This window comes from Dermacentor albipictus, chromosome 4, assembly GCF_038994185.2.
Source record: "Dermacentor albipictus isolate Rhodes 1998 colony chromosome 4, USDA_Dalb.pri_finalv2, whole genome shotgun sequence".
Lineage (NCBI taxonomy): Eukaryota > Metazoa > Arthropoda > Arachnida > Ixodida > Ixodidae > Dermacentor > Dermacentor albipictus.
The window spans coordinates 173,230,687-173,291,634 of record NC_091824.1 but is presented as its reverse complement, the minus strand read 5'-3'; the positions used below and the strand labels follow the sequence as shown (position 1 = coordinate 173,291,634).

At 47.6% G+C, this 60,948-nt stretch overlaps 2 protein-coding genes across 6 annotated transcripts in view; one reads left to right on the top strand and one right to left on the bottom strand.

Moving 5' to 3' along the window:
• Window positions 1–442: 442 nt before the first annotated feature.
• Window positions 443–28,280, bottom strand: LOC135913584 (trans-1,2-dihydrobenzene-1,2-diol dehydrogenase-like). Its single transcript, XM_065446095.2, has 7 exons — window positions 28,099–28,280; window positions 26,077–26,188; window positions 18,103–18,266; window positions 17,462–17,714; window positions 15,366–15,490; window positions 6,657–6,807; window positions 443–630 (listed from the first exon to the last, which is right to left on the bottom strand). Exons 1-7 carry the CDS (start codon window positions 28,192–28,194, stop codon window positions 536–538), a joined length of 996 nt encoding a protein of 331 aa, XP_065302167.2. The 5' UTR covers window positions 28,195–28,280; the 3' UTR covers window positions 443–535.
• An 11,339-nt stretch (window positions 28,281–39,619) lies between these two features.
• Window positions 39,620–60,948, top strand: part of LOC135913585 (uncharacterized) — a 38,265-nt gene continuing 16,936 nt past the window's right edge. Inside the window, exons 1-5 of one of the 5 annotated variants that reach the window (XM_070538181.1) lie at window positions 39,620–39,654; window positions 49,690–49,890; window positions 50,780–50,952; window positions 54,579–54,758; window positions 57,464–57,577. In XM_070538181.1, coding sequence (XP_070394282.1) covers window positions 39,624–39,654; window positions 49,690–49,890; window positions 50,780–50,952; window positions 54,579–54,758; window positions 57,464–57,577 — 699 coding nt within the window. In that variant the 5' untranslated portion in view covers window positions 39,620–39,623. Of the gene's footprint in view, window positions 39,655–49,550; window positions 49,891–50,779; window positions 50,953–54,578; window positions 54,759–57,463; window positions 57,578–60,948 lie in introns of those variants that run through there. The other 4 variants (XM_065446096.2, XM_070538182.1, XM_065446097.2 and 1 more) reach the window with 4 other exon arrangements.

Genomic DNA, 60,948 nt, shown 5'->3' with positions numbered 1-60,948 from the left:
GATCTAATGAATACATTGTTGCGCCAAAAAAGAAGGAAAAAAAAAGACTTGGGAAGAAAGAGTGCGAAACGACAGATTGAGCGCTTAATCTGTCGACATTGAGACATTGAGACAAAAACATTGAGCGCTGAACAACGTTCAGCGCTCAATCTGCCGTTTCGTACTCTTCCTTCCCAAGTCTTTTTTTTTCCTTTTTATGGCGCAACAATGTATTCATTACATCCCACCCCCGTTTGGGTTGTCATTCTTTAAGGGAGTAACTCGCACATTCTTCTCCGATGACCTTCCCGAAAGTACTTTCTGGGCAATCCTGTGGTAGGGTCAGGGCGATTAGGACGTCGTGCGGGAATCTCAGAGTGTCACGGACCCTCGACGTACGGATCTCACCTCAGTCTGGGCAACAAGAAATATCTAGACAAACGGAGCGATTGAAGATCGGGAGTCCTTTTCCAATGAAATTTATTATTTTGTTTGACTCTTTCCTCTACAGCGATCCATTTATGACTTGCAGAGGTTTATGCGGTAGTCCGCGAAGTTAGTACTTCACACCAATCTGTTTAAGAATTTCATCCAAAACGGACGCAATAAGGATCGAGTCTTTGTGTGTCATTAGCGGGCTCTCCTTGGCACCTGCGGGAAAAGTAAAAAAAAATGGTTTAATTACCAGCTTTACAGTGAGAGTTTTGTCCAAGTACCTTTAGTGATTTCTGTACGAGTTCAGAAAAGTATCTGTTTGCAAGAACAAACAGCTCAGCTTCATTCGCCTGGAAAGATATTGGCTGTATCTAAACTAATTTATCAACGAAAGAACGCTTTCATAGCGGTGCTAAGTGTAAGCAGACAAAAGCGATTAACTTCAATCTTTACTTAACCTCTTATTGCCTTATATAGGAAAATACATTTTACCTATATTAATTTTTTTTGTGTGTATGGGATTGCTGCATTTACATTTGCTTTACATTTGCTACCCTATAGATGAAGGTCGCGGAATTCCTGCGAAAAAGTGTGAAATGATATTATATTACAGTATAATGTTCTTCTAATCTCATGGTTTCATGTCCTTGAAAAATAAAGTCTAACTGTCGCTCGTCGTAAGGCAGTATGTAAAATAGTTTGTATCGTAGAAACTACGACTCCAGTTTGAGCAGCTGAAATGCTGCTGACACGCATGTTTCTTGAAGTGTCCAGGTTAGTTGAAAACTTCGTGTGCGGATCGTTGTTTCCCAAGTAAGAGATGGTGACTCGCTCACATCTTTCAGCAGGACAACTATACATGATGCCAGGCACGGATTTTGTTTAGGCGTACTTTTTTTTATTTAGGTGCTCGTAATCTGTATGTCGTGAGATTGTGATACCCGGTTACAGGAAAGTGTTTTACCCTAGACAACCTGATAAGTGCACAAATGAAGACCATGGACGCAAAGAAGGACTGTAATTTGACATGAGTATCACTCATTCATTGTAAAGGAGTGCAAACAGACGGACTCAGTGTTAACACCCGGACACCACAAGCACTGCTGATACCGGTTTATTCGAACGATCATCATATACGTATATACAGGAAAAGAGCGAAGGTGCAAGAGAGTAAGTGAAAAAGAAAATGGTAAAATTAACATATGTCACGTGCCATTAAGGAGCGATGTTTCGCATTCTCAAAGCGATATGGATGGGCAACTCACCCATGCGTCGCAGTTCGCGCTAATAATAATAATAATAAAAAAAACCTCAGCGCCCTTCCACTCAGCGAAGAAGCAGGACAAGCGAAGCTGTGCATCATCATCATCATCATCATCATCATCATCATCAGCCTGGTTGCGCCCACTGCAGGGCAAAGGCCTCTCCCATGCTTCTCCAACAACCCCGGTCATGTACTAATTGTGGCCATGCCGTGCCTGCAAACTTCTTAATCTCATCCGCCCACCTAACTTTCTGCCGCCCCCTGCTACGCGTCCCTTCCCATGGGATCCAGTCCGTAACCCTGCTGTGTATGTGTATGTGTATGTGTATGTGTATGTGTATGTATGTGTGTAAGCTGTGTATATGGGCCCCTTAATGGCGAACTGCACTTCCGCCGCGGGTCAGCCCGGCATTGTACTATATTCGGGATCGGCCCGCGTATGGGGAGTGCTATACGGCTGCTTGCCCCCCCGCCGCGGGTAGGCCCGGTATTTCACCATCTTCGGTATGGGCCCACGTACGGCGAGTGCTTAACACCTGCAAAAGAGTACGCATTTGGGCTGGTTGGTTCATGATTACGAGCAATAAAAACAGCGCTAAACGACGGGACGAGTGAAGGGACACAGACAACTGCGCTGACTAACAACCAAAGTGTGTTTATTCCGTCAGTCAGCATATATATGCTCCGCCGCTATCTGAAACTACAGAATCTACAGGATAGGGCATGCGCACGGGGGAATGCAATTAATGTGATAAGAAGGCAATCTCCTTTGGGAGGAGAGAAATGGACGGGAGGCTTACACATGCATCACCACTAACGTGAATGTGGAAGGCTTCAGATATAAGGCGTGCGCGGTCATCACGATATTTTGACAGATAGGTTACACTTTCGAAGGATGGCTTGCAGCCGCATTCGAACGATGGCTCGCAGCCGGATTGCAATGCGGCTGCAAGCCATCCTTCGAAAGTGTAACCTATCTGTCAAAATATCGTGATGACCGCCCACGCCTTATATCCGAAGCCTTCCACATTCACGTTAGTGGTGATGCATGTGTAAGCCTCCCGTCCATTTCTCTCCTCCCAAAGGAGATTGCCTTCTTATCACATTAATTGCATTCCCCCGTGCGCATGCCCTATCCTGTAGATTCTGTAGTTTCAGATAGCGGCGGAGCATATCTATGCTGACTGACGGAATAAACACACTTTGGTTGTTAGTCAGCGCAGTTGTCTGTGTCCCTTCACTCGTCCCGTCGTTTAGCGCTGTTTTTATTGCGCTTAACACCTGCTTCACCGCCGCGGGTCGGCCCGGCATTGCACTATCGGGGTCGGCCCACGTATGGGGAGTGCTTACGCCTGCTTCACCCCGCCGCGGGTAGGCCCGGTATTTCACCATCTTCGGGATGGGCCCACGTACGGGGAGTGCTTAACAGCTGCTTCACCTCCACCGCGGGTCGGCCCGGCATAGCACCACCTTCGGTGTGGGCACGCGTATGGGGAGTGCTTAACACCTGCTTCACCTACGCCGCGGGTCGGCCCGGCATAGCACCACCTTCGGTGTGGGCACACGTATGTCGAGTGCTTAACGCCTGCTCCACCCCCACCGCGGGCCAGCCCGGGATTGCACTATCTTCGGGATAGGCCCACGTATGGGGAGTGCTTACGGCTGCTTCACCCCCGCCGTGGGTCGGCCCGGTATTTCACCTTCTTCGGGATGCGCCCACGTATGGGTAGTGCTTAAACGTCCGACGCGGGTCGGCCCGGCATAGCACCACCTTCGGGATCGCCCTACGTATGGCGATTGCTTAACACCTGCTTCCCCTCCGCCGTGGGTTGGACCGGCATTGCACCACCTTCGGGATTGGCACACGTATGGGGAGTGCTTAACGCGTGCTTCACCTTCGCCGGGGGTCGGCCCGGCATTGCAGCACCTTCGGGATTGGCACACGTATGGGCCGTGCTTAACGCCTGCTTCACTTCCGCCGCGAGTCGGCCCGGCATTGCACCACCTTCGGGATTGGCACACGTATGGGGAGTGCTTAACGCGTGCTTCACCTTCGCCGGGGGTCGGCCCGGCATTGCAGCACCTTCGGGATTGGCACACGTATGGGCCGTGCTTAACGCCTGCTTCACTTCCGCCGCGAGTCGGCCCGGCATTGCACCACCTTCGGGATTGGCACACGTATGGGGAGTGCTTAACGCGTGCTTCACCTTCGCCGGGGGTCGGCCCGGCATTGCAGCACCTTCGGTATCGGTACACGTATGGGCCGTGCTTAACGCCTGCTTCACTTCCGCCGCGGGTCGGCCCAGCATTGCAGCACCTTCGGGATTGGCATACGTATGGGCAGTGCTTAACGCGTGCTTCACCTCCGCCGTGGGTTGGCTCGGCATTGCTGAACCTTCGGGATTGGCACACGTATGGGCAGTGCTTAACACCTGCTTCACCTCCGCCGCGGGTCGGCCCGGCATTGCACCACCTTCGGTATCGGCACACGTATGGGGAGTGCTTAACGCCTGCTTCACCTCCGCCGCGGGTCGGCCCGGTATTGCAGCACCCTCGGGATAGGCGCACGTATGGGGAGCTTGCTTACTATGCCCTTTCTCCCTTGTCTCCCTTTCTTTCTATCTCCCCCTTCTACTCTGTTTCTATTTTATCCCTCTTAACCCTTCCCCCTGCGCAGGGTAGCCAACCGGAACTACCTCTGGTTAACCTCCCTGCCTTTCTCTACATTATTTTCTCTCTCTCTCTCTTACCACGCCAACGACAAGAAAAATTTCCTTGGGTGGTAGAGGTATACAGCTTCGCTGTAAAAACGGTTCAGAAACCTCCCTGGCTCTCTTGTGATTGTTAGCATACAGAACTGATGTGCCCTCAAATGACGGAACACATCCACATTTTGCGCAATGTGCTTACATATGTAATCCCATTGCAGTGCTCGCGCAGGCGTACTATCGGCGTCAAATGAAACGCGAAATGTGGAGTGCGTGGCTGAAGCATAACTGGGGAAGGTATATAGTCATCACCATTGACAGGTGCGCACATTCGTTTTGACAGCACTGCGCGATGATGCTGGCCCTATACTGCGATATTTTCGTTTCTTTTCCGGTTCTGTTCTATTTAAATGCTAGAAAATATAAAAAAGTTCGGTAGTTGTTACACTCTTGTAACACAGGAAGGTGAAAGCCTGCTGCACATTTGGTAACATATGAAGGTAATCGTCTTCCGCTGAACGTGGCATACACGAACAATTATCTGTACCGCACAGGACTTACCACTAACCCATACTGTGATAACTGTCGCAACTTAGAGACAATTGAGCACATAAAACTAGAATGGCCCGCGTACCGCGACGAGAGACAATTTTTTGAGCACCAAATGGATATGATTTGCCACGAACCGTTAACGTTACTGAGCATCTTAGGTCCAATGCCCGGCCCTTCAAAACAGCGACAGGTTTTGGATTTGTTGTTCAAATACCGGACAGAAATTGGTCTAATAGGAAAGCTTTAAAAATTGCACACTTCCTATACAAAAGCCTAAATTTGCCCGCCATGTCACCTGTACGTATTAGTATCAGGTACACTCGGACATTTCATATTTATTTTATCCGCTTTTTCTCCTATTCTCTTCTGGAATCTTTTAATCCCATTCCCCATCCCTATACAGAGTAGAATGCCAGCGGTTATATACGCGCCGGCAAAATTCTCTGTTTTTCTAATAAAGAGCCCTCTCTCGCTCTCTCTCTATACAATCGGGATTAGACTTCTTTGTAAGAAACATTCGTAATGCATTAAGGTATACTATCGGGGTTAGGCTCCTTGCAAAGCATAACGAGCCGCATCGGGAAGCACACGTGCGGCACAAGCGCGACCTCCTCACGGCACGCGCTTCTTCCGCAGTGGCGTACTACTAAGTGCGGCGAAAACCATATGTGCTATCGGCGTCAAATGAAACGCGAACAGCGGTGCGCCTGCTACAATTTGCACCGTCGTCTTTTCTCGCTTTCAAATACGGGAGCACCACAATAGAAACGAAAATATCGCAGTTTAAGGGGAGCATCATCGTGCAGTGCGGTCAAATCAGGAGTGCGCGCGTCTCTATGGTGGCGCCTTCAGTTGCGCTTCGGCCATGCTGTTCGCGTCTCGTTTGATACCGACAGTGAACCCAAGCAGTGCCAAGTCTGCCCGATGTATACCTTATTAGAGGACAGAAGATTGCAATAAATCACTCTGCATCAGGAGTTTGTCGGCTTATGGAGTTGTCAGTCCATATCGCTTTTAGAATGCGAAATCTCGCTTCCTAAAGGCACGGGAGATATGCAAATTTTTCCCCACTTGTTTTTTGTTCTCCTCCTCTCTTTCAGCTTTGCACTTTTACTGTATAGTTATTCCTCGTTCAAATAAACCAGTTTCAGTAGAGCTAGCGGTGTCTAGGTGTTATGTGTCCGTTTGTTTGTGCTGTTTTACAATGAATATGTACCAAATAGCCCAGCTTTCTACTGTTTTGCAGTGGGGATCACTGTTGTGGGCAACAAGTAGTGAGAAACGCGCAAGGAATTTCGGAGGCAATTTACGTCAAGTGCCACCATTATCCGTTTTCAATGAAAGCGTCAAGCACTCGTATACACGTGTTCGGCGAATAGCAATAAGCGAGTCCACCTGATCTCACCACGTGCAAAAGTTCAAAAAAGAATATCTTATATTATATGCAAGAATTCTAGTGAACCGCGATTTAACTAAACGCAGATCAAGCCCTGCGAGCAGGCACGAACTGACACACGGATGCACAACCCACGTGCGTTACATATAAGCCGTAAGTTTACTTTATGTCTTAAAGGCTTTGGGCATAAACGCCAACTTATTCAATCACTAAAAGAAAGAGAGCATTGGTGCGGGTTTAATTAATGCGTTGTTTAGACTTCTGTAAAAACTGTCTGTGCGCGCTGAGTAGACCACGAAAGCTATATAAACTGCGATTTCACCTCGAAGCAAGCAGCTTCTGACTTCTTCAGCCTCATAGCGAAGTCCCGCGCTGAATTCGTAAATTAGTGGCATGCTGACAGGCGGGAAGGGAAAGTCCATCCGTCCAGCCGGCGTCTGCATTCCTCTCGGAGACGGGCTCGGCGGATCCAACTTGAGGGCGACAAAGAGAACGACACAAGATATTCAGCACGAGAGCTCAATGCGACGCTTGCAAGATCAGCGGCATTACTATAGGCTCCACGAAGCTCCTCTAGAAGCGGCGACTGGAATAGCCGCCATATGTGTTCTCTGGCTGAAAGCAACCTGAATGAGCTAAGTGGCGTGTCTGCTTAAAAGTGATCTATCTTAGAAGGAGGAGGGTAAGGAAGGAAGGAAAGATAGGGAGGTCAACCAGACACACGTATGGTTTTCTACCCCGCACGGAGGAAGAGGTTTAAGAGAAGAAAAGAAAAAAAGGAGAGGGAAGGAAGAAGGCACTCTCAGTGTGAACACGAGCTGTTGTCCATCACTTCACGCCTGCAATTGCATGGTCACTGAGGCCAGTTGATTTCATGAATTGTAGCAGCGCCTGCGTCGCTTTGTAAGCCTGCGACGCGTGCGGCCATGGTCCGATAATCTTAGTCTGAGCATGGTCTGTTCTCTAATCGGTTTAACACCCTCCGAAGAACGTTGTGTTCGACTTCATAGAGGTTACAAAAACACAGCGTGGGCTCGATCGTCTCTTCACAGTTGCATGAGTCACAGATATGTGTGTCCGACATTCCAAGAAGGAATGAGTAGGTTTTCTTAAAAGCCACCTCTAACAAGAGGCGGCACAGTAAAGTTGCATCACGGCGGGAGAAGGTCGATGGAATCTCCATCTTCAATGTAAGACCCAGCCGGTGAAGACGGCAGTTGGAGAAAATCTGGGTGTTCCACAAAGTTTCAGTGTTGTTTTGAGCTAGTTAACGAAGACCCATCGCAGCGTCTGTCCTTAATAAGAGTATAGGAACTGTCAGGGTTTCCTTATCGGCGGACCGGGCAGCCTCATCAGCAAGGTCATTTCCGATGATGCCACAGTCCCCGGAAGCCATTGGAAGATGATGTCATGCCCCTTTATGAGGGCTTGGTCGAATGTCGAACACATGTCGGACACAATTGGACACATGTCGAATGTGTGCTCTAAGGTTGTCAATCGTTAAAACCAAGTAGACTCTAGCAATTATGATAGTCACATGAGTGGAGGCGCATTTTTGTATTCCAAGACATGTCCGTAGAGCCTGGCCTTGCAGGCTTTACGGTGTACGAATATTGGTTTTACACGTGTTCGCCGAAACCGGCAAGCTGTACCTTAAAAAACCCAGAAACAGTGCTCTGTACAGCTGCAGCATGGATCGTACCGACGTGCCCCCGATTTTCTGCACAGGAACTTCATATGTACAATCGAAATTAGTCTCGCCTTCAGGTAGATGCAGTGGTGGCTCCATAAAAGGTCCCTGTCAATAATCACATCTAAGAAGTGGTGAGACTTCTGGTATGTGATAGCCTGGCCATTGAGAGAAACAGGGTACAGTGCCATGGGTTTGCACAAAAACATGATTAACGCGCATTTTTCGATGGACACACTAAGGACTTGCTTGCGGAGATACGAACAAGTTAGGGTGGCTGCCCGCTGAATTCTTGCGCGCTCTTGAAGACGAGTCACCGCTGAAGATCCAAGACAAATGTCATCAGCGTAGATTGATGGGTGAACTGTCTTGGGAAATATTTCAGCAAAGCCAGCCATAGTTAGGTTCAAGAGAATATGGCACAATACCCCGCCCCGTGGGACCCTTCCGCACGTATAATAGTTGGCAGGCGGGCCATCTTCGGTCTGCACAAAAAGGATCTACTGAAACATTCCGCCACCGATTCCATCAGCCTCCAATGACTCGAGGATCGCTTCATGCGTGACATTATCGTACGCCCCTTTCATATAAAGAAAGAGCGCCACTAATATGAACTTGAGGCATTTTTGTTGCTGTATGAACGCTGCGAGGTCAATAGCATTGTCTATTGATGACCTGCCTCGCCGAAAGCCTGCCATGGAGTCAGGATACACATTGTGGCGCTCAAGATGCTACTCTAATTGTGTAAGGATCATATTTTCCATTACTTTCCCTATGCAGCTTGCCAAGGCAGTAAGGTAGTCGAAAGGCGGCTTTCCTAGTTCGAGTAGTGATACGAGCCTATCAATCTTCCATTGCTGAGGAAAGATGCCGTCATGCCATGAGCGGTTGTAGTAATTCAGCTGTTCTTGCCTGGCCTCTTGTCCAAGATCGGCAAAAACTGCATAGGTGAGGCCATCGGGCCCTGATGAAGATGAAAGTTGAGAAGCAGCCAAAGAGGCGTCCAGTTGTTCCATAGTAAATGGAATTTTGATTTCTGTGACGCGAGACACAGGGACGACACTCCCGGCTTCGGCGTTGGCGGTGATACACACGCCAGCAATCTGCGAACAAAAATCATTCGCCACCTCGAATGGCATCTGACAGTGATGTAGGGCTAAGGCCATGAAAGGATGTCCCTGTTGCAGAGACGAGCGCAGTCCACGAACAGTCTTCCAGATGTATGAAAGTGGTTTATGAGGGTCCAGTGATTAGCAAAAGGACTCCGAACGTTGTTCCTGCGATTGGTTCAACTGGCGCTGGATTTTATTCTGTGTTGCCCGTGCCATTCTCAGGTCACAAATTGCCTTCGTGCGTCTGTATCTCTTTAGCTAGTCGTCGAAGAGCATTTGGCCTTTCCAGTTCTGAGTAGAATTGGGAACGGTTCGCTGTCAACGTTAGGCGGCATGAAGCTTCTTTCATTGTCTCTGTGATTGTATCCTCCAGACTACGGCAATTGTCTTTTCTGCTTGCATTTTCTATGTGCAGCTTTAATTTAGTCTAGTTGATTCTTCGTACTTCATTCGACGAAAAGGAATTGTTTAGCCCACTGATCTGCAAGTATATAGGCATATGGTCACTTCCATGTCTTTCTATGTTCTAAAACCACTCAACTTGCGAACTGAAGCATCGTGACACCAAAGTGAAACCCAGGCAACTGCTGTACTTAAGGCCTCGTAGGTGTGTAGGACTGCCATCATTCATGACACAAAGTTCGTGATCAGAGGCGAACGACACCAAATTCCTGCCTCTGGAATTGATTGCCGAGATACCCCACAGTAAGTGATGCGCGTTGAAATCTCCAGTTATAGTCCAAGGATCACTGGTCAGTAGCAATACGCCTTGAAGTCTATCGCGTTCAAATCTTCCTCACGGGGATAGGTAGACACCAGTGAGGGTGAATGACGCTTGCTTCTTTCTTACACGTAGGCAGACATTGATTGTTATCATGTGGTTGTACTGCATGGTGGGTATACGTAAAATACGTTCGCATGTACACCCAACCCCGTAACTCGCTGCGAGCCCGTAAAAATGTTCTCCGGCAGGACACACGCGCTCTTATCCCACCGTGTGTCTGCTCCCTCCCCCTTCACCTTACTAGGGCGGAGGAAGTTGTGCTTAGGAGGCTTCGGGCCGGGGTGGCCCTTACACCGGCTGTTGTATCAAGGTGGAACTGGCCGCATTTACCACTGGGTGCTACGTGTCCATACTGCTCCGTTCCTGTGGTGGAATCAGATGCATACCACCTAATATGGACATGTACGGGTTTACAATCGGAACGCTCGCGTCTCCTACTGCAAGCCGGCCTCCGCTACAGTGTGACAACCAGCTATGACCGCTGGATACATGACAACAGATTTCACAAAACACTGCTTCAATTCATACACAACACAGGCCTCACAGCACACATATAATACACATATACGCTCCAAGAATTATGCCTTAAGGGCAAGCCTTCATCGCAATAAAAAAAAAAAGTACACTCCAACTTTGCTGCGCTCCTCGCACGCCGCCTAAAGAAAAGGTTCGTACCCTGACAATTTAATGGGAGTAAGTACGTTGGATTCGCAAATAACGATTATGGCGAAACCGATTTGCGACAATATATTGACGGAAGGATGAGATGGGGAACCTCAATCCTATGGTGTTCCACTGTAAAATCGAAGCTTGTCCGACCTCAGTGCGAAATGACAGTATTGGATGAGCCATGGTGTCTATGAAAGGCTTGCAAATACTGGAATTAGAGAATCCAGTACCTAAAGTGCACTCTGAACTGACTGCGTTGTTAGCTTATTGAGGAGCACGCGAATGGCGTTCATCCGTAATTGAAGCATTACGATCACTTGTTTGTACTCTTCAGGCAGTTTATCGGTGGGAGGTTCAGAATTCGAGGTTGCCGATGTGCCCTGCGGATTTGCAGGTGGCTGTGGCTTTGACAACATCGCCCAAACGGCATCAGCCGCAGCCTCGCTTTTTTCAGCATTCTAGTGCGTATCAGCCGCGACCTGTCTGGGCGGCAAGGGAGGTGGAATAGTAGTGCATGCGACGGACGCGGTAAAGCTAACGACTTTCTTTAATGAATGCCGGCGTCGATATCGCCGCTTTCTGATGGTTTTAGCAGCGTCCAGATGAGACGAATGGTCTCTCGACATTTTTCTAGGAGAATCAGCTCCTTTTTGATGTTTGTGCAATCCCTTGACGAAGCTTCATGGGAGCCATGACAATTCGAACATTTAAGAACAGTGGCCCCGAAATCATCCGCGGAGTGGGTTTCAGCGCAGCAAGAACACACTACTGTATTCTTACACGCGCTTTTCACCTGACCCAGGTTCATGCAGTTGAGGCGTCGTAGTGACTTCGGTATGAAAGGTCGTACAGGATGTCGAAAGTGGCCCAACCTTTACATATGAAGGTAGCGAGTCACCCTTGAATACTATCTTCAAACAAATCGTGTTGCCCAAGCGGGTAACGCTCGCAATGACAGCAGCTTCACTGGCTGGTTTTGCGAGAACTTCTAAGTCGGAGCTGGGAATCTCAGCGTCTACATCGTAGATGACACCGGTGACGACGTCAGAGGCCTGTGGGATGTGGGAATGAGCCTTCATTTTGTCCAGATCGGTAACCGTTGCGCGGGGTATTCATCCAGCCGCATGCGTGACATCAATCGCCAGTACGTTCTTACGTGTATTCACTTTGATGTCAGTAGTTTCATTCTGCACCAATCCCTCCAGCACTTCCGAACCATTTTGCCTGTGGAGGCGTTTCGTGTTCCTGTTGGGCACAGTAGGAACGAAAAATATGGCATTGGCCATAGGCCTCCGTTGTGGTCTTTCATTCAATGTGCTCGAGGACGAAGAGGTACTGGTGTGACGTCTCTTGGCCTTGCGGCTCACAACAAGTTCGAAGTCATCGTTGGAGGGCTCTTCGCTGCTCAGTGAGTAGATTTTCTTTCAATCAGTATTTACTACAAACAATAACATTATTCCCTCCATTCTAACCAGACAGGGTGTAAGCATTGGCAAATTAGACATTACGGACGCTGGCATAATTAATCTTCTGCTTAATATTGACCCTAAAAAAGGCAGTGGTCTTGACAACAGACCTAATGACTTTCTGAAAAGGTATGCGGAATGGTGCAGTAGATACCTCGGCATAATGTTTTGTAAATCACTCACGACTTCACAACTACCGAACGACTGGAAAATTGCAAGGATAATACCTATACATAAATCAGGCGACACAGCAGAAATGTCAAATTTTAGACCCGTTTCATTAACTAGTACATCCTGTAAGCTTCTAGAGCACATAATTTTAAAGCACATAACGGTTTTTCTAGAGAGTATTGGCTTCTTGTCTCCCTACCAACATGGCTTTCGCAGTGGCTTATCAACAGTAACCCAACTAACAGAACTAGTGCACGATCTTGCATTTACTGTCAATCATCAGGGCCAGACTGACATGATTTTACTTGACCTATCTAAGGCATTTGATTGTGTATGCCATAGCAAATTATTCGCTAAAGTTGAAAGTGTTGTTGGGAAAGGGCCCCTTTCAGCCTGGATTAAATAATTTCTAGCCAATCGTTCACAATTTGTAGTCTACGAAAAGATGCTATCTAACACTGTTGCCGTTACTTCCGGAGTTCCCCAAGGCTCAGTTCTTGGGCCATTACTCTTCGAAATCTATAGTAATGACATCACAGCTAACATTGCTTGTAATATTAGACTGTTCGCCGACAAGTGCGTTATTTATAGTGAAATCACTAATTATATCTACCACATCACACTTAATACATCCCTCAAGACTCTAGATATTTGGTTCTCTAATTGGCAGATGTCAATTAACGTAAAGAAGTCGGTGGCCATGACCGTAACAAGGAAAACAAGACTGTAGAGGTCGCCACAGTTCAGCCCTGTTTGTTAGGCTGCCACCAGAGTGTGGCGCCCCCTGTGACCTGTGTGTGTGTATATATGTTCGGGCCCAATAAAGGAGGGGCATTCCCTTTTCGTCTAAGCAAGTAGCGGTACGTGTCGGTCCGTCCCTGCGTGCTAGTGCCCCGCGCGGCACTAACCACGCGACAAAGACCATCTAAATTTACATATGAGATTGACGGCATACCACTAACTAAAGTTGAACAACATAAATACCTGGGTGTTACATTAACCTCAGACCTCAGGTGGGTTAAACATATTTCGAATATCACCGCAGGAGCATTACGTAAATTATTCTTCCTCAAAAGAAGCCTTGCGCTCTCTACGACGTCAACGAAGCTATACTGGCCTACACAACGTCAGTTAGGCCAGTTCTCGAATGTGCAAACACCGTCTGGTTTGCTCATACAACGACTAACATAACAAAATTAGAGGCAGTACAAAGAAAGGCTATAAGGTTCATTCACAACAAATAGAAACGCGCTGACTCACCGACTAATATTCTAACGCAGTCTGGATTTTAAACGCTATCTACCATAGCAAAACACGCTCACCTGAAGTTCTTGTTTCAGCTTCTAAAAAATAACTATAAGGTAGATGTGTCCAGGTACATCACATTTTCTGAGGCTCGAAGAACACGTAACAAACATGCGTACACTTTAACAGAATACACATGCAACAACGACACGTTCAAGTATTCATTCTTTCCCCTTGCAGTAGCTGAACGGAACCGACTTGATCCTGCTATTACCGCCATCGAATCGTTGTCCGAATTGACCTCACAAGTAGAAGCTGCAGTGTGTAAATAAAATAATTTATCATCGCATGAATCATCGTCACAAATTGTGCATTTTGTTGCTTTCGACGTTCCATCTTTTCTTTTTCGCTTTCAATTCGTTTCTTCTCGCTCTCAAAGTGTATGTGCTTTAAGCGCATCTCTTCACACAACTTTAACATTTCTGGACGAGTTAAGTGTTATCTTTCAGTTTGCTCTTATTTCATGTATAACTGGTTACTTACGTATTCTTCACGGCTAGTATCATGTTCATTAGCTGTCATGTGAAAACATGCATTTTTGTTCCTAAACTCGGCTTCCTCTTAATTTCCATCCTTGGCAATTGTTTTCTTTTTATTTTCCTTTTTTTTTCAATCAACTATTCTGCCTAGATGTGTACTGATATACATGTATACTGTATCGCCCAATTGCCACGCTCTCAAATGAGAGTAGCAGTACTGTAAATAGATTAGGGTGTCCTCGCTGTCAGAGTCGCTATGAGGGCCAGTCGGCTTTCTTGACGGGACCGCTGACGTCGCCGAATCTGGCAGATGCCCGAGGTGGTGCATGTCCATCGCCGACGGACAAAGAAGCGACGCGTCAGAGGTACACGTATAAGTTCAAAAAAAAAAGAAGAAACAAAGAAGGCGAGAGATACTCAAACAACGTTCTGCCAAGCAGACACTTCGTCGTCGTCCGATTTAACTTAGGTGACTATCGACCTGTATGAGCTTGTGCACGTTAATCGATTATTATTGAACGAATAATGGTTGATCCTAGTTGTAATTTAAGATGTGGACACCTTTATTACTAGAGGGAGCATTCAGGAAGGAAATACGCAAGTTTCCTTAAAGTCCTTATGTTTGAGCTGTGGATGGAAGCTATGCAACGATGCAACGTACAGTCGCGGACAGAATAAAATAGACCACGGGATCTCCGAAAACGTTAAATACCCGAGCAGCCTGTAGCAGTAACCAGCAAAACTGCCCACGACAACGTTGTTAGCATATTCTAGTCGAGGTCCGAAATGCAAATACCAGATTGCGTTGTGAGGTTGCGGAGATAATCAGCTTTTTCTTAGATTTCATGGTCCGTAATATTTTGTCGCCGGGTGTACATGACAGATATATGAGAGCCATGTTCCGTAGCATTCTGGCACTGAGTTAGCGCTGTTGCGACCAGTCTGCCTACATCTTTTCATAAACCACCACCATCATTATGCTATTGCTACGGAGATTGAACGTGTTGAATGTATGTTTAGTCAAAGCATTGCAGACGTCAGAATAGCATATCTAGCCTTTCCGATTCGAGCTTCAGTTCAAACGTATCAGCAGTTTGCTTTTTTATTATTATGGGGTTTTACGTGCCAAAACCAGTTTCTGATTAGGAGGCACGCCGTAGTGGAGGACATCGGAAATTTCGACCACGTGGGTTTCTTTAACGCGCACCTAAATCTTAGTACACGGGTGTTTTCGCATTTCGCCCCCATCGAAATGCGGCCGCCATGGCCGGGATTCGACCCCGCGACCTCGTGCTCAGCAGCCTAACGCCATAGCCACTGAGCAACCATGGCGGGTCAGCTTGTTGTTTGCTTACTGTAATGGTTCCATTTGTTCCGACGATTTCTGCTGTCGATGGCATGTTAAAAATAGATGACATTGCGAAAGTGGCAAGGCGCCCGCCGCTGAATATCACTGTGCCGGCAACGACAGTGTCCACACCTGCGAGTACATAACAAAACGTCGGTTGCGCTTTGATGACTTGGTCACATGGTGAAGTATTTATGGCTCATTCCTACCGGCGACTTGAGGAGGTCGCACGACCATTTGCGACTCGCGATCAAAAAGCGACCGAAGGCGACTGATGTTCACACCGGCAAGCCCGGCTGAGCATGACCCGCAAGTCGCAATCCCGGAGATTATCGTTCTCAGTGAGAACTCTCGGAATCTACGCGGAATTTGCCGCGAGGCGGGAGGAGGCCGGATGTAGAAACATGAAAGATCACTTCCGGTGCGCCGCTGATCGGTTTATCAGTTTTGCGACCACGGTCGCGCGACTGAAAAATCGAGCAGCGAGTGACTGGCCCAAAATGGTCGCTTTTCGACAAAAAATGACCATTTGCGACCATTTGTGATCATGTTCGGCTGGTAGCTTTGCGACCACCTTGGTCGCGCGACCCCTGTCAGTCGCCGGTGTGAATGAGCCATCAGAGCTGGAAGACTTGGTAACGGGAACTCTAATGTGAAAAGACGAGTGAATCAGCGTAGTTTATGGAATAGTGCTCTGACTCGTTACAGTAACAGATACTCGAGGCAAGGGCTCGAGATACGCTACGTAAATTGTGGCTAGTTGCTAGCGTGTACTGTTTGTGCAGATTCCGTGACTTAAATTCTGTAATATAAATGACGTACCGCTATTGAATGCACCTTCAGCGCTACACTTTGAAGGGAAAGTACTTTATTAAAAAAAAAACACTCATGCAGGCGCTTCAATGTTCACGTTTCACAGTACGAAATTTCTTTAGCGTATTCTGTCTCTGCAGGTGTTTGTAAATTCTGGTTCTTTTTTTGGGCGTGGTGGAAAGTAGAGGGTTACGAAAAATGTGGAGCGGGGCTGTTGGTAAGGTTGAAAGTGCTAAGCGCTCTACAGAACTTACTCTCAGTATCTTGGATCAAAGTCAACACAGATTAATATCTATAGTTGGCCAACACAGATATTAATTTTTTTTTATTGCGCCTATCTCAGTTTACCAGGTAACGTATATGAAAGGGGCAAGTAATCTCGCTAATGTATGCAGCCATAAAAGGAGACGCGTTAGATTACGTTCCATTTGCATCATAGGGTTCATAAACTTTGGTTCTGCTCCTCACATTCCATGAGCTCTCAGCGTTTGTTGCGAGAACAATGGCGCGCTTTATAAGACGCACCAAGGGTCCATGCAGCTGCACCTTAGGCTGAATATAAGCAAAAGTAATTTTATAAGCTGTACCCTGTCGCCGTGGAGGCGACCGTTACAGACAAATGCCAGCCTGCTCCTTGTGTGGAATGATTTCTTGAAAATCTATTTGATTAAGAGAGAAAGAAAGAAAGGAAGGAAAGGCAGGGAGGTCAACCAGATGCGCATCCGGTTTGCTACCCTACAGGGTGCTTGTAAGAAGAGGGAAATGAAATAAAGAGAGACAACACTGAAGGGTGCCGCTTCATACGGAGGTGCACATCGACACAACAGTCTGTCGCTGAGGTCTGTAGAGGTCTGTAGAGGTCAGTTCATAGGTGCTGTTCTTTAAATGGAGCTATACCGCATGGGGAACGTACCTGAGATCTATGAAGATATAAGTGAGCACTTTTCTTTTGTCGCCGCACGTAGAAAGGGAAGTGCAAGGACTATTTCTAAGTGTGAACAGGCACTCGTGTTGCCTGTACTTTTTGTGCATGTGTATGTTCGCGCCTACCGTCCATTTAGCAGTACTTCTTGCACGCTGAGACTCATTGCCTGTCGGTATTCCTGTTGGACGGTATTTATGATTTGCCAAGATGACAAATGGTGGCGGCGGCTGCTGTTAAGAAAAATATTGGGGGTGTCAGGCTTCCCCTATAGGGAAGTACAAGGGTGGGGCGTCGGGGGCTGGTTGGGGTGTTATGGGGCTGCGTATATAAACCACTGTGTCTCTGTGTTGCTGCCAGCCACGCACCTTCATCGGTGAAGTCTCCGCTTGCGGTAATTTTAACAGGAAACTCCGGACCAAAAGCCTGCAGGATGAGGTTTGTGGTGTACGTGCCCATGGTCAGCACTGCGGAGCCGCCTAACTCCTTGCGGAACACCCGTTGCAGCCCTTGCATCGGGTAGCCTGCGGTCACGTGAACGTAGCGTGGCTCGCCGATAGAACCTCGCTCCAGCTCTTCCTGCAAACGCCGGTACGACGGCAGGAAACGGCTCCACAGCGCCTGCGATTCGTACGCCGCAACATACGATCTCATAGCGGCTTGATTTTGCCCTTCGACATATGCGCACGTTATAAATCAATGCTTTAGTGTACAATGTCAGAAGAAGATGCGTACAAAACTATTTGGACCAATAGCCTTTTCGGCTAATATCTGGATATTGTATTGTTAGCGAACGGCACAACGCTTAAAACGTATGAGATGTCAGTGGTATTTTCTGTCAGATTAAACCGTGATATGGCACACATTACGGCAACGTAGTACAGGAAGCGCTTTGCATTACCACGGAATCACGACTTTGACCACTCGAGAAAACGGGCACTCACTCGCCTATATCCGTACGCAGCAATGCTGCCCTGGAAAGCGTTCGACAGAATGAATTGCGCCTCACCTCCATGAGGAAGAGCCCCTTCTCCTTGGCCACCTCGCATAAGGCTTCGGTGTCTTTTCGGCTGCTGGTCAGCGGCTTCTCGCAGAGCACGTGCTTGCCGCTCTCCAGCAGCATGCGCGAAGTTGTATAGTGGTCGGGGTGCAGGCTGCCCACGTACGCCACCTCTGCCCAAGGCGAATTATGCGGCTGATTACCATGATATGAATATGCGCCGTGGCGTAGCCAGGGAAGGGGGTGCAAGGTACGTGCCCTCCCTACGTCCCCGGTAAAGTGCGTGCCCAGCCCCACCTCACTCACTCCCACCCCCCAAATTCCTGGCTATGCCGCTGAATGTGCGCACTGCATGGGATGTTTTCCAAGGCATGCGGACAAGTTGTTTATTCACAGTGGACACGTCACATGCCTCGCTTAACGAACTAGCTGATAGCTCTCGATAACGGCTTGGAAGAAAGGGCGATGCCTAATCACATTATCGAACGAGATATAGCGAGGGCGCCTGCAAATGACGGATGATTTTTCTGAATCAAGGACGCTGGGGATGCGGCCCCTGATTTTCTATGTCTGCAACAGGGGTCGCAGAGGAGCTGGCTCATTCTAACTGGACATATCCTCACATCCTGCTCAACGGACCTGTTTCGTTGCAGGTCACACTACGCCGAAGCATGCGGCGCACAAATTTGAATAAACCGCATTAGCAGTCATTACCCCTCGCGCAAGTTGGTGCGGTTCATGGCATTATACGAATCACGATCGCCTGCCAACAGCCCCATTGCGTTTACCGCACATTTCAGGTGTCACGTGAGAACAGCTGGAGCCTGCGAGAAATTGATTGCGCTGGCGTTTGCTCTGCAAAACTTTAAACAGGAGGCTTTGGCTCAGGGCAGTTGGCGCTATCTGCACACTGCTGGAACGCACGTATACGAAAAAGTCAAGGCTTTGTTGGCTTTCACAAGTGGCGACGACGTACTGGCTACTGTGCGGAAGACACCAGGGCATATTTCGCATATGTGCGTATTAAAACGGGATTTCGATATATATATATATATCTATCTATCTATCTATCTATCTATCTATCTATCTATCTATCTATCTATCTATCTATCTATCTATCTATCTCTATCGATCTATATATATATATATATATATATATATATATATATATATATATATATATATATATATATATATATATATATATATATATATATATATATATATATATATATCTATCGATCCATATATATATATTATAGGGGTATTACTCAGGCTCGCGCGTGCGCACCTGACCCTTCTCTGGATCGCACAGCGCCGGTGGAGCGGCAGTCGCTCCCTAGCACTTTCGCAGCAGCCCTAGCAGTCAGAGCTGTGACCCCTAACCCGCGGTTCGCAGTGAGTTGCGACCACGGCGGGTTCAGGCCAGTGGGGACAGGGTGAGTCTCGGCCTAAGGTGTTTATTCACCTTGGTGTACAATGATTCCAACAGACAACAACAGCCACAACACACACAAATAGAACACAAAACACAACCGCAGCGGCGGAGCATTCCGCACGTCTGGGGTGAAACACAAACCGCACAATGTGGGAACCACAAAAGAGGCTGATAAGAGTTCAGCTCACCCAAAAGTGGATCCGCGCTCGGGCCCTGGGGCGGTGAGTCGCACACAAAGGCCGGGCGCAGGGGACGGCGTGCGGCGGTCTCAGCGGCGGATTTGAGATGCGGCCTTTCGCAAGCTCTTCCACTCTGAGACAAAGATCCGTCGGGGGAATAGCGCTTCTCCCGAGCAGCGGAGAGGGGGTCTCCCCGGTTCCAAGAAAGGGAAAGGAGGGAACGGGGTGCCTTGGCTGCAGCGTCGCGGCCAGGCGCGAAGAGCAGCGGGAGTGGCGAAGGTGCCCTCTCCCCGCTACCCTCCGCGAGCGAGCACGTGATTATCGCGTGATAACCGCGTGGCCGCTCCGGAGATATCGGGATGCGCGTGCGATCCCCACATATATATATATATATATATATATATATATATATATATATATATATTCTAAAGGTGTTTATTTGGCAGAGCTCGGGAGCAGCGCAACGTCGACGGGCAGGGCAGTCAGAGCTTCCAAGCACGAGAGCCGTTGCTGAGCCGGAGCGCTCGACCCACTAGCGTTTAGAGCCAGTAGCGCTGAACCCACTAGCGTCTCTTCTACAATCTCTTCGCTACAACCACCCCCCGGGAGCGAGAAGGGAGCCGTCCGGCGACCTAACAGCTCGTCACGATGAGCGGGTCGTAGTAAGGCTTTAAACGGTCGACATGGACAATGTCTCGTCCCCGGCGGCGCATGTCTTCAGATGGCTCAACTGGTTCGATGACATAGTTTACAGGAGATGCGCGTTCGAGAACACGATAAGGGCCTTCATACTTAGGGACCAGTTTTGATGAGAGGCCAGGGGCAGTTAAAGGGACTGAGAGCCACACGAGCGCTCCCGGATCGAAGGTGACCGTGGCAGTGGCGTCACCGCGAGTGCTCCTCTGGCGCTCTTGATCATCGGAAGTAAAGGTCCGTGCGAGGTCACGGCACTCTTCTGCATATCGGACCGTGTCAGAAATAGGGACGTACTCGGATGCATCCGGCCGGTACGGAAGAATGGTGTCGATGGTGTGCGAAGGGTGTCGACCATACAGCAAGAAATAGGGTGAAAATCCAGTGGTGCTCTGCGTAGCGGTATTATACGCGTAGGTGACGAATGGCAGAATGGCGTCCCAGTTCGTGTGGTCGGAGGCAACGTACATTGAAAGCATGTCGCCGAGCGTACGGTTGAAGCGTTCTGTGAGGCCATTCGTTTGAGGGTGGTACGCCGTAGTCGTACGATGAACAACGTGGCACTCTTTGAGAATCGCTTCAACGACGTCCGACAGGAAGACGCGTCCGCGATCGCTGAGCAATTCTTGAGGTGGACCACGCCGCAGGATGAATCGGCGAAGCAGGAATGATGCAACATCGCGCGCTGTAGCTGCTGGGAGAGCGGCGGTTTCGGCGTATCGTGTCAGGTGATCTACTGCCACAATGGCCCAGCGGTTACCAGCCGACGTCAGGGGAAGGGGTCCATACAAATCGATGCCAACGCGCCCGAACGGTTGGGTAGGGCAGGGTAGAGGCTGCAGGCCAGCTGGCGAGAGGTGGGGTGAAGATTTTCGGCGCTGGCAGTCGGGGCATGAACGAACAAACTTTTGAATGTAGTTGTACATTCCTCGCCAGTAGTAGCGTTGTCGGAGGCGCTGGTAGGTTTTGAAAAGTCCCGAATGCGCACACTGTGGATCAGAGTGGAACGATGCGCAGATTTCAGAACGCAGGCTTCGAGGTACAACTAATAACCACTGGCGGCCGTCAGAGGTGTAATTGCGTCGATGAAGCAGGTCGTCGCGAATGGCGAAATGGCGAGCTTGACGGCGCAATGCACGAGTGGTTGGCTGCGATGACGGATCAGCAAGGCAGTCTATGATGGAGGCAATCCAGGGGTCCTTGCGCTGCTCAGAAGCGATGGTCCCAATGTCGACGGTAGAAACGTCAAGCAGGGATATTGCGCAACAGGCATTGTCGTCTGGCAAGGGAGAACGTGAGAGGGCGTCAGCATCAGCATGCTGGCGTCCGTTGCAGTACAATACGCGGATATCGTAATCCTGTAAGCGAAGCGCCCAGCGGGCGAGACGGCCTGAGGGATCCTTCAATGACGACAGCCAGCATAGTGCATGGTGGTCCGTGACGACATCAAATTGGCGACCATACAAATAGGGCCGGAACTTGGTAAGCGCCCAGATGATCGCCAGGCATTCTTTTTCCGTGACGGTGTAATTGGTCTCGGCTTTAGTAAGCATACGGCTTGCGTATGCCACAACATATTCAGGAAACCCTTCTTTGCGCTGTGCTAAGACAGCGCCGAGGCCAACACCGCTGGCATCTGTGTGTACCTCAATAGGTGCCGTTGGATCGTAGTGGCGCAAAATGGGAGGAGACGTCAGCAAACGACGGAGCTTAGTGAACGCCTCGTCGCACTCGGACGACCACGAACGGAGAGGTCCGTTGCTGCCACGGAGCTTCGTCAGGGGCGATATGACGGCGGCGAAATTGCGAATGAAGCGCCGGAAGTAGGAACACAAACCTACAAAACTGCGCAATTCTTTGACGGACGTCGGTTTAGGAAATTCAGCTACGGCACGAAGTTTGGCTGGATCGGGGAGGATTCCATCCTTCGAGACGACATAGCCTAGTATCATAAGCTGCCGCGCTGCAAATCGGCACTTCTTTAGGTTCAGTTGAAGGCCAGCGTTTGCTAAGCAAGTCAAAACATGCCGTAGGCGTTGAAGGTGCGTGGTGAAGTCAGAGGCAAAAACAACAACGTCGTCGAGATAACACAAGCACGTGTGCCACTTCAAACCGCGGAGGACTGTGTCCATCATGCGTTCAAAAGTTGCTGGCGCATTACAAAGTCCAAACGGCATGACGTTAAATTCGTATAAGCCGTCGGGTGTGACAAAGGCTGTCTTCGGCCTATCGACGTCAGCCATGGGTACTTGCCAATAGCCGGAGCGTAAATCTAGAGATGAAAAGAATTCTGCTCCTTGTAGGCTATCGATGGCGTCATCAATTCGCGGCAGCGGGTATACATCTTTGCGAGTGATCTTGTTCAGGCGGCGATAGTCTACACAGAACCGTATCGAGCCGTCTTTTTTCGTAACAAGGACGACAGGGGATGCCCATGGACTGTTCGAGGGTCGGATCACTTCGCGGCGAAGCATATCGTCCACTTGCTCATTAATCACACGACGTTCCGTCGCAGAGACGCGATATGGTCGTTGCCGCAATGGTGGTTGGGAGCCAGTGTCAATATGGTGCGTAACAGCAGACGCCCGGCCCAAGGAAGGTTGCTCGACATCAAAAGAAGAACGAAATTCTTCTAAGATGCGCAGAAGCTGCGAACGCTGAGGCGGGGTGAGGCCATCGGCAATAGATGAATCGAACACACCTGTGGGCAAAGGGTCGGACGTCGACAGAGAACCGAGCGTGTTGTAACTGGCGCAGGACGTGTCTTCGGGAACATCCGTAATTTGTACGGCGTCGAGCACTTCTACGTGGCCAAGACATTCGCCTTGAAGCAGCATCACAGGGTATGAGAAGGGGTTACATACAAAAATAGCTGTGGAGCCCTGTTTGACGTTCACAGTCGCAAAAGGCAGCAGCAGACGTTTTCGAGTGTAAAAGCGGCCCGACGGAGAAAGTAGTGCGATGGCGTCAGAGAGGCTGCTGCACTGCATTGACACAATCACTGACGAGTTGGCAGGAACGGTTGTGTCGTGCCTGACGAGTAGTTTGTTCGCAAAAGGAGCATTATCGGCAAGCGTCATATCTGCTATCGGCGACAGTTCTAGTTCGGCCCGTGCGCAATGAATGACGGCATCGTGGCGGGCGAGAAAGTCCCACCCCAGGATGACTTCGTGGGAGCACGAGGAAATCACAATAAATTCGACGGCGTATACAACGTCCTCGATGAGAACACGAGCGGTGCACGCCGCAATCGGGTGAATACGCTGTGCGCCTGCTGTGCGGAGGGCGAATCCACCAATGGGCGTCGTAACCTTTCGAAGGAAGCGACAAAGCTATGCGTCCATAACTGATACAGCGGCTCCGGTATCCACGAGGGCAGATGTGCGCACACCGTCAACTAACACGTCTATCACATTGGACGGGCTACGTTGAGGACTTCCGCATTTCGACGGCGTCGCAGCCCTTGCCTCATGGACTGCGACGATTAGTTTTCCTCATCCCGAGCTTCGGGACGAGGCCGCATCGGTGATGGGGAGCGTCGGCGTGGAGAAGTTGAGCGGCGGATGTTAGCGGACCGGCGGAATGGTGGTGACGCAGCCCGAGGTTCGTCATCGTAATAAGGGCGCGGAGAACTCGCCATAGAACTTGGCCCATAAGGTGTAGCGCTAGGCGACTGCACGCGACTACAGTAGCGTGCGACGTGGCCTGCATAGCCGCACGCAAAACATATTGGTCGATTGTCCGCTGTACGCCACCGAGTCGTTGCGGCAGGTCCCATCCATGTGGAAGGACGCGTTGGACGTGGCGCCTGGTGAAGTGATTGCATAGCCGGCTGTCGTCGGGGCATAGCGAGGACTTCGGCGTACGTGAGAGGTCCCCGTTGAGGGAGTTGTTGAGGCTGGGTGACGACTTCCGCGTAGCTGAGTGGCACAGCCGTCGGCATCTGTTGGGGCCTGGCCATGACTTCGGCGTAGCTGTGAGGCGCAGCCGCAGGAACACGCTGGTGGTGCTCAGGCAAAACCTCGTGCAGTTCTTGCGCTATGACGCGGCGAAGCGGAGGCGCAAAACTTGGCGTAGGCGCGTGTACCGAATGCGGCTGTGCAAAATCCATCAACGAGAGTTGCCGGGCAACTTCCTCGCGGACGAACGCCTTCATTTCTGCGAGCAACGCTGCCTGGTTGGACATGGCAGACAAACCAGCGAGATGTTCGTCACGCGGCAGAGATCGACGGGTCAGTGACCGCTGCCTGCGGAGTTCTTCATAGCTCTGGCACAGTGTGACAATTTCAGCCACAGAGCGTGGACTTTTGGCCAGCAACATGTTAAAGGCGTCGTCTTCTATGCCCTTCAGTATGTTTCGGATGCGATCAGACTCCGCCATGGTCGAATCGACTTTCCTGCATAGATCCAGGACATCTTCGATATAGCTGGTGAACGTTTCGCCTGGCTGTTGAGCTCGTTCTCGCAAACGTTGCTCCGCACGCAGCTTGCGAACAGCAGGGCGCCCAAACACATCGGCGAGGGAAGTCTTAAATTCCGACCATGTCTGGAACTCTGCTTGGTGGTTGTTATACCACAGGCTGGCCACTCCAGCGAGGTAGAACAGAACATGGCTCAATTTGGCTGCTTCATCCCACTTGTTATGGTCGCCTACTCTGTCGTACGCCGTGAGCCATTCGTCCACGTCAGTGTCATCCGCTCCAGTGTAGATAGGAGGTTCGCGATGACGAGGCACCCCGGGACACGCAGTGGGTGCAGGAGGAGGCGTTTGCTGGGAGGCGTCTTGGGGCATGGTAGATGGTAAGGTACGGGACCGGAGTTCCAGGATGATCGTCTGAGGTTACCCCGCACACTCCACCAATTCTAAAGGTGTTTATTTGGCAGAGCTCGGGAGCAGCGCAACGTCGACGGGCAGGGCAGTCAGAGCTTCCAAGCACGAGAGCCGTTGCTGAGCCGGAGCGCTCGACCCACTAGCGTTTAGAGCCAGTAGCGCTGAACCCACTAGCGTCTCTTCTACAATCTCTTCGCTACAATATATATATATATATATATATATATATATATATATATATATATATATATATATATATATATATAGAAAAGATCACGTTCTCGTGACGCCTGCGGCAAAAAAGACGTTCCACGTCATCCGCCAAGGTCTGTGAGTGGTGGCGCTGGCTAACACTCCCAGGGTTCTACTAGGACACATAAATACCGAAGAAAGTGGATGGGAAAACGACGCCGCGGTAGCTCAATTGGTAGAGCATCGCACGCGAAATGCGAAGGTTGTGGGTTCGGTTCCCACCTGCGGCAGGTTGTTTTTTCATCCACTTTAATTTCCATTACTTTATCGTTTCTTTATTTCATTTATTAAGCACAAGTAATTTCCCCTATGTTGTCCTTGGTGTCCGTGTTTGTTGGCTTCTTATGATATGACTATATATATATATATATATATATATATATATATATATATATATATATATATATATATATATACATTTTGGAAGTCTTTTGTGCGGCGAACAGGGCCAAGCAATCGGCTCAGGCCCACGGCACCATGGACTAGGGACGTCGCCCACCTCGGACGATTCCCCCGTCAGCTCATTTACACAAATAAAGTTTATTCCTTCTCCTCCTCCTGTGAGCGAGAAATAGATACCGAGTTCTTACCAACGTCCGGGTCTAACGCCAGCTCTTCGTAGCTGGAGTACGCTTTGCTGATGCTGTGGAGGTCTGCAAACTGTTTAGCCTTCTCGAAGTTCCTTCCTGCAACAGCTACAACCTGGTGGGCGTAGACGGGAATACAATGATTTACATGCTTCAAGCTATTATTGATTGGCACTCGCTGTGCAGCTCCCTGTTCATTCCCGTTATCGAGCACGAAAACCTACGTTAAGACAGCGTGGTCAGTTGTCAGGCAGCACTAGAAAGTCACGCCTTATTTCTACACGGGCGTTGTCACTCCGCATTGTACATCGAGATGCACAAGTTTGATTTGCTTTCTTGATGAATATTCAGATATGACATTAAGATAAAAAAAGACATAAATAGGTATACACATTATAAGACAAATGAGACCCTTTGTGGGTTTGCCCATTGGCAATAATGGTCATCTGTCTCGTGTGCGTTTCCAGTTATAACGCCGCGCTTTCGGTACATTCAGGTTACGAACGGCATTCGCGATTCAGCGTGACATAGTGTACCTGACAGGAAAGTAGAGTGCGTAGAATGTCAAATACAGTAACTGTACGCAAAAGTGGTGGTAATTATCGGTTGGAGGCAAGATAAGCCTCGAAAGGGTATGCCAGAATAGCCGAATACAGGGGCAATTAAAAAAAAGAACGTTTATATCTAAAAACCACGCATAACTCAGAAACGATTAAAACAAAGAACAGAAAGAGTAAGCGGTAAAAAAGAAATAACTTCGCAATGCGGAACATAGCGCTTTCTTTTGCAAAATATTTTGTACACACACACACACACACACACAGACACACACACACACACACACACACACACACACACACACACACACACACACACACACACACACACACACACACACACACACACGCACACACACACATCAGAAAAATAAAAAGAAGCAGACGCAATAATTACGCAAACATAAATATCTAAACACTTATATGCTAGATTCCGCATTTACATTCTTTCTAATGCACAAGCGTGTCTAAATTCTCGAATCTTCGCTGTCCACTTTTCACTTTCCAGAAGCGCCGGGATTCAAAGGGAATAGAAGGGTCAACTGGTTGGCAGTCAAGCTAAGCAAGATGCGCTTATGGTGTTCATGAAAAAAAAAGCAGGGAATAGAGTGATAAAAACTGAGTCGCTACATGCACAGGTAACTGCAGAATATAGAGATAGAAGATTTAATGAAAAATGAAAAGATGAAGATGAGATAGGCAACACGCCAGACTGCGATAGATCTAGTAAAACCCGATTAAATCAAGCAGGCTGGGTGATTATACACGCCATACACTCAAAGTGCCTCGATCGACCAGTCGCGCGGCAATTTCGCGTGCATTTGCGGGCTTCTTTCACGCTCGGAAAAACACTTTTATGTAGCACGTATTGAGAAACATAAAACTGTATCTGAAGTTTTTCATGTCGCATTACAATTTTCTCATTGACACTTTTCATCTCACTATAATGTTTGAAAAGCTGATTCATTAATGAAACCTGATTATCTAATTAGGCTGAAGGAAAAAATTAAGTTGAGTATCTCCAAGCAACGGCAAACAACATTACTTTGGTTTTGTCCAGCTACGCGGCATTCGCATATTTTTAAACTCTAACTAAAGTTAGCTGGGACACCCTGTATAATCAACAATTACCCACCAACGATAAGATAGATTGCTGATGGCATTAACGTCGCCAATCATCCATGAAGAATGGATGCACCACCATTTTCTTTGTCATTCACAACCGTACATGAAGAAACAGACAACAAAGTACGACAAAGCCAGAGCTGAGGCTTCAATTATAGCGCCTGCTTTGTTAAATTCAGTTTTACATTGCAGAAATATGAAGCATAGCGGTGAAGGACTACCGTGCATGCACTATGGGCGCCGCCTAACTTGTTTTCTTGTAGCATTGCCACACATTTAGCAGTTTAAAAGGCACTGCGGCAGCGTATAGCGCGCTTTGCAGGAGAAGGCTATGGGCGCATACCTTGTGCTCTTCTGGCGACATGCTACGCAGGCAGACAACGAAATCATGGCTGATACGACCAGCTCCAACAACACCCCATCGAGTCGGATTACTCATGATTTCTTCAGTTTATACTGCACTGTGCTCCTTTGCGAAGCAAAACACGTGAGTCGTCGATGTTTCGCAACAGCGTCTCTGCGGTTGTTGCAGGCGGTACAGTAATATGGACGCAAGCGAAGCGCCTGATAACTTTATCAGCATGGGCTGATAGCCCTACAGGGGTGCTTCCAGAGAAAAAATGCATGGAACTAAAACTGTTTATTTGCACTGTTATGCCTTTGGCGCTGCTCTTATCAAGTGCATACCTTCGTGTCTCCTTGCCAACGGCACCCAGAACGACCTCTCCAACGTTACAGGCTAACATAAAAGGCGCGTACACTAACACACGCACAATCACACGAAGCAAGGAAAGGCATGGACTGTTATTTTAAATGCGTGCGTGTTATATTTCATTTTCACATAACTCTACAGCTCCCGGATTCGTCTCATTACGCGTTCGTTTACCGTAAATGCTGTAGAAGAAACGGGGATATATTTCGTATTTTTCTGAGCACTTGTACTCCGACCTAATACGGCATTATTATTGTGAAGAGGGAATTATGGGACACTAGCCCATACCGACTTAGCACAGAGCGCGTTGAACAAGTCGCACACATGCGGACTGACTGAGAAACTTGAGCGCTTTCTAAAGCGTTTATGTTCTCAACTTTCTTTTATTTTATTTTTTAAACTGCAACTCAATATTTATCGCATTTCATTGCCACTTCATCACAGTACGGGGGGCTCAGCAGGACGTTTACTTGGCTTGATCCTCGCATTTCTCCCACAGCACAGGTCATCAAGGCACCGTTATCTGTAAGACCCAAAGAGGTACCCTTCCTACCCCAGCCTGCATCCACCTTCACTGAGGTCTTGCAGACTGCATACACTGCGCCGACCGCTCGAGCACTTATCATATCCTGTAAATACGCCACCCTCCACCTCCTGCACTATATCCCACCTCCATATCTTTAACCCCCCCCCCCCCCCAACTCCGCGCGGCTGAGTATGGCCGCCACACTCCAGGAGCAAGAATACCCTGCAGCATGCATCTCATTGAGTACGCTGATGCGTACATCTCATCCAATTCGCCGGGACCGAGGGCGCCTGCTCATTAATCTGATGAGCAATGAGAAAGTTTTATTCCTCTCTTGCTTGTCATTTGAGATTGAAGTGAGATCTTTCTGAAATCACGATATTTTCTCCACCTGTCATCTTTTCCGAGCAAAGATATTGCTACGGGGATGTTGGGAGTATAGCTAGACTGTGTTTACTATATATATACGGTGCAATATATATAATTGTGGTAATTTCAGCAAGTAAACAGATTTCCGGTTTTACGATTGTGTAGTTTGCGCGCGAGGTCGAGGGCTGTGGTGGTAAAGAATGCTGGCTCTAATGCGACTATGCAACACAGACTTCATGCCAACTTATACCACGCACACCAGACCAGAAAACTGTCCTGTAAAGGAGTGATGAGGGCAATCACTTCGGCTACTAATGCTAGATGTAGTGGACGCGTTGAACTTCTTCGGCCCCCGCAGGGACGTCTGCGTCAGCAGGCGTTTGGTGTGTTGCGACACCACGTACCCGAGCACACTAGGGTTGGACCCTCCCGCTCGTAGCCGTGCGCGGCTTAGCCGTGTCCGGGGAAAAGGGGATCCTGGGGGTTGAGCCAATGCCGGGTGTTTGGACCTTTACGGCCCCGCGGCGGCGGCAACACACATCTTTGGCCTCGGCTTCACGTAGACGGCACCCCCGGACTGACCCACCCGGGGGAAATCGGTAGTTGCCTTTTCCTGTCTCTCTCTCCCTCCAGCCTTCGTCTTTATGTGACTTTTCAACTTTCCTGTCTTCTCCTAGCTTCCGCTTACTTCCAATTTTTCCAGGCAGCAAGGGTTAACCTTGTGTGAATAGCCAACCTAGGTTATCTCATACTTGGTTATAGTGATAACGTACAGCTGGCGCTTACAGGACCTGTTTTTTACAGTCCCTGTAGCGTCCCCTTGTAGGGCTCCACGGTGGGTGGCTGGCGTTATTGCGCAAAATTACATTATTCTATGGCTAGTTCCTACCCTATCCTCCCAGATCGCCCTCAGAAAAGAGGGCGCACCGAAGATGTATTTCAGTTCTTTGGACGTCAAAGACCCAACTTCCCACGATTTCACGTCATTCACTCGGAAAAGTCAGATATACAAGTACGCGCAATCTCCCCATTTCTAGTATCAAAGTCTTTAACTGAGGCTCTTGGTCCAGGTTACAAGCCAACAAGGATGGCAAGTGGAGATCTCCTCTTGGAGATCCAGGATCTGAAAGAATTTGAAAAGTTATCCAGTCTCGTGTCATTTGGGGACGTTCAAGTGACAGTGACTCCGCAACGAACTATGAACACTTCACGCGGCGTTGTCTCAGACGATGATTTGCTTCACCTGACAGACGCAGAGCTCTTGGAGGGCTTTAGTTAGCAGAATGTTGTCAATGTGAAAAGAATAAAGATGAGGCGGGATGGTAAAGAGATTGCAACCAAACACCTAATACTCACCTTCAATTCAGGTGTCCTACCCGAGTCAATCGAGGCCGGGTACATAAAGCTCCGTGTTAGGCCGTACGTGCCAAATTCACTGCGATGTTTCAAATACCAGCGCTTCAGCCACAGTTCGCAGAGCTCCCGGGGCCACCAAACATGTGCGAAATGCAGTGCCCACGAACACCCCACTGAAGCTTGTGCGAACGCTCTCCACTGTGTAAACTGTGATGGGGAGCACGCCGCGTACTCCCGGTCGTGCCCTTCCTGGAAAAAAGAAAAGGAAATTCTTGCAATCAAAGTCAAGAAAAACATAATTTTCAAGGAGGCATGCAGGCGGGTATCATACCTGCCCAAGAAAACCTTTGCCGATGTGGCGCGTCAGGGGGCAGCGTCACAACGGCCTCCGGCGGCTGTCCGACCCACAAGCAGTGAGTCGGTAGTTACGCCATCTGCCCCCGCGGCGGTTGCAGTTAGAGCTGCTCCGTCAACCGAGGAGAGGGGACCATCGACCCCGAAGGTGGGCACAGCCGAGGCTGCCTCAACCTCCCAGGTCCCTTCCAGCGCTGGCAACGGCCGGCGCGGCCAAATCCCCCAGGGAGCCCCATCAACCTCCTGGCTGGTGGGCGCAGGGGTCTTGCCCTCGAAGGCGGGACTCTCCCTGGTAACTTCTCGCTCGCAAGAGCACGTGTGCGGCGCCTCACAAGAGGCAATGGACACTACACCTATCCTCAAGGGGCGCCAAGCGCCTAAGGAGTGGCGAGGCTCCCTCGAACGCTCCAGAAAGGGCAAAACCCCAATTACAGGGCCTCGAAAGAGCTCTGTAATCTAATCCCTGAAATCTCTGTAATTAATACTTCTGTTTCCGTACACACAACACCTATTTACTTCAAATATGGATACACATATAATACAATGGAACGTCAGAGGTCTTCTTAGAAACCTTGATGATGTGCAGGAACTCATCCACAAACACAATCCAAAAGTGCTGTGTCAACAGGAAACACACTTAAAATCGAAACACACAAATTTCCTCCTACAGTATGTTACGTTTCGCAGAGATCGCGATGATGCTCTCGCATCATCGGGCGGTGTTGTCATTGTTATTCAGAAAGGCATAGCGTGTCAACGTTTGCAGCTACAAACGTCCCTTGAAGCAGTGGCGGTTCGTGCTGTTCTCCTAAACAAACTTATCACTGTGTGCTCGCTCTACATACCCACACATTACAAATTAACTAAACATGAATTTTCCTTCAGAGATGAATTGCCAGAACCTTATATTGTTCTTGGCGATTTCAGTGCGCACAGCTCCCTGTGGGGCGACTCTCGTATAAATGCGCATGGTCGCCTTGTTGAACAGTTCCTTTTTTCTTCTGGTGCGTGCCTTCTGAATAAGAAAAAACCCACATATTACTGTCTTGCGAACAATACCTTTTCTTCAGTTGATCTGAGCATAGTTTTCCCGTCCATACTGCCAGAACTCGAATGGGAAGCTACGAACAACCCTTACGGAAGCGACCACTTCCCCATACTATTAAGAACACTTAAAGAAAACGAATATCCACCACAGGCTCCTAGGTGGAAGATTGACACAGCAGACTGGGAGAAATTCCGAAACTTAACTAGTATATCATGGGATGACATGTCCTCGTTAGGAATTGATGCTGCTGTGCAGTATTTTACAGCCGTCATAATAGATGCTGCATCTAAATGCATGCGTGAAGTAAGTGGCTCGGCAACCTAACGGCATGTCCCGTGGTGGAACGATGAATGCAGAATCGCACGTAGGAATCAGAACAAAGCGGGGGGGGGGGGGTTGCTAGGCGCTTCGCCCACTGCAGAGAATCTTGTCAACTTTAAAAAAGTAAAGTCCCAAGGTAGGAGAACCCGCCGACAGGCCAGAAGAGAAATTTGGCACAAGTTTTTATCGAGTATTAACTCGTTTAGAGATGAGGCCAAAGCCTGGAACAGGGTTAATAGGATTAGAGGGCGGCAAACATATTCACTCCCTCTAGTAAATACACTGGGTGATACACTGCAAGTTCAGGCTGACTCACTTGGGGAGTGCTTTGAGAGTGTATCAAGTTCAAACCATTATTCGCAATCCTTCCTGAAATATAAACAAATAGAAGAATGCAAGCCACTCATCAGAAAATGTCGACAGAATGAACCGTAGAACTGTCCTTTTAGTGCTGCCAGGTTGAGAGCTGCCTTGAGCGCATGCAAGAGCTCCGCACCAGGATCTGATAGAATCATGTATGAAATGCTCAAAAACTTACACAATGACACGCAAGTTACACTACTCACACTTTTCAACACCATCTGGGATTCAGGGTGCCTTCCAACCGCATGGAAGGAAGCCATTGTGGTCCCTGTTCTAAAACAAGGCAAAGACCCTTCCTCAGTGGCAAGCTACCGCCCGATAGCACTCACAAGTTGCATTTTAAGGTGTTTGAAAAAATGATAAATTGGCGACTCATTCATTTTCTTGAACAGAGCAAAATGCTTGATCCTTATCAGTGCGGCTTCCGAGAAGGGCGCTCCACAACTGACCATCTTGTACGTGTAGAAGCAAAAATCCGGGACGCATTTGTGCACAAACAGTTCTTGTTATCCATATTCCTCGATATGGAGAAGGCGTATGATACAACGTGGCGTTACGCATTCTTAAGAGACTTGTCAGAAATGGGCATCCATGGGAATATGCTAAACCTAATAGAAAGCTATCTGTCCAATCGTACCTTCCGGGTAAAAGACGGCAATGTACTTTCACGTCCATTTACGCAAGAAACGGGTGTTCCCCAAGGAGGTGTGCTCAGCTGCACGCTTCGCGCTTCATTACCACCGGCCATCTTTTATTCTGTCCACGTGGACGACATACAAATAGCTTTCAAATCCTGTAACCTCGCAGTGTGCGAGAGACAGGTTCAGCATGGCCTGAACAAAGTGTCAATGTGGGCAGACTGGAATGGATTTAAGATCAATTCTAACAAAAGCTCTTGTGTTCTTTTTACAATAAAGAGAGGACTTATCCCCGATCCTTGCATAGAACTGCGTGGACAAAAGATACCTGTAAACAAAGAACACGAATTTCTAGGTGTTATACTTGACTACAGACTCACTTTCGTCCCCCACATTAAACATCTTAAAGAAAAATTTCTAAAATCAACTAAAAACAATGAACATAATGAAACTTCTATCCCAGACTACATGGGGTAGTGACAGGAAGTGTTTAATAAATCTCTATAAAAGCCTCATTCGATCACGACTAGACTATGGTGCCGTGATTTATCACACTGCCGCCCCGAGCGCACTAAAGATGCTAGACCCAGTCCACCATCTAGTAATCCGACTGGCCACTGGCGCTTTCAGAACAAGTCCCATACAAAGTTTACATGCAGAATCAAATGAGTGGTCACTTCATCTGCAGAGAACATACATGAGCCAAACATACTTTCTGAAATTCCACTCTAATCGTCAACATCCGTGTTTTAACACCGTTAACGACATGACATCTGCTACACTCTTTCGCAATCGTCCCTCCGTAAGACAGCCTTTCTCGTTGCGTGTGAGGGAGCTTAGTGAAGAAATGAATGTTCCACTCCTCGAGCTTCGCCTAATGCATCCAGCCAATCTGCTACCTCCTTGGGAGTGGCAGCTGATACAATGCGACACATCTTTCGCTCAAGTTACAATGCACGCTCCAGAGACTGAAATCCAAATGTATTTCCGGGAACTCCAGTATAAACACTCCTGCACGGAGTTCTACACAGACGCATCGAAGTCACACGACGGGGTGTCCTATGCAGCCGTCGGTCCATCCTTCTCGGAAACCGATGTGCTGCATCCGGAAACTAGTATCTTTACGGCTGAGGCCAACGCACTGTTGTCGGCTGTAAAGCATATAAAGAAATCAGAACTCCAGAAATCAGTTATGTATACGGACTCCCTTAGTGTTGTGAAGGCCTTGATGTCATTATGTAACCACAATAATCCGATAATTATCGAACTCTACACCGTGCTATGTAAAGCATATATATCTAATCAACATGTGATTATATGCTGGGTGCCTGGACATAGGGTCATCGAGGGTAACGTTCTAGCGGATCAGATGGCCACATCAATTTCACTGCGAGCAGTTAATCGTACTGCTTCGGTTCCTGTCACATACCTGAAGCCTTTCTTAAGAAGGAAACTGCGAAACCACTGGCAACGTATATGGGACGCAGAAGTAAATAACAAACTGCACGTGATAAAGCCACAGTTAGGTTCCTGGCCCTCCGTAACAAAATCACGGCGAACAGATGTCCTATTCTGTCGCCTCGGAATGGGACACACATTTGGCACGCATAACTTTTTACTCATTGAAAATGATCCTCCAACCTGCGGTAGATGCGGGGAGAGGCTGACTGTCCTCCACGTCATCCTGGAGTGTCGGGCAGCCGAATCTGAAAGAAGGAAACATTTTCTCTAGCATACCGGCAGCACATCCCCCTACATCCCGGCTACTCGGCCCAGAACCTTTATTTGACACCAACGCAGTCCTAAGTTTTCTGAAAGATGTTTTCTTGCATGTTGTTAGCCCCACATGTTCGTAGCGGGTCCTCTTTTCAGAGGATGCCACTGCTATAGCTCTTTCGTATAGCACATGCCTCTAGGCCCTTGTGTTTCACGGGCTCTGGTGTGGCAGTAGTGCTCTTAGACAATTTTAGCATATCGCATATTTTATATAATGCATCACTCTTCTACGATGGATTTTAATGTTCATAGTATTCGTCATTAGTCATCGCCATAATCTTATAGCACGTAGATTTTACGCACTTTATCGCGACTATTTTTAGGCCCCTTTACAGCCAAGCCACATCTTCTTCACAGAACTCATCATTCCACCCCGAAATCACTAACACTGTCTTGGCGCTCTTTGGCTATGTCTGGCCCTTGTGCCACTAAACCACATTCATTCATTCATTCATTCATTCATTCATTCATTCATTCATTCATTCATTCATTCATTCATTCATTCATTCATTCATTCATTCATTCATTCATTCATTCATTCATTCATTCATTCAACTTCTTCGGAATGCTGCAAGAATACACTCATACTCACCGATAAGTTGTGCTTTACGAAGATAAGAGGAACACGGTAATTATGGTTCAGTACAAACGTCAGACATTACGCACAGCGCAAGCAACTTGAGAACAACGCTTCATTTAAGTGAAATATTCAAGAAATTAAGATATTGCATATTGCACGCGTTTATTCACACAAAGGTTAAAATAATATACTGCACAGTAAGCTAAACTTTTATAGCAAAGCACATCGCCGTAATTGGGCTTAGAGCAGATAGGTATGAGAGTATCTTTATACACCACACGTAAACAACAGTAAAACCTATTATTACAGATACGCTACAATGTACCTGCGGTTAAGAAAGAAGGTACAGAAATGTTCGTGAAATCATTGTTGTAAATGTTTCTTAGCTCGAATCGAGAACGGCATGTGTGAACGACAGAGTGAAAAATGCAATTTAATATTTCTGAAGGAACTAAGACCTTGGTAGGCTTATGCCTCGCCCAGCATTTGACGTGATGCACGGGAAGCGGCTGCCATAGTTTTTAAAGCTTTCACGGGGAGGCGGGGTGTGGTCCACCCGGGAAGTCGTAAACAGCCACAATGAGCGACGAAGGTGCTACTGAAGTTCCTTCGGTCAAACGGCCTAGATGAACGGTTCTGACACTACCGTGTACTTTTATGTGTATGCATGTGTACGTCTTTTTAAAATATTTCTTTCTACGTTTAGATACCGTTTTAATCTTCTTGCCTCTCCTTCGCGGCGGAAAGAAAATCGCTTGGCGCCATTATTTTTTTATTTACGATCCTGTAAGCCTTGTAGGGCTGTTACGGTAGCGGGGAAAGCAGTACTACAATATGCAGAATAACATATGCAGAACTTTGTTCCCGCAAAAGCTAAGTCGTCACGCGCCAAATAATATTTTTTGTTAGTCCTGTGAGAACAACGACCCTAAACTTTTAGCTAGGAGTGTAGGAAAATGCAAAAATGACTCTCTCACTGTTTTGTTCAGTGTAAGTACGCCCAAATAGGACATTCCTTTTAGGGCTATAGTTAGCGAACGTGGAACTTGGCAACTTGAGTTCAGTACGTTTACATTAAAGCACCTTAAGAATTTAGAAGTTAAGGATTCTTTCCTTGGGGCCTACTCTGATGAAATCACAAGTTTTTTTATTCATGGCAATCATAATATTGGCTTTGCCTTCTCCTTTGACGTAAACAGTTTGTTTTATTCCATCCCACATTGCGAATTGCTTGTTGCCTTCAAGGCACGTATCGATACGAGAGGTAAATCTGAGTTTTCTGTTAGTCTGAGCGCTGATTATTCTGTGACTTTACTGTATGCATGTCAGAATAGCACTTTTATCCTTTTTGACGACCAGCTGTATTTTCAAAAGTCGGCATATGCATCGGTTCGCGCGTAGTACCTCTGTTTTTGTGGCCTATTTCTTTCTGAAATGGACATAACTCTTGACGACTGCTTTCCAAGGCACACGTTTTTAGCTATGTGGACAGTTTTTTTATTTATTGCGAACTGAAACTTCTTTTAAGTGATTATGATGCGATTCCAAAGGCATCAAATCTTTTTCGGCTTCACGACAATGGCCTGTCTTTCACACATTAGCTTCCGGCTTACTTGAACCCTATCCCTCAGCCACCTCCCTCCTTCACCTTTTCAATAAAGGTTATTACCACTACCACTGGTTGACAACTAGCCTGCAGTGTCTAGAGTAAAATATGAAGTTTTTAAACAAACATGTTTGCTAGTGTTGTTCATCGAATGCGAGAAAAGAGCTTTCGCCTTATGACTCCGTCCGCTCTAAGATTGTGAAAAAGAGGCATTGCAGCGATCAGCTCAGAATTCGCACTTAGAGCATCGTGCATTCACCATCTAAAAATTAGTTTTGATAAACAGCTCCAGCGACCTTTAAAGGTTTCCTGGTTTGGGGCTGACGCCAGTGTCGGAAACCTTGCTACAGGAGCTCAGAGAGAGCAAGATACCCGACAACGGCTTAGAATTGAAACGCAATGCTCGAAAAAAAGAGCGCAAAGCGATGAAAAAGAGCCGAGTAAAAGGACCATAAGAACGGCGTGCGCTCAGCAGCCATTCGTAAACGAATGCTACAACAAATGTAGCAGGCTGAAAAGCCTACCTTCTCAAGTTCCACCCTGGGAAAATGAGCTCGTGGCAGGCACGAAGCCCTTTCCAGGTAAGGCGAACCGACAAATGCACTTGCACCAACGGCGAACCATCGGACATGTATGACTTCGAATGCCGAAGATCCTGCACTCCGCGTGTACGAGTACGTTGACAGTTCTTGGAGCCCCTGTACCTCAACGGCGGTGGTCGCGGATTGCTTCGAAAGCACGCTGTACGAGAGTGATGGACTGAAAACATGACCCAGTGACGACAGAACTGGAACTTCACCCAATTTCGGAAGGCACTCATCTGGCTCGGTCAATCATCAACGGAGGACAAGTGCCTGTGCAGAAATATTATCCTCTACTAGGACAACACTGTAACACTGCGCGATATAAAGGGACCTAATATAAAGGTTATAAGGATACGAAGGATGTAAAGACACCATGGCCTACAGCATCAAGATCGCATGCAGGCGTATTTTAAAGAGCACAGATCGCAAGAATGCCATAAAGTGTGTGCCAAACCCTGCTGAAAACCCCGACATCGAGCGGGCCCGCGAGCTGGTGAGCCGAGGATCGACTTACTCGCAGCTCCGAACTGATCTGCTCGTACCCGGATACTCAAGAGCAAGGTACGGAAGAGGACCTCCACAAAGGCCCCGGATAACACCTTCTGGCTGCGATTCCAGATCCAGAAGACAGTCTTCCTAGAGGACCCTCTCAGGAGCCCAAGTACTTATAAATAAGACAAGAGCAGGTTACGCCGTGACAGACGACATCATCGCCTTATGGCAGTGGCGGCGACAGTGCGATGACACCGACCGCCCGCAATCACCTCCGCAAGTAAAATGTTATGTAGGTTCATGGAAGGTAACTGCAAATGATCACCTCGTGTGGGGATGTGAAGGACTAAAATAATTCCAGGATATGTACTGACCTAAGCAGGTGACATATTTCAAGGAGTAATTACGATCATGGGCCAATGTCGAACAGTCACTGAACTCACCATGAGCCGTACTTAGGGAACCAGGAACTATAAATAGTGGGCCATACTTAGTCCTGTCCCATTTACTTACTTCCCCAAATGGGCCTATAGAACCATCATTTCGATAAACTATTATATTTCTCTCTCTCTTTTGAAGTGAAAATCCTGGACAGAAATAAAGATAAAACTGCTCGGAAACTGTTAACAGCATTTAACCTTAAAATCACGAGTCAAGATTGTGCCAGCCAAGCCTCAGTTTCTTCATGTGATGGCGAAATGAGATTGTTAAGTTCCTTGCGCTGATGCCTTCTTCTGCTCTTCGTGGCCGCTTCTTACCGCGCGTTCGCTCTTCTTATTGTATATGTCGCATTGTTAGCTTCGAAAAAAAAAAAAGAGTTCTAAGTGCAGCGCCTGTCTCTCTGGCGGCTGTTCCATTTCGCTCGTTCTTCTTTTTTTTCTAAAATTTTAGACTACAAGTGTGTTGCGTTACAGTAAACACCAACATACCCAAGAAAAGTTATGCCGCTTGGCATGGCTGGCTTGGCAATGCGAAGTTTGCGTTTCATTGCCGGTCATGTGGGTGCAGCCTAAAATTCAATGCAGTCACCATCATTAAGAGATACGCAGTTCGGCGAGCACGCGAGGGGATCGTGTCCTTTACCATTCTCAAGCGCGGCCCTTCTTGCGTCAGCGTGGCATCTATTCAATTATCGGACAAAAAATGACCAAGCCTTCCTCTACTGGAAAAGGGGGTAAGCGAAGCTTGCCCTGCGTGCACCTGAACTTCGTCACTGTTAACTTACCAACAGGTAACGTTGACGGATTGCTTTGGCCTTTCGCTCCCTCACCTTGGAATCTTCTCATTGCTGTCGGATTGTCTGGGCTTCGGCGGCTCTAACGGCTGGATCGGCGTGCCGACGGCGAGGCCTTTGACGGTCGAGTTCCCGCCGCGCTCGTCGAACGCTGCCCGTTCCTCCGGAGAACGCACAACGCGTGGCCGTCCCATCCGTTTTCCGAGACTGAACGGAACGGAAACGAAGCCGGCGCAATGCGCGCGAAACCCTTTCCTGGCCTTTCCCTCCCCGGTGGAAGCGAAACGGTTCTGACTTGTTGCGCGCGTAGCGTGAGCAGGCGCCTATGCAGCTGGAATCCTTGCTATTGACTCATGCTCTGGCGCCGACGCAGCTGTCGACTCATCGAACCACCCTTTCCCGCAGCTGCTCTGCTATGGGAGCAACTGGGTTTTTGTGTGACCACGACAACACCATTTGTGAATCAATACAAGCTTCGCTTTTAAAAAAATCGCATATCCGGATGATTACCCCTCCCTCCCCCCACCATAAGAAAGTTCACAAAAGCGGCTGCATATTCTTTTCGGCAATGAACTATTCGAGGCGGGGATGGGGGTTCAGGAACTAATAAGACCTTCATTTACTCGTGTTGACTAACGAAGAAATATTTCGCTTCATTTAACTATAATGTTGTGGTGTTTCGACTGTATCACATCCCTGGAGTGACATAACTGCGTCACTTTGACAGCCATCCTAGGCGACTTGCTGTGTTGAGCACGCTTATTTAGAATGCAAATACCGTGTTTGAGCCGTACTAACCTTTTTCATGACACAAAATTGCAGAATCAAATTATGGGACCCTCCCACAAACTTGGATAAACTAAAGCGAAACTTCAGCACAGCTGTATGCCTGATCTTCACTACTTCATTGAGTACAGTAATTTGTACCACATTAAAAAATTTTAAACCTTGGATTGTAGAGCGGTCATTTGTGAGGAAGAAAAAGAGAAAAGAAAGTTGGAAACATTTGTTGCAGCTGCATATCTATATCACTTTCTCTCGAAAATATACTTTTTTTCATGATCATCATCATCACACCCTCTCTTTTTGTTTCCCTTCCCGATTATCCCAACACTTAGTAGCAGGCTAGAGCACAGTGGTTCGGACCGACATCTTAAATGTTCAAGACAAAGGCTTTCTTGCAAATTAACCACACTTTTCCGTATCGGGTATGTTTCTAGCTTCTTTTGTGGGCCGATTCCGGAGATAGGGAAATCTAAAAATGTGTACCGATCCCGTAGATCTGGTACCGGTGGTATCGGCGCTCCTGGTAGTGTCGGAACCGATGGTACCATCATGCGGTGCCGGTGGTATTGGTACCAGTAGTACCACCGCGCGGTACGGGTGGTACGGTGGTACGTGTGGTATGCATTCTGGCATTCTTCCCTCATGGCAGCCGCCGTTTTGACATTGCTGTTGAGAAGCTGTGCCTCTGGTCGAAGAAGCAGACGCTGTCGTATGAGATGCTGCGGGTGTCTCGGAATAAAATATATGGTTCACACACCCCACTCTCACCCTCTACTCGCTCATCGACTTCAACTGTAAAAATAACTTAGCAAGGGAAAAGCTGGGGCCAGGTGATTTATCATCCTAAAATCCTTACAGCGCGAGACCATAGAGAATAAATACCACGGACAGCGCTGACTTCCGACTGAATACAAGATTACGCTTTCGTGCCGCAAATACTACGTGCCGCAGAGCGGGAATGGCCGCCTGCGGGAGCATAACAATAGTGTGGTGCAAGGCGCAAAACGGCACTTGGCAGTACGCAGCAGGAAGAGTGGCTGCGGACCGGTTGCATAATTGCAGGCAAGAATGGCGCAAGAAATGGCGCAAGAGGGACCGGCAGTACAGCAGCGATCATGTCGTTCAAGCATGCCTGGATTATTCTACAGATGGTGCCGCTACTGATGGCTACGCAAGGAGCAAGCGACTGACTTCCAGTGTTGCCTGATTAACGCCCGTGCCCCGTGCGTTTGGGGCACATTAAAGATTCCGTGGGAGTCAAAATTAATACGGAGTACCCTGTTACGGCGTGCCTCCAAATCAAATCGAGGTTTCGGTACGTAAAACCCCAGAATTCAATTCAGTTTTGCTTGATTCATCGTTCCCAGGACACTATCACATCACCGACAGCAGCCCGTGGAAACGCCCAAACCGAGGATCGTCATCCGGCACAGTGCAAGCGACCATTTTTGAACCCGTATTCAGTGGGAAGCGGCAGTGCTGCAGCGATTATGTCGTTCAGGCATGCCTGATTATCTTGGAGGTTGGATATTACATTCCTTTATCATATTCTCGCTCAAATAATGTTTTCCTTCTTATACTGTCGTTCCCTGTAATCATTTTCGGAATCTTTAGCGTTTCGTGGTCGCGTTTTTCTATTCTACCTTCAGGGGACGTCGAGACCAATCCGGGACCATCAAAGGAACAGCTAATGCAACTAATCCTGGATAAGCAAACGCAGATAGAGGCGAAACTGTCAGGTATCGAGGGCAAGCTTGAATCTCTTCCTGAGCTAACCGCTAAGCTAACAACCCTTGAATGTACGGTCCAATGCTTTCAGCGTACAGTTGAACAGCAACAGCAAAGACTGACTGATAGAAAGACAGTCGTGTTGTTTTCGGCGTCTCCGAGGGCAATAACAAAATAAGAAAAGATATTAAAAAATGTGTTGGAAGAAATATTCCCTGGTACCTTTGACGTCACTGTGCCCTCGGTAAATTCACTGGATTGGTCAAATGAAGAAAAAGAATAGGACATAGGCCAGTAATTATGAGGCTCTATCAGTACCAAGAAAAAATAGTTATAATCAATAATTGCAGCAAACAAAAAACTGATTTTTGTGTATCTGATGACTACTCACCTGAAACACTTGGATAAGGAAAGTTGCTTTGGCGCTCTGCGCAGGAGGTTATAAACAGTGGTGTCAAGGTAAAGCTAAACCGCGACAAACTTTCTATGAACCGCCTTGCTTACACATAGCATTCGCGGGTTAAGCTTGCAAACAGTTATAACGATGCTTCCTCCTACCTTGCATGACGTCAAAAGCCGTGTGAGATCAGACTAATCAACGTTAATGCACGAAGTATTATGACAGTTTGGTATTACTACATGAACCTGATATGACTGCTATTACTGAGACCTGGTTGTCTCCTGATGTAGCGGACGCCGATGTGTTTCCTCGTTCGTACAACTTTCTTCGCAGCGACGGTCAGACGAGAGAGGCGGTGGCGCTGCATTACTAATTAGAACACTGAATTATGAGCCACTACTAAGCTCCCACGGATGTGAAAATGTGTGGTGCCGATTATTCATTAATGAAATACCGTTAATTGTTGGCGCTATTTACAGGCCTTCAGGAAGCTCATTGGAGGTATTTGATAGACTTGATGTCCACTTATCAAATGTCATGAACAGCCGAAGTAAATTAATTTAGAAAAGGGATTTTAACCTACCTGGCATGGACGGGGTGCTCGAATTTCAGGATATTTGATAAGCTGCATGCTATAAGCATGTTCGAAACAATGTCGAAGTACGACTAATTACAGATTGGTTAACAGCCAACACGAGTTCAGGGGCCCCGTCAGTCACTACTTGGCTCACTGTTATTATCCCAAGGATCCTTTCAGCATGAAAACAGCGTCGAGCAAGGGATTTCGGACCGAAAGCTTATCTTAACCACCCTGAAACTCAATAACAAGCGTTTGGTACGCTACCCGATCACAAAAGTATACAATTTCAATAGTGCAGACGACACGTCCATTTTAGATTGCTTAGAGATAGCGCTTGACGCAATTCCTACAACAAATGATATCGAACAGCGTTGGAATTACTTCAAATCTACCGCACAAGATTGTTTATCGCGTTTCTTGCCCCAAAAACAAAGCGCTTAGAAAAAAAACAACTAGCCCATGGATAACGCGGAACATGATCCATCTCAAACGGCGATTGCGCCGTGCGCATACGAATAAATTTCAGCATTGCCATTTGTTGGGCGTGTTGGTAAACTGACTTGGAAAGCATATTTAGCGCCAGCGAACAAGAACAGACGGGAGGCGCCACCACAATGCGCCACCGAGTCATTTTACCAACACGCCCAACATAGCGCATTGTGGTGTCGTCTCCCTTCCCTCCTTGTTCGCTGGTGCTAAAAATGCTTTCCAAGGCATAAGAATAAGCCAAGAAATACTGCAGTGACTGCAAACTTAAGTTCTCAGGTGAGCAGTGAACTAAAGAAGGCTCGGATGTTATATGTGAGTAATACTTTATCCACATGTATGGCAACGTCACCGCAGAACTTTTGGCGGCCCATGAGTGATTCCAAAAGTGCGGTAAAAAGCGTACTATTGAAACGTGTAGTGAACCTCAACTGGTTAAAGAAGCATTTGTTCAGTACTTCACATCTGTCTTAATTCCATAAATTAAGAATGCTTCAGAGCTAACTAGACACTCGGGTGATAAAAGCAACCTCGGTATTTGAAGAGAAGGTATAATGGCACTGCTTCTCAAATTAGACACTGTTAAGAATTGCCCGCTGAGGTGCAAGTTTTGCCAACCAGTTGCGACAGCGGCTTCGACTTTTCCTGCAAAGCCACCGTCATACTCTAGCCAAACGGCGTCACTAAGTCTACTGTGTACCAAGGACAATGCGCTGCGTCCGCCACTCTGCGTCGCGGCATTGCCGAGATGAGTTCGACGAACCAGGCTTTGTGACGGAACATGCCACCGCCGACCCGGTCTGCTGTGAGGGAACGTAGTTGGAGGCCCCTTCCCACGCACCGTTCCTGAAGTAAGCCCCGAGTTCTGCGAAGACCGTCTGGCCTCGGTTGGGGACCGTGCACCTGTGCGTAAGTGTGTGTGTGTAAGCTCTCTCGCAAAGAGGCGGCTCGTCTACTAGTCGAACGTTTCCCTCACCTAGGGATCGAGGAAGGACCGAGTGTTTATAAACCGCTGCTGTGCGGCTGCTCAGGGTACTTTCTCTCGCAGTCATGCTAGACTGATGAACTGCAACGTCCTTATCTAGATACTGTAAATAAACCCATATTCCTCGTTCTCGATGAGAAGCAGTCCTTCCCTTCAACAACGTCCTCAGCGTGGATAAGTTGGACGAAGACATGGGCCAGCTACCATCTAATTCATGCGCGACTCCAATCTTGACAACTGGTTACGAGCGGTGGGATTGACCTCCCAATCCTGACAACACCAAGTAGTCCCCAGGTCCAGATATTATACCCAATGAATGAAACGCTGCTGTGACTGGGTATCAGAGTTGTTGGCTAATATTTTGACTTGTCACTCTGCGAAGGAAAAGTATCATGCGACTGGCTACTAGCGAGAGTGGTACATGTCTTTAAAACAGGTAATAAGCTCCTTGTGGATAATTATCGTGCCACTTCAATAACTTGTACGGCATGTAAAATTATGGAACATGTGATTGCAAAGCACTTAGAATATATATAGCATATATAGAACATATATAATAAATAGAAAATAACGTGTTTTTCAGAAGACAACGCGGATTTAGGAAGGGCTTGTCGACAGTAACCCAACTGTTTGAAACACTACATAGCTTTGCAACAGCCTTCAATTCCCGGCAGCAAATAGATTGATGGCAAGAGACTTCTCAAATGCTTTCGGCAGGGTGCGCCATGTCAAGCTGATTGAAAAAATATGTGACCTTAGTGTTGAGTCTCAGGTATTTAAATGGGTTCAAGCTCACTGCAAAACCTCTATCAATTTGTGGAATTATGTGGAAGCCATTCATCAACATTGCGCGTGTTGTCGGTGTGCCGCAGGGGTCAGTTTTGGGGCCTGTGCTAATGTTATTGTATATTGGGGTTATTGCAGTTGATGTCCATCCATTGGTTGACGTGATATTGTTCGCGGATGGCTGCGTTTTGTTTTGTTGCCTGAGAAGTGTCGGTGACGAAATAATTTTGAATGAGTCTTTCAAAGCTGTCAACGACTGGTACCCGGCGTGGATGCTTAGTGGCTATGGTGCTGGGTTGCTGAGCACGAGGTCGCGCAATTGAATCCCGGGAACGGCGACCGCATTTCGACGGGGACGAAATGAGAAAACAACCGTGTACTTATATTTAGCTGCACATTAAAGAACCCCAGCTGCTCCAAATTTCCGGAGTCCCTCAATACGGCGTGCCTCATAATCAGGTTCTGACACATAAAATCCAATAATTCAGTTTTTAATCAACGTCTGGTGCACTGCACGTGAGAAGAAAATAATTTTCAAAAACTACCTGTATGAAAATTACAAAGAACAAATTCCTCCTGCATTATCCATATACTATTATGAGAAAGAAATCAAGCGTACCAAGCATGTAAAATATTTGGGAGTCACTGTTAACGATAAGTTGTGGTGGGACAAACATATTGAGTACATTTACGGATCCGCCCGACGTAAGCTTTGTTTCCTAAAAAGAAAGCTACACAAGGCCACTCCTTAGGTCACACTCTCGGCGTACAAAACTATATTAACGCCAGCACTAGACATGCAGGTATAATTTGGGACCCTAACAGTCATACCGAAATGAGTTAATTGGAAAGAATCCAGAGGTTAGCGGCCAGGTTAATTTCTTTCTTGCTACGACAGTGAACAGTCTGTGACGGCACTCCTTGACAGAACCGGTCTTACACCGTTGTCTCAACGAAGAAAAATAGCGCGGCTGAAATTCCTGTACGAGCGTTATAATAGGAACTTGAAAATAAATCCAGACGTATATCTACGATGTCCAGTACGAGTATCAGCTCATACCAATCACCATCGTGCCATTCATTCTTACACACCAAGGGTTGCCAAATTCAAGTGTTCATGTCTCATTCGAACTATTGGTGAATGGAGCAGACTCAACGCCAATGTGTTCACAGGATGCCACTCAGCCGAACTGTTTCGCAGAGGCTGGAAATGCTTTTCGTGTAGATATCTCTCAATTTTTTTTCTCCCGCTCTAACAATAATAAATAAATAACCACTAGAGATAATTGATGTTGCCGAGGTGATGCTATGTGACAATATGTGTGTAAGTGTGCCTTTAATTCCCCTCACTTGCCATCATCAATAAAGAGTGTTCTTTCTGCGACTAAAATTCAGCTGAAGTTCAACGTTGTCCGCGTTATTTCTTGTATATATCTACGTGTAGCCTTGCGCGTATATTTCATCTGGAGGCTGAATCGCCTTCCAACTTTACTTTTTCTTTCGTAAGAAAATACTACACTTCAATCACACTAGTCTCCAAATAAAACCCGCGTAAACCACGTACTATTCGCCATCACACAAAAATAAGATTTAGAGATTTTCTGAAAACTCCGGCGGTTGATAGCGAAAATCTAAGAACGATTCAAAATAGGACGTCACCTGTTCGCCAAGCCGGATTGTGCCAACGAGTACTCAATTTCACAAGTAATTTATAATTATTTAGATTGGGCGACATGCTGAAACCTTGAAGTATGTAGGAACCAGCTGGTGATTAAAACATTTCATTTGAACTAGCACAGTGAGGTTAGCACCGCTTTTAACACATTCATTGGCTGAGCGTCTGATTCGAGACATTGGCGCTACTCGTAGTATTTTGTCGAAAAAAAAAAAGCGTGTCGTGCAACTTCTGGACAAATCTACGTGAAATGCCTGTGTATTTCTTTGTATTTGGGGGGAAAACAGGAGGAAAGCGAGAGATGGAAATTCAAGGCGATGTGCAAAACGAGAACAAGGTGAAAGCACGAGCCAGCGTTTCGACAAGTGCTTTCCTCGGCACGGTATATATGGGTAGAGTTCGCCGAAAGGGGAGAATGGGTAAATCGGGTGGGTGCGGAAAAGAGTGAAGCTGTGTCAACGGCGAGGGTGTAGAATGGAGAATGAAGGAGTGCTGTGCACAAGGCCGGTGACAGAGCCGTCTGTCCTTCACGTGTGAGTGGCCGTGTGTCTGTCGGCGTGTCAACGGCGTGCGGTCAACTTGCGCAACGTGTGGAGTGGAACAACTTGTGGTCATCGGCTACCTTATGTGCGAAAGAGATAATAGATCGACGGGAAAGGAGCGCACAGGAAGACACAGGACAGGCACTTATTGTCTTTCTCGGCTGTTCGTGTGTGTCTTCCTGTGCGCTTATTTCCCGTCGATCTGCAATGCACCATCTAGCCCGTCCGCAGGTGGAGATAATAGAAGGAGCCGTAGAAACTGGTGCTCGTGAAACAAATATAAGAAAATACTGAAATGGAATAAATAAATAAATAAATAAATAAATAAATAAATAAATAAAAGAAGAAAAAGGCCGGAGGGGCGAAGTAAACGAAACGAAAAAAAAAACAAGAGACTTGAGCTACCAACAAGAGCAACCAAACGAAGTACTAAGTGTTGTTGCTTATAGCTTGAAATTGAGCATAGCGAATAGATTCTAATGTACCCTTTGAAACGTTTATGCCTATTGCTTGCAATGTCTTGAACTTATGGATGAGGTATGATTCTCTGTATTTTCTTTCTCGTTCAGAACGGAAATTTGACTGTAAGATGTAGAGTTTAAGTTCATCAAAGTTATGACCTCGTTGGTTGAAATGCTCGGCGACGGCTTTGGAAACCTTTTTAGCTGTGTCCGCGCGATGTCCGCCTAATCTGACGTTCATTGATTGTCCCGTTTCGCCGATATATTGTTTCGTACAGAAGGAACATTCAAACACATAAATCACATCGGAACTATAGTGCAAGTAAAGCTATTTTTCACTTCGTGTGTATAACTATATGCCGGGCTTTTAATTTTAATGTCACTTTAAAGGTGCCTGAAGGTTCTGCGCCTGTGGCGACAACATGCTTTTGTGGCGACAACATGCTTCGCTGGTTGTCGCACGCATTCGATCTACCCTCTCTTCCCTTTAGAGAAAGCCTACCTATATATACTGTGCCGAGGAAAGCATATGTCGCCTCGAAAAAGACATGTCCACTCGTCGAACCGCCGGCTCGCGCTTTCACCTTGTTGTCATTTTGCTCGTCGTTTTGTACATGCTCGGTAGATTATAAGTTTCGTTCATGAGAAAGAGATTTGTTGGCAGTGAGAACTCGCAATGTTTCTCGCGAACCGCTGTTCAGATATCATATAGCAGCGATACTGATACCAAAGACAGGGTGTAGTTAGTTACCAAATATTCAAATCAAAGTCTGCAAGCGGATATCATCTTTAGAAACAAACACAACCAACCTGCTTGTATTGTTGTTTAAAAGCAGCGCGAAACCTTCGACCCGAAAATCCTACGCAAGAAACCTGGCCGGCTCGAATGAAAAATGCAGTTCCCAGATGATATTCTGACATAAGTTTTCAGAAATGGCTGAGTTTGGGGAAACCAATCAAAATCCGTTATTATACATGACCTTGACCTAAGCAATGGTTATTCTAATAACCTTTAGCTCACTTTCGTGGTCTTGCGAACAAGGGTTGCACATCAAAACAAGTCCGTGGCGCCTTGAACATTCAGCATTTGCTGGACAAATGAAGGCAAAAATATACATCAAGTTCGTTTTTATAAAGAAAAAAAAAACGTAGGTATCAACAAACGCAAGACACCAAGACTGGCAACTATAATTTTGCAATCGGCTCGTTGAAGGTATCAGGCGGAACAAGTCACCGTGGTGTGCCCTATAGATGTGCGTATGCCTGCTGGGGCGAGCGGCGCTTGATCGACATCTCGAAAGCGGCAACACCACCACCTTTGCTGAGCCTATAGCCGTATGTGTAGTTTGGTTTAAAATCATTGAATCGATTCGACACTTTTTCTTTGGTCATCTCCGGTGGAAATAGTTGTATAGACTTGTTTTATTTGGAACCGAGTGCTACAGCGCGCTCGAGCCGATCGGGTGCATGCTGCTAAAAATAACGCGTAATCGCGTGCCTGCCAGACACTTCGTGACGAACACCGATTTGACCGTTGCCACGGTAGAGTGTCGCCATGGGCTGTTCAGGCGCATCAGGCGTGGCGTGCGGGCCTTCGCGGACGGGACTGCGAAGGCGATGGGCTGCGCAGCGCTGGCGTGTGGCGCTCGTCGCCGGCGGACCGGCCCCGCGGTCGACGTGGCCGTCGGCAGCGAAGTGAGGGCGGCCGTCGCGTTGCCTTCCCAGAAGAGGCTCATCCTTGTCTTTGGTGAGCGAGCTTGGGCAGTCTGTGCTGACGCTCACTACTGCGATCACTTATTGCCGCTAGATCGCTGTGGGGCCAAATTTTACTGATCTCGAATTATTCACTTCCAGAAAAAAGAAAACGCGGACACGATTGAAACTATAGAAGTGTTTTTCATGTAAAAATTCGTAGGCAGACTGATTCAAAGCATTCCGTCGTAATATAAGCCCGTCTGCAGGTGTAGATGTTGCAAATTCTTCATACGTGAAAATGTTGAATGTATGCGGTATGAGCACAGAACTTATAATTTATTTGCGCATACGATACCGCTGTTTGAGTTGGCAATGTAAGGCGGTCTTCGAATGGTCTCGAAATTAGAAACATTTGGTACAGGCTTGCTCACTGCGCCGCTGCACGGAACATCGGGACCTTTATGATTCAACATTTTTGTGATAACACAAACAGGGATGTCCCGCTCCCCATGGAAATACTAATAACGTTATTGTACGCACAATTCTCTCAGCACTCCGACTCTCGGCAATTTGCAGTTGCTGTGATTAAACGAGGCTATACATAGTTTGTAAATGCGGTTTGTAAATGTACAAAGGGAAATTTGAAAGCAATGTTAACGTTTAGAACGTGTATGCGAATTCAAGATAACGTACGAGGGAGTGATTCAACAACGTGATTGCTAGAGGTGGTTGGTAGCTCATTTTTGTACACTCGTGATTCATCCATGCTTTAGGTCTCGCTTCTAGGTGACGTAAACGTGTGCGATAAAATGTTATGATACATACTTATATCGACCGCCCACTAACGCGAATTAAAGATTTATTTAATTCGCACTTCGTACAGCGTTGCCTTAGTCGCCTCACGTTTGCTGCCGACGCTCGCCCACCTTGCCATCGCGCAGGAGGCCCCGGCTCCCGCAAAGGCCAAATAGTGAACGACTTGGCGAACTGCTTTGGCTTCGAGATGGTCAGTGCCGAGAAGCTGGTTCTGGCATACTTTGCCCGCCACCTGCACTTGGACGAGGAGACATCGGGGCCCGTAGAATCGACTCAGCACGTCGAGGAAATGCTAAAGGTACGTGCTCGTGCACATGAGCGACATTGATTTCTACCGGTTGCAAGTTTATGTTTATGTAGTTTCGAAACAGCTTCCCGCGCGCCACCACGGCTGTAAAAAGTACATTTGTTGTCTTCGCGAAAAAATATTACCGGTTCCCCAAAGACAAACCCCCATCACACATATTTCCGATGCATTGACAGCGTCGCTTAATCCGGCGCCGGCGCATCCTGCTTAGGCTGCGCGGTGATCTCGGGCGAGAGGTGCTCTGAATCGGACGCTTCAGGGCAGCCAAGTGCGCTTGGATAACAGCGTGACTATTAGGTGGCGTATGATCAGCGCACTGACGCTGCGTTTCGTCATTGCGAAATTACCGCGGTAATAAGCTCAACTCAGTAGCCGCATAACTCTATAGATGAGTACGTGCCGTTAATTTAATCTCGGGTAATTCAACTTTCTGCTTAATTACAACTCAGTAAAAAGCGCCGCTGAGAAATCACGCATTGCAAGAAAAAAAATATAACTCGTTCAGTTTGAAATGAAAGCATGCCGTTTCGGTTAGCTCGATCCACACCGACCCCTCCGGCGTCCCCTCAGCCGCGTAGCGATTGCTATAAGATTGAAAACACAAGAAATTCAGCAGAAGATGCTACTGTTTATATAGGCGTAAATCTGTTTTATATAAATTTATTTTTAACATATATTTGCCGACGCTCCTTCGGCTTGTGAAGCAACCCGTTACCGCACCCCGCGACAAATTACAAAGACATCACCCAAATGTACAGAGGCGGCAGATGCTTCCCCGTCCGCATCCGCAACTCCGCCGAAGGCAGCAAACGATCGTGCGACGCGCGCAAGCGGGGTCGCTAGCGCATCCCATGCTCTTGCACAAGATGTTCCCAGCAGAGCATGACACTTCATGCCCGTTTTGCACACGATCGGAAGGCACTCCACAGCACACATCCTTGCAGAGTGCACTAAGCTAATCCCCCCCTCACCCCCCTTCCCCGAGCGATGGGAGACCTTGTTGTCCAGACCCGACCTACAGACCCAGCTCGCCCTGGCGGCGAGGGGCCAGGAACTGCTGGACGCATATGGGACCTGAGAAGAAGGTTCCAGCCCATCTGGTGCCAGCGCGCACCAACCTTTACTAAGGGCTCAGTAAAAGTTGATTCTCTTTGGCGCTTCTTTTAGGTCGTGTCACGCTGAGTCTGTATTTAGACATGTCGGTGCTCTTCGCCTCGCGCTGTTTTAGACGCGCTTTGTGAGCGAGGAACAGAAAGACATTACAGGCTACTTCAAGCAACAAAAAATCTTTAATTCGTTCATTTTCCGGTCGTTTGTTAATTCGACTTTTCGGGTAATTTCACCAAATCTTGCTGTCCCGCAAGAGTCGAATTAACGAAAGTCGATTGTAGCTGTTTGATTTAATCAAGCATGCACCTGAATCCAATCACCATGTTCGTGATCACTGAATTACTTCAAGAGAGCTGAGTCGCCTCGAAGGTGATGTTGTTGCTATTTTCTATAAGGTGTGCCAGATGTTTAATAGAAAATGGTTTCCAATCTACCCTATGAAGGTGGTTGGACAGCGAAGCTGTAAACGACAACTAGAGCCATTACCCATTGCGACGAAGGTTGAAATTATTTACCTGGCGACATTCACATGGACTTTACCTAATTGTTAGCCTAAGACGTTTCGACGGCCGGGGACTTGGCTTGCGCTGCTACTTCATGCTCCAACAAGGAGCAGACAAGAGATAAGAGAAATTCTGCGCGCCTCGTACGCACGCTGCTCTTCAGGAGTCTTCACTGTGTACGTGACCTTCCCATAGCAATGTCACAGCACAAATCACTTGCTAGGGGGGTTATTCTTTTACATATAAAAGTGCAGTTACGTTCCTCCCTGCTTCATATGCTAAATCAAGTTGCCGTCGCCGTGACAGTTTGCTCAACACTAATCTTTACCTGGAAACATAGGCGAGGAGCGCTACGTGCTTCGCATTGCATGTAGGTACAGGTGCGCCTTATCATCAATTGTGTGGTTCGGATGCTTGTTTTGAGCTTGTTCTTTATTGAAATGTATGCTGTTCTGTATATTGTAAGCGTGATTCCAAAGAAACGTGTGTACTGTTCGATTCACTTTGCTGAGTGAGTGAGTGTAGCCTCTGCCTTAAGGGGGTATGAGCCATTGCATTTGGGAACATGACCCACGTCGACGTTACGCCACCAGGAAATCCCTAGGCCCTAGCCATAGACAGCTTCGCTGTAAAAAAAAATCATCAACGATTACGATACCCCCTAACGCGAAATTTGAGCGCAGCTCCCTACGTGTTTTCATTTCGCCATATGTTGGCTGGCGCAGACAACCTGTCTCGTGCGGCACATTGCAAATGGAGCGAAGAGTGGCGCGACTGCCTCGCCAATCGGCAGATCGCGAGAGGCAGCCCGTGGGTGACGCGTGGGCGTGATTCACAACAGCCGCCGCAGACAGACCTCCGCTCATGCCGCGCTTTGTTTCCATATATGGTATCGCTGAACAAACGACGCACGCTACTTTGGCGCCATCTCGTAGCTGTCGTCTCCGCAGAGCCCGTCTTGTGCGGTACTGACCTTTTCTTCTCGCGCTTTTGCCATAACCTCCTCCTTCGTCTTGCTCCTCGCACTCTCTTCACTACGCAGTCTTCCATCTCCCATTGCGCATTCGCTCTTTCATGCTTCGCTGTGCTCGTTCGCTCGTTCGCTCGCCGACGTAGGACGCCGAAAGCCGACGCCGGCGCAAAACACAGGAACGGGCGCCTAAGAGTTGCGCTCTAAAACTTTAAGAACATGGTACAAGATACGATCCCAAAAGTCACGATGTTCAGTCTTCACGCCTCTGACAACCTAACACCGCAGGCGTTATAATTGTATCTTGCACCACCTTTTCTTAATCTTTTGTTTCGTTGAGCAGCCTGGCTAACGTTAGCTCGGACACATGGTAGATTAAAAATGCGTTTTTATAGATTGGGTTGACTTGAGCTCGCGGTGTTGATGCGTGCCACATGTGCTCCGCACTTCCGGAGCACAGATGTTCCTTACAGATATATCACCGCGACTGTTAGAGCAGTGAATTCAGCACCAGAGGGAGTCATTAGAGAGAGGGAGTCATTACCTTGTGTCTGAAACTAAGCGAAAATGCATTGAATGAGTTTGTTAGCAAGACATAAATATATGAAGAGCATGTAAACCAAAGACACTATTTCTGAAGAAAGCTTTCTTTGCTGCGAAACTGATCTATTTCAAACGCGTAATTCACGTGCAGTTCTATGCGCAATTTTTAACGGAATGCATTGGTTATTTGCGATAAACTTTTCTAGGTATGCGGAGGTGTGACATATGCTCACGTTTATATCACTAAATGTCGTACGTGTCTTGGTTTTCACTATAGTTAGCGCTTCCCATATTTACTCATTCTCTGTCCTGGAGCTTTTATTTATAAGCATCTAAGCATGTTACAAGCGCATGAGTTAGATATCACCATGCAGCCTGTCGTCAGTTGCAGGTGCACCCGAAAAGAACAGCATATGATTCACGTATAGTGCCTCCCATATAGAATAGAACTTTCGAAAATGCTCCTTGCACGAATTTCACTGACTATCCAGGGTGACCCGAATCTTGTGAGCTTGTGGCTTCTACTGGAACTGCTGGGCCAGGAATTAGATTCGCGCTGGCAACCAGGCACTGTGTTCCTGGCCGATCCGGTGCCAAACCTTCGATACATGCTGCCCAGCAAAAGCCAATTGCGACGCTGCCAACGTGACATCCAGCTCTTCGAGAAACAGGCACGTGTGACGGCGTGCATTGGTGTGTCTTGCCTGACACCCCAGTTGGTGGCGCACAACCCCGAAAGCATGTTGCATCCTTGATTTCATTCATGTGGCGGTAATGCTAGCTTTGAATGCGAAAGCATTATATGCCCCATTAAGTGAAAATCTGTCGTAGTCGGCGTGACCGAAAGATGGTACCAAAAATGGTTGACGGCGCAAAGCGTAAAAACACGTCAGAAAATGCTGGGATTGTCGTCAATTTTCTCATGGAGGTTGCTGTAAGCAAAGTAAATTATTGACTTTGAAAAGAAAATTCGGCACATTTCGGTCTTGGTGGGAACCGAGCTCGGGTCTCTGGGGTGCGAGACGAGCACGCTTACCCGACACCATGGCGGCTCCACGGTTGTGTCTGACCAATCCAAGTACTAGCATTATTTCTTAGCAGTCCCAGCACCACCATTAGTTTTAGTAATCTGAATAAACTTAGTTATGAAATTGTTATTAATTCCTTCAATAAATATAAATCATAGCTGATTGTTTAACGAGTCAACTCGCTTTTCGACCATTAAGGTCTTTCTCAATAAACCAATGGTGTGCCTAGTGCGTGCGTCATTGCCACGTCACGTCACAGCCATCGGACTGACTAAGGGTGTGGCCTAGCGCATGTGCGCGCGTCCTTGGGCATATTATGGCGCAGCCGACGGGGAGAATGTAGCGCCACGTCATCAGTGTATAAAATGCGCGCGTTCATGACGTTCGGAGGTCTACAAACGACATAATGCTTTCGCATCGCCACATGTAAGCGGTCTTAACTATATCTGCTAAAGGTTTTGTTTTCTACATACTTTTGTGTGTCTGTTAAGCAAGTAATGATCGAGAAGAAGAGGAACCGAGGTGCTTGAATTTTCATTCAGCCAATCAAACCTTTCTTTCAGTTTTTAAAGGGACAAAAAGAAAGACGTGGTTAAAATAAAAAAGCAACTCTTGTCGACCGTTTGAGAGGCCTCATCAACCCATTGCAACAGGAGCGACGCCGTGTAACTTCTCGAAACTTGCCGCCAGTGCAGGGAGCTTAAACCGCACCCTATACATGGTATGGTGCAGGGTGTGGGCTCGGCTCCTGCCAGCTAGGGTTAAGTTGTTTTTTCGTTTATTTTTATTTCGATTTACTTCTCGTATATATGCCTTCCTTGGCTTGATTTTCTGTTGCAGCTCCGTATTCTGCCCGACCTTCCACGATGTAACTGTGCCATTCTAGTCCGTCTATGGCTTAGAGTCGCATTTTCAAATGCGTACTCTTTCTTATCGGAATGGCCAACAGCCCACTTTGTGACTTCTGCGGGTGCAATGAAACAATCGCGCACCTTCTTTGTGAGTGCCTTCGTTTCAACCCGCAAAGAGCAATCCTCTCAGCCACCCTAGACAAGCTGGGCAAGTGCCCCCAATAACATAAAACAACATCCTTGGAAACTGGCCTACGCGAACATCAGCGCGATCCGCTATGAAGGCGCTGCTGCGGTACTTAAAAGACACGGGGCATTCTGACCAATTGTGAATGTACATCGCGTGGTGTAGGACTGTACCGTGACACTGCGTAACACTAGGAACGCCTTCGCAGACTGCATGACAGTGCCCACACACAGAAACAGTTAGTCTGTATCGTGTGTACGTGTGTGTTTTCGTTGTGCCACGATCCACCCGGGTTCGTGAACAAGGGAGGGCTTGAGGCACCTTCCGTTAGACGGACGCTCCGCAGCGTGGTGGTGCTGAACGATGACTGACCCCGAGCAGCCGTGCTCGTCGGTATTTATTGCGGTGCTTTGACCAATGTTGCCTGCCGAGCTTGGCAGGCCACCGAGCCTGGCGGCGAACGAACATTATGCCTGAGGGGGCGTCACGTGCTTGCTGCATGTTGTTGGGATTTTTTTCTGTTTTTTTCTTTCCTCTCTCTCACCTATCGCATCCCTTTGCCCCTCCCCCAGTACAGGGTGGCCAACCGGAGATAATCTCTGGTTGACCTCCCTGTCTTTACTTTATCTCTCTGTTTCTCTCTCCCTTTCTCCAGTGTACCTTGACGCAAGTACCTTTATCGTGATGCAGGGCGTGTGTCCTCTCACAGATTTTCAGTTCTGTTCGAACATTCTTGAGTTCTTGAATGGCCGCTAAGGAATCAGTGAATATCTCCCAGCGTCTCAGTTTAGGCAGCCTATAGAGGTAACATCCTGCACAGCGTCGTGGATGGCTTGAAGTGCCTTTACTAAAGCGCTGGCCTCTGTAGATATGCAACGCTGGCAATTTCTGATGAAATCATGCGTAGGGCTAAGAAACGACGTCCCTTCGCCGTCTGCTAAGGTAGCAGCATCCGTATAGACGCGGCAGGAATCAGCCCATTCTGGGTCGATGATGATACGTTTACCGGGATATCTGCTCTATCGCTACTTCGAAACTTGGTTTGTTTGTTTGTAGTGACGACGGGGGAATGATAAAGGAAGCGTTGGCTCGGGCTGATTGCCCATTCTAAGGCCATGTTGACATTGTGAATGCAGCGCAGCGACAGCTAGGACAGGTTGCTTGTTTTAGATCGCGCGCTATTTCACGCCCAACACGAATTTTATCACTGTGCGGTAAAATCAACATGATATTCTGAGTATGTGCTTTGTAAAGTCGGGCGGGATATTGGCTAACCGGTGCACTGAGACTTCTGTGCATGCATCGCGCAGTGGCCGTGCCTGTTCGCTCTGAGTCTGTGTGTTCCGGAGACCCGGCTGCGCCCACCTGCCTCTCATTCCCGTGCGCCCAAGCTAGGTGACGAGAAGGACGTCGCAAGGACAAAGGTCAAGAAGGGTCACATTGGCTGCTTGCATCCCCGCTGTCTTTCGGGCAGAGATTGCAGGAGACGTACCTGATTATAGTGGCCTTGTGGACATGCCTCCTTCAAAGGAAAAATCGAGTGAATTCGCAGGCGTGTAGATGAAAAGCCAGAAACGGCAATCCGATATTCTTGCAAATGGCCCAAAGCAGCAGTCGCTCTGCCTATAAGCTCCCTCCCCCCATCTCATCTCCCATTTTCCCCAGCCACGTGACAGTTCAAGTGCCCGCGCTAACGCGAGACAGTTACGATGCCCACGGCCTTTTTCTTCGCACTCAGCAAACAATAAACACTTGTATACTTCGAGCGTCTGGACATTACCGCCTATGGTCTGGCGAAACGCAAGCGCAAAGAATAAAACAACCTCGTAACCAGTGAATAATTGCACTTAGTATGGGCTTAAAAACGCCGAGTCTTTTACTCGTCGTATCCGTCTGTGCTCCCGTGCATTACTGCCTGTTTCTGAATTGTGACGAAATCCAGGCAAGGCGGCACACGCTTGTTCCCCTCACCGCTGGTTTTGGGGGCTTTTCGTAGAGCATGCCTTTATTGCGCCTTGTGGAGTGAGTTCGTGTGCGTTGCACAGGTTATCTTCGGCGCAACACAAACGAACACAAAGACGATGACAACACAGTGCACATTGTGTTGTCATTCTGTTCGTCCATGTAGCTAGTACGAGCATACCTGCATTCGCCTTTTCCATGTATTCGCTTTTGTCAGAAACCCAGAAGGAGTTATATATATATATATATATATATATATATATATATTTCTTGCACTTGAAAAAGCTTCGTGTGACCTCGAAGAATTGTGCACTGAAGTGACGGCCTTGTAAGAGAATTTACAAGACCTCATAGTAGGCGACAGCTTAATTTCACAGCCTGAGTCCTCTACCACCACCCAGAATCTGGCGTCTCTCGGTGGTGGAATCTTCCTTCTTGTAATTGTCGTATACTTAGCTATGAAGAATGCTCCTTCGCCTTTCCGGCGAAACTGCAGCCTCTCTATGTTCTTTTTTCTTCTTCTACGGGTCCGAATATAAGCGCGCCTGCGCATGACCGCTGTTGATTCCGACTTCAAGTGAATCCTGCCTGGCCTCATTTCGGCTACTGAGTGAATCATACAGGGTGCCCCAACTATCATGCACCAAGACTTAAAAAAAAGAGTAGTTGCGTTACTCGAAGAAAACTTAGTGCGTATTGTTTTCAGTACAGCGGAGTATCCGCCAGTAATTCTTTCGTTCTTGAAATTTAATTCAACAATGGGAATTAATTATCTAATTCAAGAAGTACTGCCCTAATTATCGAAGTGTCAACGAGGCATATGTGGGGACCCACAAATGGCATCTAACTGGTGTGTTTTCAGCGACGAATTTTTTTCTGACTCGCAAACGAACCTCGCGAAATATGAAAATACTACGTGACTGCTCCATCTTGCTGATACCACAGAAGTGGAGTACGTGACAGAGGGGCGTCGCTAAGAAACTCATCCACCACTCCTTCAAGGATTTCGTCCACGTAACGCTGTCCAGTCAGTGTGTGATCGCAGAAGATGGGACTGATTATAGCACCGGCGTAAATTCCGCACCCCACATTAAACGGCCACTGGTATTGGTGCCGATTGCGCTTTACCCAGTGAGCATTCTAGTCACTCCAATAGTATGCATTGCGCAAATTATGCGTTTCTTTGACAATTGGCTTCATCTGTGCACAAGATGTTGCTGAAAAGTCCGGTGACTCATCGGCTTTTGTGAGGACCCAATTCGAGAAATGTAGACGATTCTACAGGTCCCTAACTTCCAAGCATTGTGCTGGTTAGTGTGGTACGGGTGAAAGGCTGTAGTTTAAAATCCTCCAAACTGATGACTTGGAAATTGATAACTGGGTGGCCACATCCAGCGCATTAGCATGAGGATTTGAAGCCATAAATTCTGGAACATCCATGCCTAGGCTGGAATTCAAAGATGGAGTCCTACCCTGCTGTTTCTTGAAGCTGCGGGTTTGTCTCAGGTTTTTATCATTTTTGATGATAGTCTACGTGTTTGGTCTACCGCCATACTTCCATGACTGATATATATTTGCGGCCGTCCTCTTGTAATTCGCAGCTCCCAAGGCAAGGATCATTTTTACCTTCTGCTCATTAGAGTAAGACATGGCGACTGGAACGAAACGAACGCACCTTTAAACATTTGCACTGACGTTGTCAATTCGCTTTTATGGCGATAGGTTCTGTGGCAAAAAAAAAAGGACCATCCGTGCACTTTATCTACGCTAAGACAACAGCTATCACAGCTCATTTCCAACTAACACCAAACGCGACGTGTTACTTCGGTCGAGGAGCGGCAGATAAGGCACTAGCTCGATCACGATGTTTTGTATATGGCTAGCCGATTCGTCGTCCATCCGGCGCAACCCCATGCGAATGCACGAAGGGGAAAAAAAAAGCGAGAGAGAGGCGCGGAATCGGCTGCGCCAGTAGTGACGTCGTTGCTCTCCGTCGCAGCCGAGCGCGGGCGCAGCAGTTTCTCTTAGGCTCCGAAAGTGTAGGGCACGCGTCATATGTACTCCTGAGGAGCAGGCAACTTTCGATCAGCAACGCCGCGAAAAGAAGCGGGAACGAGCTCGTCTACGCCGTGCCGATTCTGCAGCCCGGGCACAAGAGCAGGCTCGTGCAGTCGAGCGCAAGCAGCAACGGCGTATCCAGGATCCGGCAGCCTACCAAGCCGTCGTTTAATGAACCGTCGGGATTAATCTAGCGATAAGCACCGGGGCCGCACGTTTCAGCTGCGCTGGTTAACCATCTGTACGGAGTGCTTGGGCGTCCCTTTGTTGTTGTTATTTCCTTCATTTCATACTGGCTAACTCAGAAGGAGCCTGTTCGAGGGCGCTGCGTTATGATGGGGGTGGGAGCGAAGTAACGTTGTATTCACCATATTTTGCAAGGTTTCTTTATCAGTCGGAAAAAAATAGTACTCAATTAGTACGTTGCTGAATATACCCCAGTTATATGTCGCTTGGCTGTGCCTACAAATGCTCACTGAAACTTTGATAATTATGATAGTACGCCTCGAGTTAGATAATTAATTACAATTACCTAATTAAATCTCAGTAACTAAAAATTACTGGCAACTACTCCACTCCACTGGAAAGAATTCGCACTAGGTTTTATTCGAGTAATGCATTGCTTCTTTTTAAATATCTTGGTGCATGATAGTTAATTTGAACACCGTGTATATATTTATGACCTCTGCATACAAGTGAGGATGTTTCCATCCCTAATAAATTATGCAAATTGTTAGAAGTGTTTTGTTTTAATAAGTCGTTAGCTTTGCTTACT

Excerpts from the sequence above, each read along its gene's own strand:
- LOC135913584 (XM_065446095.2), bottom strand. The coding sequence starts at position 28,194 with ATGAGTAATCCGACTCGATGGGGTGTTGTTGGAGCTGGTCGTATCAGC. Across the intron at positions 18,267-26,076 it reads GGCGTTAGACCCGGACGTTG|AGGTGGCGTACGTGGGCAGC; the intron begins GTAAGAACTCGG and ends CGCCTTGGGCAG. Across the intron at positions 17,715-18,102 it reads AGGGGCTCTTCCTCATGGAG|GCGCTGTGGAGCCGTTTCCT; the intron begins GTGAGGCGCAAT and ends TACGAATCGCAG.